The 72089-nt window shown below is 28.1% G+C and overlaps 15 protein-coding genes across 15 annotated transcripts; 7 read left to right on the forward strand and 8 right to left on the reverse strand.

Moving 5' to 3' along the window:
• Positions 1–5440: 5440 nt before the first annotated feature.
• On the reverse strand, positions 5441–13433 carry OCT59_017733 (uncharacterized protein; the record flags this gene model as incomplete). The annotated part of the gene is made up of 15 exons (XM_066137679.1): positions 12795–13433; positions 12590–12717; positions 10956–12514; positions 10842–10889; positions 10635–10771; positions 8323–10554; positions 7725–8241; positions 7014–7656; positions 6701–6932; positions 6613–6630; positions 6259–6547; positions 6139–6170; positions 5791–5877; positions 5524–5553; positions 5441–5443 (listed from the first exon to the last, which is right to left on the reverse strand). Exons 1-15 carry the CDS (start codon positions 13377–13379, stop codon positions 5441–5443), a joined length of 6540 nt encoding a protein of 2179 aa, XP_066004232.1. The 5' UTR covers positions 13380–13433.
• A 1375-nt stretch (positions 13434–14808) lies between these two features.
• Positions 14809–19090, reverse strand: OCT59_017734 (uncharacterized protein). The gene is made up of 5 exons (XM_025331073.2): positions 17936–19090; positions 17809–17856; positions 17594–17730; positions 15207–17510; positions 14809–15127 (listed from the first exon to the last, which is right to left on the reverse strand). The coding sequence occupies exons 1-5, from the start codon at positions 19041–19043 to the stop codon at positions 14861–14863; spliced, it is 3864 nt and encodes a 1287-aa protein (XP_025184855.1). The 5' UTR covers positions 19044–19090; the 3' UTR covers positions 14809–14860.
• Positions 19091–20731: 1641 nt separating this feature from the next.
• Positions 20732–26251, forward strand: OCT59_017735 (uncharacterized protein; the record flags this gene model as incomplete). The annotated part of the gene is made up of 7 exons (XM_025323415.2): positions 20732–21379; positions 21455–21582; positions 21661–23012; positions 23119–23166; positions 23236–23372; positions 23480–25654; positions 25737–26251. 7 exons carry the CDS (start codon positions 20732–20734, stop codon positions 26064–26066), a joined length of 4818 nt encoding a protein of 1605 aa, XP_025184856.1. The 3' UTR covers positions 26067–26251.
• Positions 26252–28624: 2373 nt separating this feature from the next.
• OCT59_017736 (uncharacterized protein) lies at positions 28625–28927 on the reverse strand (the record flags this gene model as incomplete). The annotated part of the gene is made up of 1 exon (XM_066137680.1): positions 28625–28927. The coding sequence occupies one exon, from the start codon at positions 28925–28927 to the stop codon at positions 28625–28627; it is 303 nt and encodes a 100-aa protein (XP_066004233.1).
• Positions 28928–30567: 1640 nt separating this feature from the next.
• OCT59_017737 (uncharacterized protein) lies at positions 30568–30942 on the forward strand (the record flags this gene model as incomplete). The annotated part of the gene is made up of 1 exon (XM_025324716.2): positions 30568–30942. One exon carries the CDS (start codon positions 30568–30570, stop codon positions 30940–30942), a length of 375 nt encoding a protein of 124 aa, XP_025184857.2.
• A 3224-nt stretch (positions 30943–34166) lies between these two features.
• OCT59_017738 (uncharacterized protein) lies at positions 34167–36593 on the reverse strand (the record flags this gene model as incomplete). Its single annotated transcript, XM_025310215.2, has 5 exons — positions 34167–34185; positions 34275–34295; positions 34375–34392; positions 34485–34501; positions 35334–36593. The coding sequence occupies 5 exons, from the start codon at positions 36591–36593 to the stop codon at positions 34167–34169; spliced, it is 1335 nt and encodes a 444-aa protein (XP_025184858.2).
• Positions 36594–39069: 2476 nt separating this feature from the next.
• On the forward strand, positions 39070–39501 carry OCT59_017739 (uncharacterized protein; the record flags this gene model as incomplete). Its single annotated transcript, XM_025314627.2, has 1 exon — positions 39070–39501. The coding sequence occupies one exon, from the start codon at positions 39070–39072 to the stop codon at positions 39499–39501; it is 432 nt and encodes a 143-aa protein (XP_025184860.1).
• A 452-nt stretch (positions 39502–39953) lies between these two features.
• OCT59_017740 (uncharacterized protein) lies at positions 39954–40710 on the forward strand (the record flags this gene model as incomplete). The annotated part of the gene is made up of 4 exons (XM_066137681.1): positions 39954–39961; positions 40039–40490; positions 40564–40620; positions 40703–40710. The coding sequence occupies 4 exons, from the start codon at positions 39954–39956 to the stop codon at positions 40708–40710; spliced, it is 525 nt and encodes a 174-aa protein (XP_066004234.1).
• A 1077-nt stretch (positions 40711–41787) lies between these two features.
• On the forward strand, positions 41788–43441 carry OCT59_017741 (uncharacterized protein; the record flags this gene model as incomplete). Its single annotated transcript, XM_025324717.2, has 4 exons — positions 41788–42252; positions 42336–43203; positions 43271–43327; positions 43410–43441. 4 exons carry the CDS (start codon positions 41788–41790, stop codon positions 43439–43441), a joined length of 1422 nt encoding a protein of 473 aa, XP_025184861.1.
• A 9833-nt stretch (positions 43442–53274) lies between these two features.
• On the forward strand, positions 53275–53484 carry OCT59_017742 (uncharacterized protein; the record flags this gene model as incomplete). The annotated part of the gene is made up of 1 exon (XM_066137682.1): positions 53275–53484. The coding sequence occupies one exon, from the start codon at positions 53275–53277 to the stop codon at positions 53482–53484; it is 210 nt and encodes a 69-aa protein (XP_066004235.1).
• A 3913-nt stretch (positions 53485–57397) lies between these two features.
• OCT59_017743 (uncharacterized protein) lies at positions 57398–58123 on the reverse strand (the record flags this gene model as incomplete). Its single annotated transcript, XM_025324718.2, has 1 exon — positions 57398–58123. One exon carries the CDS (start codon positions 58121–58123, stop codon positions 57398–57400), a length of 726 nt encoding a protein of 241 aa, XP_025184862.2.
• Positions 58124–60965: 2842 nt separating this feature from the next.
• OCT59_017744 (uncharacterized protein) lies at positions 60966–61235 on the reverse strand (the record flags this gene model as incomplete). Its single annotated transcript, XM_025324719.2, has 1 exon — positions 60966–61235. One exon carries the CDS (start codon positions 61233–61235, stop codon positions 60966–60968), a length of 270 nt encoding a protein of 89 aa, XP_025184863.2.
• A 6521-nt stretch (positions 61236–67756) lies between these two features.
• Positions 67757–68059, forward strand: OCT59_017745 (uncharacterized protein; the record flags this gene model as incomplete). Its single annotated transcript, XM_066137683.1, has 1 exon — positions 67757–68059. The coding sequence occupies one exon, from the start codon at positions 67757–67759 to the stop codon at positions 68057–68059; it is 303 nt and encodes a 100-aa protein (XP_066004236.1).
• Positions 68060–68561: 502 nt separating this feature from the next.
• Positions 68562–69001, reverse strand: OCT59_017746 (uncharacterized protein; the record flags this gene model as incomplete). Its single annotated transcript, XM_066137684.1, has 2 exons — positions 68562–68593; positions 68671–69001. The coding sequence occupies 2 exons, from the start codon at positions 68999–69001 to the stop codon at positions 68562–68564; spliced, it is 363 nt and encodes a 120-aa protein (XP_066004237.1).
• Positions 69002–70712: 1711 nt separating this feature from the next.
• OCT59_017747 (uncharacterized protein) lies at positions 70713–71566 on the reverse strand (the record flags this gene model as incomplete). Its single annotated transcript, XM_066137685.1, has 2 exons — positions 70713–70725; positions 70839–71566. 2 exons carry the CDS (start codon positions 71564–71566, stop codon positions 70713–70715), a joined length of 741 nt encoding a protein of 246 aa, XP_066004238.1.
• Positions 71567–72089: the final 523 nt, after the last annotated feature.

Below are 72089 nucleotides of genomic sequence, written 5' to 3' on the forward strand. Positions count from 1 at the left end.
TTTAAATATTGTGGGGCTTATACAACAATCGGTATTCATTTGGACAAAAAATTCCCAATAATATTTAATACATATCCTGATAAAACATAATATAAAAAATATTTTTTTTCCATCAGTTAAATATGACTACAATTTTACAGTTTAGTATATTTCGATTTTTATAAAAATATTTCTAGTCTATAGTTTTTCCCGCTCTCAGCTGATATATTGTAATCTTAGTAAATAAATTTTCTGGGTGATAAAAAATTTGACTCCATCGGTAGATTGGCAATCACATCACGTGATCGCACACGTCTTAAAAAATTCTTCGTAGGTTTTGTAGGTTAAATGACTCAAATAAATCAAAACGAAAACCCTTACATTTTTATTTGTTTTATGGAAATAGTTTTATTTTTTTGAATATTTGCTGCAGATTTTTATGAAATTATAATCTTTATAGAATCAAGTAAAACTATTCTATTTTTTATACAATACACTGCAATATAAAGACCAACTTTTTTTTTTATAGATCTAAGTGATATACAGCATGATACAAACTCGTGATGAAACTGAGATTTAAAAACAATTACAATACGATCGGATTGAATAACATGCCAAGAAATCTATTTTTTAATTTTACAAAATTTTTTTTTTTTTTTTGCAACACAAAAAAGCGAAGTATCCAAATCTTATAGGTTCTCTATGACAGTTTATTATAACTTTATTTTTTTTGGAATGTTAATTTCGGAAATCCAATGCATATTAGTGTTTTTGAATGATTTGATAACTATCAACCGCAGCATCAACTACACATGAAAACTGATTTTACTTTGACGTGATAGTAGTACGACTAATTAAATTTGTTCACGTAATCCATATTCGGAAAAAAAAAGTTTCTTGCATTTGCGGAGAATAAAGTATAATTAGACAAAATAGATAAAAACTAAAATAACTGCAAAAAAAACTATTACTTACGCGAAAATGAAAAACGCGAGGTATACAAATACACTTTTTCTTTTCGCTGTTGCATATTTTAATATTCCCTAAGTTTATCTATTTCTAAACAAACAAAAAACAAAAAACGTAAAGAATTTTTAAAGTAGCTCACGTATCTTTTGTGTTCCCTGGTAGTATACTTAGACAGCGTGAACATGTACATGAACTAGTCTTTTAAGTTCTTTTTAGCGACACCCAGAAAACTTATAGGTCAGTATCAAAGAGCACTTAAGGCGGTTGGTATTGTAGTATAGGTTGGGGGCTTTATAAGACGAACTTAGCTTTGTCTACCATATACAACAAGTGGTTCAGTTTTAACGAGACCGTCTATAAAACAGAGACATTGCACGTGAGTGTTTGATGGACCTAAAGCTCATTTCACCTTTATCTATTTTATAGATATTGCCAAATCTATTAAGAAGATGCAGAAGAGACATTAGATCACTCATATGGTAGAGGGAAGCTATAGAGTGGTGAGCTAAAGTTTTTATACTTCTGAAACTGTTCATTGGGTTTACAAACTAGTTATCCACACGCAGTTAATGAATTTACACCATACCATGGATATTTATTAGAATTTTTGGAATCATGATTTGAAAACTATGATATTCATATTTTACATAATACTCTGAGTTTTATACTATGATGAATATATAATATTGTAAGAAATATTTTACACTTTTCTTTATTGAAAAGTTAAAACAAGAATGGTTTCTTGTTTTATATCTTACACTTTATATTTTATGTAAAATATCATATTTATTGTACTCTTTTATTTTCCTTCTTGAAAAAATGAGGTATGGATTTTTTGTGGAATTATAATTTGAGAATATTTTTTTTGTTATGATCAAATTTATTTCATAATATTCTGAGTTTTATACTATGATGAATATACAATAAGTGTAAAAAATATTTACACTTGAGAAGTTCAGCAAGGAGGTTATAAACATTAAATTTGTATGAAATCATGCAAAATTTTCTGATGATCAAACCAAATAGAAAATTAATGATCATTACAAGGGCCCCCACCGTTCCTGCAGGCGGCTTTGGGAGGTTCATAGTCCTGTCAGGATGGTCACTGTGTGTAGAATTCTATCTGATACCCTGAGTGGGTGCTAGATAGTTTTCGTTACTGCATATACCAACTGGGTGAGTTCTTGTCCTGGTGGTCACTCTATGATACCATTGGGGTACCCTTGGGTGCTATAATGGTCCTCACAGATGGTAAAGTCATAGGTGCAATAGGGGAGCAGCATAGTCATTACCAAAGATCTTACTCCACTGAAACAGAAGTGACCAGCCAGACCTATCAGCAGAATATGAATTGTCTTGGACAGATTTGAGCTCGGAGACCGCAGTCTAACTCGGATACCGCAGTCGAAAGACAGAATACGAGTTGCTTATTATAGCGTAGACAGAAAACGAGTTGCCTTTGGCTAAAGATGTCCAAAATTCAGATACCGCAGTTGATAGGAAAGGAGGGAACAGAAGTGACAGGAGTTTTATTTGGTTTAACATTTTATGCTCCCTATTTTACACTATACTTTTTTTTTTTACTTGCTGTATTATCAATAGTTTACTATGGTTTATCATGCATTGCTTTGTAGCTGATTTCATATAAATAAACGAATATATATAACTAACTTGACTGGATATTTGTATTTTTTATTAAAAGGAAAAATAAGCAACAAACAATCACCAATCTCATCACAATCGAGAGAGAAATATTTGAACAATGCAGGAAGCAAACCGGTTCGAGATTGGAGAGATAGTAATCCGATTCTTCGTCAAGCTTCCAACCAAAGATTTTAGCCCGCACCTCAAGCTCAACTAGTGAAGGGTTGACCTTCAAAGGACCAAAGTTGTTTTTCGTCAAGTGAAAGGAAAATATCTTCAGGTATAAAAGCAACATCTGGTGCTCTACAATTCGAAACTGGATTGGATTGCATCGCCCGACTCTCACGCGAACTAACTCACCCTGCATCGAAATTTTCTAGCGAAGCTGCGGCCATGAAATATGTCGCTCAAAAAAGTACCGGCGGTAATACGATTGGAATAGTACTGCGCAGAATCCCACAAAAACCCCTTATATTTCATTGGAACGGCTGCCTGGACAGCATTTATATCGAGTTTGGGACGAGTTAACTATTGGACAAAAAATGTGGGTTTAAGTCGGTTGTTATATGAACAATCTTCAAGTGTGTAATAACATATTTACATTTATAAACCATCTTCCTTTCTTTTCATATTTGTTCTTCCAAGATCTCCTATTCAATGCAAAGTAGGAAAATAACATGAATCAAATGTACAGTCGCGTCCGAAAGTGACGCCCGATTTGAAAATGAAGACAAAAGCAAAAATATCTGTATTTTTTCACTAGTGTATACATTAGTAAAATATTCATACCTAGTTTGTTTCTCATACTAAATCAAATTTTCATAATGCCAGGGTGGCAACCTTCTCAAAAACAGAACTATTTAAATTTTTATTTTTTCTTTAATATAGCTTTAAATTCGCCTACAGCTCTTGGGAGAGGGACACACTTCTGGATAATATATTGGTTCATTTTTAAATGTTCTCTACTTGGTTTAAACCAAATAAATTTGTTGGAAAATTAGTAGTTGCAATTTTATTTAATTTTAGCTTATTTTTGGCCTAAAGATAAAGGATATAATCATCTGGAAACCTGTGATTATCTTGGCATCCAGTGATCAGAATTCGATGAACAAAGGCTCATTGGATTCGTCTCGTCAAGATGAGTTGAATGGTGAATGTCTCATATCTCTAGGGTTAATAGATACTAAGGTGTACCTTAAAACATTTTTTTGATGGTTTGGCCTTTATCCTGAGATATAATGATGCTACATGTATGAACTGGCCACCATTCGACGTGTATCAATGAGACAAATCCAATGAGTCTTTGTTTGTCAGAATAGAATCACTGGATAGTGAGATATTCCCAATTTCGTGAAATTTAGAGTTTCGAAAAATTTTCAGGTAAAGAATGTTTTAAGTTATATCTTGGCATCTATTGATCCTAGAGATATAGGCCAACCACCATTCACTTCGTCTTGACGAGATGAATCCAATGAGCCTTTGTTTGTCGAATTCTGATCACTGGATGCCGAGATGATCATAGTGACTTAATAATTATGGCCTTCATCTGTAAGTAATCGGGCAACACTTTCGGACGCGACTGTACATTAACACGAAAGTTAAAAGACAATAGCTTTATAACTTGTCTTGATATTCCCTTGACTTGGGCGCGTCTGTTAAAGTGAAACGAATAAGAAATAAAATAAGTTAGTTATCATTACAAAATTTCTTGTTCGAGAGGTAAACCATTAGGAGACACTTACCAGTGATGTTTTGACAGTATATCAAATTTTCATTTTTGACATCAGGAAATTAAATTGGCATAGATCAATGTATTGATAATTCAGCGCAATGATCATTAGGTAAAATTGCGCACTTTTATCCAAACATTATTTATTGCATTGTTTAATATTAAATTTTTTTTATAGAACGATTCGATGTAAATTATATTGAAAAAGCTTATTCATATGACTGATATGAGTAATAAAATCACACCGAGTAATTTTTAATTTTATAGATTTATATTCTAAGCTAGGTTATCATATTGTCATGTGATCATCATGTGCCACTCCGGAATTGATCGATGTTGCAAATGTTTAACATGATTAACATGTCGAACATAATTAATATGCCGAACATGACGAACCTAACTAACATGTTGAACATGATCAACATATTGAACATGTTAGTCATATTATACATAGTAAATATATTGAATATGTTAAATTTATTAGTATATGTGTAATTAATTATAAATATAGGTCAATTTTCTTGTTGTAATGTTAAGGGAATAAATAAAGTTTTCATTTTTAAGTTATAAAGTGACAGTTTTTATCAAGTGAAATCCTTTATTTGTGTTTGGAAGTATATGCCGACGTACAGCGCTATACAACACGTCTGATCGGATAAATTTTGATATATTGTTTGTCTATACACTACATAAACCTTCTGCTACCTAACCATATAAATTGCTTAATAATTTTAAGCGTAAAGAACTGATACAACAATATCTGGAAAAAACAATAAATATTATGATAGAATGGATAAATAAGTATGTGATAAATATAAAAAGAAAAATATTCAATAAAGACAAAATAAATCAAAAACCTAACGATTTATTTTCTTCTCAATTCCACCCCACCTCGGTACACGGATATCTGTCCAAAAACATGATAATTATAACGATTAATGAATGAACGTATATTACGTTAATTTTACGTAAAGATAATTTACAATTTGACCTCGGACAGCCTTTTAAATCGTATTTTTTAACGATCTTAGTACTTTATCTTTAAATGAACGTTTATTTGAGTTTGACATTTGAATGACAAAAGTTAAATTAATAAATTTGAGGACTTTGGAGAAATTTTCACTGTAAAGTTTATAATTAAATATTATCATTGTTAAAAATAATTTTATAAAAAATATTAATTATTAGAAATTTACAAATACCGTATATTGTATTAAGAATTTAAGACAAGACTAATTAATAACGATGTGATTAATCAACTGTTTCGAAGCTTCAAATCATTCACGTTATTAATTATTTTTTATCACAAGGTTTTATCATAATTTATAGGAATACAGCAATAACAAAATAAGTAAAATCATTTATTTAATTCGTTTGTATAAAATAAAAGAATATTATATAAATAAATAAATAACATTACATTGTACAAATCGGCCGTTACGTAAAACAAAATTCTGAATTTAATTAACTAACTGATGACCTTCTCCACCAATTTGCTCATTGCAATCAGGACATTTATTCATTTGCATAGCTCCATCACATTCTTCAATCGTATACTAAAAAAAATTGAAATGTCAATTATATAAACAAACTATACATGTTAAACATATGTAACAGGACCCCGAGTTATGTATATATAGGTCAGGGCGGCACACATTTACTATTATTTCTTCAGGGCCGGCACTATATAATGCTGGTCAGCATTAGCCACAAATGGAAACGATCTACATGATTATTATTATGGCGCAAATAACCAGGACCTGACCTTTCTATGTATAGCTCGGGGTCTGTAATAACGTATCATTAAAATTACTTACTGGGTGACCATTTGGACACTCATACCAATGTTCTAATAAATAGAAAATAATGAAGACGACGATATTAATTAATTTATTATTAACATTACTAACTTATTATAAAGTAAATTCGACACGTACCTGAACTTTTAAATTCAGTTTTTGTAGCTTGATGAATTTCTAATAATTCTTCAATATTTAAAGTGTCACTTGAATTCACGTCCCAATTTTCAATATCATTACAATTTTCTAATAAATTTACTAGTCTCGCGTGAATATCACTCTTAAATTCCTCTTCAGAATTTTTATATCTCTGACTTTCAATTATATTTACAATACGTTTTTTAATATCCTCGCATTTTTCTGTAATTCTTTCTTGAAGTGATTTAGTATCATCAATATCGGTACTTTCATTAGGTGAGAATCTTAACTGATATGTGAATAATATAAGATCAAATTCTAATATTTCAACATTAACCAAAAGTAAATGTCTACCATAATGAGTGGATTCTGCTATTTCTCCTATTGTATTTAAATGATTGTTAATAGAAAGTTGTAATCTTTCGATAAATTTCTTCCAAACTTCTTTAATACTTAAGGTATTTTCAATAACTGTAGCAGTGGGTGTTGATTCTTTTGATAATTCTTGAATTATGAATAAAATTTCACGATGTAAAATTTTTTGTACATTTACAATTTCAAAAAACGCATCTAAATAAATTCTTCGATCAACTTGAGGTATTGAAGTTCCTACTCGTGAAAGCATTTCCTGAAAAGTTTCGGAAGAAATGGAACTTAAAGTATTATCTCGATATCTAGAAATAATTTTGTAAATTTAAATTAAGATGAAAATGAAATCTTTTTTTAAAAAAAAAATTCACTTGCATTATACTTACAAACTTAAAACAGCATCAAAGGCTTTTTTATGTGGTGGAAAATTTGTAGCTTCAGCAATTAAAACTAATTTCTGATAATTTACTAATAATTTGTTAACATGAGCAACCCAAGCTTTTTTGCTTTGTCTATCAAATCCATGATACATTCCAATATTCTCAAAATATGTATGAGATATAATTTCAGGCAATTTTTTGTTTACAACTTTGTTACGTACTTCAAGTACAACTCTCATTGGTCTTGATTCGTGTTTTGGTAAAGCATTTTTTAATATATTTCTCTTAACGATCATTTCATCTCTAAGTGTAATAATTTGCATGATGATTTCTTTTAAGTGGGAATCATATTTTAATAAGAATTTTTTGTTTTGCATATCTAATGTGTATTTATTAATAATTCGTCCATATCTCTTGACATTTTTAATTGGTGTTCTACATGTTGGACACGTCTTCGCATTCATTAGTAAAGCTGGAAGTATTTTAACTGATTTCCATCCTTCTTTAATTGAACCTTCGTAATAATTCTTCATTTCCATAATCATATCCATAGTTTCCATAGTATATACATGCCTACAAGTAAGAACAACCATTCTTTTTTCATTCCAATCTATTTCACTAAACGTACTTTTGGAATTTATATCTGACACTTTTTTAAAAGAAAAATATTTTAATATAAAAAAATTGAAATTTTCCGAGATAACTTGATGTACTTACCTTGATTTTTAACTACTTCAGGGGCACAATCAACACAAAAGTCTTTTGAAGGACAAATCTCACCACAAACTCCGGCACAGTTATGTCCACATTCTAATATTTTATCACATCTTTCATTACAAGGTAATCTATAACAAGGAAATCCACAACTTAATTCACATTTTCCTTGATGTTCACATTCCCATGAACATTTTTCTGCACATACAGCACAAGGTTCTAAACAACGCTTATTACATGATGCATGCTCACATATTACTGTACAATCATCCTTACATGGTGGACATTCTTTTCCTTTATGACAATGGCTTTTACATTTATGTCCACAAAATAATAATTTATCGCATACAGTTTGACATTTTCCATGCTGTGTTCGTTCAATGGGGTCAGTTGTATCTGTTCCTTCTTGCTTAGATCGATTTTGACATTTACCACATTCACTTAAACATTCATGGCCACATTCCAATTGTTTTCTGCATTTTTCTATACATTTTTCATTAGTACTAATAGGGTCAGAACACTATATATAATATTATAGTTAATATATACAAAGTATATCAAAAATAACGACACTACATGTATAAATAAAAAAAATACTCACGTAAATATTTTGATAGTGTTCACAATGTAGTAATTTCTTAGGAACTAAGATTTTGCATTTAATTGAATCTTTAGCTCGATCTTGCCAACATTTAGCATTTTTTAATTCATGACCACAACCAGGTAATATGATATTTCCGACAAGAAATTCACAACCTCCACAATTTTCAAAACAACGCTTTTGACATTGATGATTACACTCTGGATTTATTTTTAAACAACGCTCATTACATTTGATCCCAATGTGTTCAGGATTATCTATATGACATTTAAACTTACATATGTGTCCACAAGGAAGTGGTGTGTTACAATTTTCGTTGCATCCACCATCTGGACTAACTTTTTCAAATTGATCAGGCTCAACGATAATATTCTTGTAATCTGGATGGTTGTTGCATACAATTGGCATACCAAAACCAACTTGATTGCGTTCATGTAAAATACTAATTACCGGAGCCCACATATCTTTAGATTTCATTGCCATTAAATCAGAATTACCAATGAGATACATTCCTTTACGAGCACGCGACAATAATACGTTGCTTCTATTAGTACTTTTGAGAAATCCAATAGAATCATATCCACTTGGTAAATTAGAGAAATTACGAACTAACGAAACAATAATAATATTTGCTTCTTCACCTTGAAAATTATCGACAGTTCTTAAAGTAACTTGTTGATTTAAGGATTTTTTTGATGTATCGCTTATACCATCATCATTTATATTATTATTTGTACCACCTTGTTCTTGTCGTTCTTCCATTTCAGTAATATTCTGTTCATCTCTTTCATCAATAACAACAACAAATGATTTAGCTAAAGCATCTCTAATTTTAATCATTTGTCCTAAATAAGGAGTAATTACGGCTATATCATCGGGTTTAGTATATCCATTCCTAACGAAATATTTTACCATCTCAACAACCATTTTAATCTCGTATCTGTTTACATGTGATTTTATTGCATACTCCCCACCTGTACTATCTTCTGGATTTCTATGATCGATAAAATAAACGTTGTGTTGAGCTCCACGTACATTCTCATATTTTGTAGTATTGTCACCATCAATTAAATTTGGATAAAGTGTATTTCTAATTAAATCAGAAACTTCTCTTCTCATACGTCTCTGAATTAAAAGTTGGGCTTTCTCGATTTTAACTGCTTTATCACCATAAACTAATCTTTCAAATAATGATTTATCCAATTGATAATTCTTTCCCGCTGTTGAATCCATACTAAGAGAATAGGTTGCAATATGAGGTCGAAGTTGATTATGATCGCCAATTAATATCAAATGTTGAGTCGATGGGGTTAATGAACAAAGAATGTGAGCCTCCAATACTTCTCCTGCCTCTTCACAAATGATAATTCTGGGACCAATTGATCTAATTATATTATGAAATTTAGCTGCACTATTTGTAGTCACACCGATAACATCACTACTTAATAATACTTGACGACGTCCTTCATCATAAATATTATTTACTTCTTTACGTTTTACTTCATTATGTTTTCGTAATTCTGACAATTTTTCAACATTTCCTTTATAAATATTTGTACGCCAATGGTCATGAAGTTTTTTTCTTTCTACTACCGACATTCTCCAAATTGAATGATCATTTGATATTTCTTCCAAAGGCCGATCTGTCATTGGTTCATTATAATTTTTAATCCAATTTATCGTATCATCTTCAATTTGTGATTCATTACTGCTTGTACCCGTTTCATTTTTGGTCTCTTCTTTATTTAATAATTCATATATATTTTGATTTGTTCCTATCTTGTCTTTTTTCTTACTACTCTTTGGTGGATTTAACACAAGTTTTTTTCTTTTATTAATTGTTGTAATGTCCGATCCTTTTAACCATTCATCAAATGGGTATTTTTTCTTAAAAATCTGAAATCCTTCTTCTCCATTAATATTTAAAACCCAACTTGGTAAATCTTGTTCAGATACATTATTGAACTTATTAAAAAATTCCGTTTGATGTTCCTTTAAATAATCACTTATTTCATTCCATCCCATCGATTTCCTAATTAAAAAACGACTTATTTTTTCAGCATCACCTTCTATCTTTTCAATCTCTTCATATAATTTTGCTAACAGATAAGCTTCTTTTCTGGTACGAACACGATCTCTACAAACTTCATCTAAACTATATTTTTTGATCCTTTCTGATTTTGATCGAGATCCTAATCTTACTATATTTGTTATATTTTCATCAAGTAAATACTGGAAAAAAGTTTGAAAGTGAATGCTAAAAAATATTTTTTTTTTGAATTTTATAAATATAACAAGTAATTAAAATTTACCTCCAGGAATTGATCAAGAGCATGATTGGTAAAACAAATGGTTAGAATTGGACCAATATTTGTTTTTCGATTTTCTTCAGCTAATAATACTTTCATTAATTGAACTCCAATTACAGTTTTACCCGTACCAGGTGGTCCTATAAAAATAAAGCCGTTGTTTTTTTTAGATCCCGTTCAAAATAATAAAATATACTACGTCATACGTACCCTCAACTAGTGCAATTTCACGCGTTAGAGAAGATATCAACGCCTTGGCTTTTAATTAAAATTAAAGACAAAAGTTAATTCTCAACTCTATAATACAGTACTTGTTATAATTACCTTGAGTTTCGTCTAATCCATAAGGAGATCCATCAGGTAATTTACCGATATTACTATATTTAACGATATCTTTTACCACTTCATCGTGAGTACTCTCATCAGCGACATTTAATTGCAAATTATGTTGATTTTTACATAAAATTGATAAATCGAATTGAAATCCTGGTGCTCTAGTGTACAAAGGATTTTCAACTTTCACATCATAAATATTACTCATTTCTTTCTTCATTTCTTCCCTCATTTCTTCTCTCATTTTTCCTTTTGTATCATCGCCATTATTAACATTTAAATCATTAAAATTAGGAGCCAAATATTTTTCAAAAGGTAACGAAGAAGGATTTGTAGTTTGAAGAGTTTTAAGAATATGATAATAAGATTCTAAATAAACACCAGTTGATTCTACCATAAATCTATTTTTTGATGATGTTTTTTTATTAGTTTTATCAAAATTTGAGATCTCACTTAACACGATAGAATAAATTGATGGATCAATAAAATTGATATCAATCTCCGCAAAATTTTCATCTTTTGATAAAGCTCTTTCATCTCTCGTTACTACTACACCAAAATTAAGTAAATATAAATCAGAATTACTTATAGAAGAATTACTACTTGAATTCTTTTCTTGAGGATTTGGATTAGGTAATATAACAGCAACTAAACTACCATTTAATAATCTTTTACTTCTTTCCCAAAATTCTCTTCTACCTCTTGCATTTTTTGCGCTAATTTTTGGAGGAGTAAATCTTATAGTACAAGCAAAACCTTTTCTTTTATCACAAGTAATATTAGAAAATCGTATATTCGTATATACTTGTAAATCGCTGTTTTCATTCGTACCATCATTATAAGAAAATCTACCACCCCAATCCCGTACTTTCTTTAATTCTTTTGATAATTTAATAACATTATCATTAGAAGAAGAATGTTCTTGTAATAATGCAGTTAATAAATTTGATAAACCACCACGAATTGGATTTAATAAATCTTCTCTTAATAGGCGAAATTGTGTATCAAGTAATCTAGCCGATCCATCAGGTAAAAAATGTAATGAATAACGATGTGAAGTAGGTAAAAAAGGTGAACGTTCACATAAAATTTCTTCATTCGTAGGAATAATTGAAATTTTTGAAATTTCTGAAAAATCATTATCGTGCCTTTTACCATATTTTGATAATTCACCAGGTGGATCATAAGTTCTTTCAGCGTCAACTCTTCTAGCTAATTCTTTATAGTATAAATGATCTAATTTTACATTTATTTTTTTCGCTTCAGGATTTTGATCAAACATTAAATTATTACGTCCATTATTTAACATTTTATCCATAGTTTTCATCTCTTTTTCTAATATCATGAAAAAAAATTTTCTAGTACCCAAATTATTAGTTAATGGATCTGTTGGAGCAAATTGTTGTTGTTCAATCGATTCTTGATACATAGTTTTTAATCGATATAAATCATATGCAATATAATGCATCGTCTCATTAATTGATGAATCATTGATACGACGTAATAATTCTGTAAGAAGTCGTACGATTACCAAAAAAAATATTCCTAAACTATTAAATATATTTTATTAATTATCATGAGAGACGTCTTGCATCATAACGAGTCAAAAAAAAAATAGTACTTACGAAGACGGGATAAATGTATAACGTTCACGCGACAATAATACATCTTCGCTAACACGAGAATCACAAACACTATTACGTTGTACCAACGTTTCCAACATTTTCATTACATTATTATAAAGAAATGAGTCCTAATTATTTAATAAATAACATTATTAACAGTAATTAAATGAGGAGAAGAATAACGTCATTAATAAATAATACTTACAAGATTTTCATAGACGACGGTAAAGATTGCAAGAACATATTTTTCCAAAATACATTCAGTGATAGCCGTTCTGGTGAATAAACCCAATAAAGGTAATATAACATGTTGAAAAGATAACACACCACTATCAAGACCCGCATCACATGACATTGAAGGAAAATTCATAATTTCTCTTAATTTCTTGACACCACTCTCAGGATCACCTAATTCAGTTATAATTTCTTCTACTTCATAACCTATCTTATTATCAGATGCTACTAATGCAGAACCAATAAACATTTTAATATCTTTTGGATCCAAAGGTTTGTTTTTTTTCAATATTCTTTTCCAAATAGTTTTAATCGGTTCTCCATTAGTAATAAAAACTAATTTATCACTACCATTATAAGTTAATTCAGAAGAACTAAAATTTGATATAGTAGTTTCTTGTTGTGATTGTCTTATCTCATGAGCACTAAGTCTTGGTGCTGGTGGTTCATTTGGGCGATTATGATCATGGTTTTGCCTTGTACGAAGTTCTACATTTCTATTTCTTCTACCACCGCCACTGCCACCGCCATTACTTTGAGTACCATTGTTATTCATGACTAGTTAATAAAAAAATTTCCGTTATTTTATTTATTTTATATATATTTTTTTAAAAAAAAACGAAAAAAAGGAACGACTGATAAAAAGTGATTTGCTTTTTTTTATATATAGATATGAGAACAATATGAATAATTCAATAAATATAATTGATATTGTATCAATGCAAAAAAGATTTTTCTTTTCTAATTGACACGGTTATCGCAGATCTTAAAAACCTGAGATGCATTTGTACAAATATATGTGGTACAACTAATCACCAATTTGAGATTTGATTCGATATTATAACACTCTAAATGTTTTGGCCAGCATTACTAAGCCAGCCGTCATCTGATGTATGCATGATAAGGATTTTATCATGCATTTTATAATTGAATAATTTTTCGGAAAATTACATATTTGGTTAATTTATTTACTATGAAATGTAGGAAATCACATGTTAAAAGTTTAAACAGAAAAATTTATCCTCAAATTGTTATTTCATTTATATGGTTACTTAAATTCAATTACAGTATACTATAGTATCTAAAAAATTTTGTTACTTTAATATTAATTATATTAATTTTAATATTAAAAATTTTAATATCGTAAATTGGAAATTAAATGTGATGATAAATGAAAATTTTCGTCTAGCGAAACATTAGCAGATCAAAATTAAAAACAAGGTTTTACCATATTGGGTAGGTGTCAAATATGAGGCGTAAAATGATCATCGAAATTTATCAAGTGAATTAGAAAAATGTGCGCGTGGGATTTTTTTTTAAAAAAGGCTAGTAGCTAAAACTGACTCGATTTGATGATTACATTTAGTTGAGAGTAATTCTTGTGACTTCTTTGTTCTTTTGAGATATTAATAAAATTATATAATTTTTGGGGTTGAATTTCTATTTAAGTCTCAAATGGCGATATTTAATTTTTGTTACTGTAAAATAATTATACTGTACAAAGATCGTCAAAAAAGCGCCCATTTTGTTTTGTTTTTTAATTTAACGAATGCCACAAATGACGATTATGGAAGATCAGACTCTTTAGTAAATTATTAAAGAGGTATGTATATAAATAGTTCGCCGGATGGATCCTACAAGCTGATTCATATGGGAGGCCCGTGGAAGTGACACATATTTCTATGTTATGCACTTACTTAGTTGTTGTTATTTAATACTATATGAGACAATTTACCAAAGATCCTACATAGGTGTCCTGGGTGCTTAGGCATAATTACAGGGTGGTAAACCTCAAATGGTATGAGGTGATAGTAACTAAAAATTTTGTAAATTTTGTAGGTCATACCGAGGTAGCAATATTTGTTTTTAATTTTTCTTTGTTTATTTCTAATTGTTTTGTGCATTTTAATATCGTAATATATTATTATACACAATAGGGTGTAAAGAGACAATAACACATATACGAAAATAGATGAATAATATATATATATAATTATATATTTATTATAATTTAAATCGAAATTTTATATATATAACTTATATTTGAGCACACATCACACACGATGGACATTTAAATCCTTTATGACAGAAATTTGTACATTTATGTTTGCAGCTTAACGATCTATTACAAAAATTTATACATTCTCCATGTTGTGTTCGTTCAATAAGAGCAGCTGCATCAAATTCTTCCTGTGAAGCAGAAAGTTTTTGGCATTCAAAACATTCCCTTAGACATTTATGACCACATTCTAATTGTTTGTCACATTTCTCTTTACATTTAATGTCACTAACAGGCTCAAAACACTAAATCACAAAAGAGTAAAATTAGCAAATATATTGCCAAAAAAAAAAATGAATTACATTTACAAAAAGTATTACTTACATGTATCTCTTGAAAGTGTTCGCAATATGGTGATTTTTTTATAACCAATTCCATACATTCGAGTGTCTCTATAGCTTGTTTTTGCCAACATTTAGCATTTTGAATTACGTGACCACAACCAGGTAGTGTAATATCTCCAATACGAAGTTTACATCTTCCACAATCTTGATAACAAAGCTTTAAACATTTATGATTGCATTCTGGATGAATTTTCGGACATGGTTCAGGACAATCAATTCCAATATGATCAGGATCATCAAAATGACAACTATAAATACATGCATGTCCACAAGGAAGTGGTGTATAACATGGTCTACGGCATCCACCATCTGGACTAACTTGCGCAAATTGTTCAGGTTTATCAATGATATTCTTATAATCAGGATGTTGATTACATACAATTGGCATACCAAATCCAACTTGTTCACGTTCCCGTAAAATATTAATTACAGGAGCCCACATATCTTTAGATCTCTTTGCCATTAATTCAGAATTGCCAATAAGATACATTCCTTCACGAGCACGTGACAATAGCACATTACTTCTATTTGAGCTTTTGAGAAATCCGATAGAATCATATCCATCAGATTTAGAGGAATTACGAACTAATGAAATAATGACTATGTTTGCTTCTTCACCTTGAAAATTATCTACAGTTCTTAAAGTAACCTGTTGTTTTAGTGATTTTGAAGTAGCACCTTGATCACCATCAATATTATCTTTTTCTTTCAAATTATCTTTATTTTTACTATCTCGTTTTTTCTCCATCTCAGCAATTTCTTGTGCATCTCTTTCGTCAATAACAACCACAAACGAATTGGATAAGGCATTCCTAATTTTAATCATTTGTCCTAAATAAGGAGTAAGTACGGCTATATCTTCAGGTTTAGTATATCCATTCCTAACGAAATATTTTACCATTTCAACTACCATTTTAACCTCATAACTATTCACATGAGATTTCATTGCTAAATCCCCACCAGTATTATCTTCCGGATTACTATGATCAATAAAATATACGTTGCGTTGAGCTCCACGTACATTTGGATATCTAGCGGTATTTTCACCATCAATTAACTTTGGATAAAGTGTATATCTAATTAAGTCAGAAATCTCTTTCTTTCTCATACGTCTTTGAGTTAAAAGTTGAGATTTTTCGATTTTAACTGCTTTATCACCATAAACTAATCTTTCAAATAATGATTTATCCAATTGATAAATCTTTCCCGATGAAGAATCCATACTAAGAGAATAAGTTGCGATATGAGGTCTAAGTTGATTATGGTCTCCAATCAATATTAAATGTTGGGTTGACGGAGTTAATGCACTAAGAATATGAGCTTCTAAAACTTCACCGGCTTCTTCACAGACAATAATTTTAGGGTTAATAGATCGAATTAGTTCTTGAAATTTAGCTGCACCATTTGTGGTCATACCAATAACATCCTTACTTAATAATATTTGTCGATTTCCTTCCTCATAAAGATTATTAATTACTTGACGTTCTTCTTCATACTTTTTTTCTAAATCTAATAATTTATCCACAAATTTTTTATTAATTTTTGTACGCCAATGATCATGAAGTCTTTGTCTTTCTACTTTTGACATTTCCCAAATTGAATAATCATTTATTAATGAATCTAAAAGACGATTAGTTTTTGGTTCATTATAATTTTTGATCCATTGTATTTCTTCATAATTAATTTGTGATTTATCATCATTTGAATTCTCTTCGTTACTTTTTGATTTTTTCTCTAATTCTTCAAATTCACTAAAACTTATCCATTTTTTGTTTTTCTTACGCTGATCCTTTTTCTTACTCTTCTTCTCATCCTCTTTTTGTTGTTTTAATAAGATTTCTTTTCTCTTATTAATTAATCTAATGTCCTCACCATTTAACCATTGTTCGAATATAGATGAATTTTTATATCGTTTATTTCGAACAATTTTAAATTTATTCGGAGATGATGATTCTTCAATTTCATCAGCATTATTAATAGCTTCCGAAACCCAATTAGGTAAATTACTATTATATATATCATTAAATTTATAATAAAATCTTCTTTCTTCAATCATCAAATATTCTCGTATATCATCCCATGATACCCATTTTTTAAGTAAAATATTTTTTATTTCATTGGCTTCTTCTTCTATTTGATTTAATCTCGTATGTGACATCCATATTGATTTTTTATTATAAGAATATTCTTTACTAACTTCTTCTAAACTAAATTGTTTGATTCTCTCAGATTTCGTTCGAGTACCTAATCTCACTATATCTGTTATACCTTCATCAAGTAGGTGCTAGTAGAAAGAAAGTGAAAAAAAGTAAGAATGTTATTTAAAAAATATTTAAATACAATTAAACAATTTTATATTAATTTTACCTCTAAGAATTGATCGAGAGCGTGATTAGTAAAACAGATGGTAAGAATAGGACCAATATTTGATCCTCGATTTCCTTTCGCCAATAATACTTTCATTATTTGAACACCAACTACAGTTTTACCAGTACCAGGTGGTCCTATAAAAAAAAAAGAGTGAATACGTGATTATTTTATTTTATATAAAATAATTCAACGAAACTGTATTTTTTACATACCTTCAATCAATGCGATTTCACGTGTTAAAGCATATATTAACGCCTTGGCTATAAAAATAAAAAAATTTTTTTTTCTTTAATAAATTTTTTCAAAATTTTCTCCCTACTTTTCTTTTTAATTAATTACCTTGAGTTTCGTCCAATCCATATGAAGTTCCATCTGGTAATTTACCAATGACACTATTTTCAGTAATTTTCTTTGCTACTTTATCATAAGTATATGTATCGGAAACACTTAATTTTATAATTTTTTCATATTTACATAAAACTGATAAATCAAATTGAAATCCTGAAGCTCTAGTATACATTGGAGTTTCAACTTTAATATCAATATTACATTCTCCATTAAGATTAGGAGCCAAATATTTATCAAAAGGTAAAGAATAAGGTTTCATTGTTTGAAGAGTTTTAAGAATATGATAATATGCTTCTGTATAAATACTTGTCGATTCTATTAAAAATCTTTTTTCCAAAGAATTTCTTATTATCCTATCATAATTCGAAATTTCATTTAATGCTATAGAATAAATTGATGAATCAATAAAACTAATATCAATTTCAGCATGATCATCATATTTAGCTAAAATTTTTTCATCTCTTGATGCAACTATACCAAAATAAATTGAATATAAACCTTCACTATTTGTAAAATTATTTAATTGAGCTCTTCTAGATGGTAATAAAAGTATAACTAAATTACCAGTTAATAATCTTTTACATTTTTCCCAATATTCTCTTCTTTCAAATTCATCTTTTGCATCACGAATTTTTGGAGGAGTAAATCTTAAAGTACAAGCAAAACCTTTTTTTCTATCACAAATAATATTAACGAATTGTATATAAGGATATACATATAAATCACTATTATCATTTCCTGTATATCTACCACCTTCATCTTGCATTTTTTTTAATTCTTTAGACCAATTTTGTGATAAGTCATTCAAGAAATTTGATAAACCACCACGTATTGGATTTAACATATCTTCTCTTAAAAGACGAAATTGTGTATCAAGTAATTTAGCGGCTCCATCAGGTAAAAAATGTGGAGTATCAGGAAGTGAAGAAGGTAAAAAGGGCGGACGATCACATAACATTTCTTTTATTGTAGGAATAATAGATATGTCAGAAATCTTTATAAAATCATTATCATGTCTTTTATCATTTTGTGATAATTCTCCTGGTGGATCATAAGATCTTATAAAATCAGACTTTCTATAATATTTCTGATTACTCATATTTGATAAAAGTTCAAAATACGATAAAAATTTACTCTATTAATAAATATATCAAATAAAAAATATTTATAAATGAGTTGATGAAAAAAGGATTTTTCTTAAAACAACAGTTATTAAATATCCTAATATGTGTCACAAGTACGTATTCAAATGATCTACTTACTAAATTTGTAGACAATAACGGCTATAACATAGAGTTTAAGAACTGACGTGATACAAAATTCAGTGATTACAATAATTTGTGGCGTGAATCAAAAAGAATGTAAGTTTTTTTCTTTATCTTTTTGACATGTGTAAAACTTGTGATTTTATTATTTTGTGGCTGTTAACTTATGCGATTTTGTTATTGTGTTATTATTTGTATTATTTGTCAAAATTTATATAGATTCTTTTTGTGATAATTGATTTTTTTCATGCATAGTTTAGTTGCACTGATTCTGCATGTAACATGTAAATATATTAAAATGAGCGAGCCATACATATGTTTTACATAATACATAAATATTAAACCACCTTAAACGACTAGAACAATATTTTTGGCTGACGACTTTTAAAATATTGTATATATATATTATATATTTAGATCCTTTGAAACATAATTTATAGTTACAATTATTTCAATATAAGTTAGCATATTATTATGAAGGATTTGGTTCTAATAATGATGAAATTGAGTGATTAAGCCGTGGGTGCGGGTGCAGCGCAGTAGTGGTGGTTGTATAAGCCACAGACACTAGTAAAAGTTACTGGCACTGAGAGCGATCCTCTTTAGTCATTTCTTTAATAGCTTTAATCACCCATACAGTATTTTAATATTTAGATAATCTGTTATATAAATTAATACGGGTAAAATTTAACGAGAATTAAGATTAAGTGTCCATTGTTATTAAATGTTTATCCGTGCCGAGTGTATCGTACTACTACTGCTGTGCTACAATCAATATTGCATCTGAAAACAAGGTAAAAAAACCAACAATATTTTTAACAAATGTATTTTTTTTTTTCAAAAAAAAAAAAAAAAAAAAGAATCTAAACTTTGATTGTCAAAGATAACAGATAAGGGACCATAAAATTTTTACCGGTTACGATCACAAAGTAATAATTAAGATTTGTTTGACATATTTGGGATTGACATATATAGTAACAAATCATTTTTTTTTACACCTGTTTACTTCTTTTATTATTCAATCCCGATACCCGAGATGCAGGAGTATTCATCAGCCATATCACACATATCACACAATCTAATTATTTAAAAGTTCATAAAGTTTCATTTTTAGTATGTTTGGTAAAATCAAATTATGTTGTGTTCCGAGCACAGCCCTTGTATACTTTCATCTCCGAAAAAATTTTGATATTTTTTTCATTTTTTCCTTTTTCTTTTTTTTTCCTTTTTTTTAAAAAAAATTCTTGTTTTGTTAAAATCTTTTATTACTGCCCGTTTCACATATTAGTGTTAAATACTAAATTTGTTTGTTATTATTCCCCAAAATGGTGATAAGAAGTTTCACTACTTTGATTTATTGGGGTTCTTTATTAAAAAAAAAATTCTTGGCTAAAAGTTATTTGCCACAAAAAAAAAAATGTCGGGATCAAAATTATCCTTTTAAAAAGGCGTCGTTTTTTTTTGGTCACCGCAAAAAAAATAATTTTTTTTCTTTTTCTTTTTCTTTTTTTTGTTTTTATTCATGCCTAAAAAGAAAGGACAAAAATCCGGTTCCAACAACAACAACAACAATAATAATGTAAACAATACCGTTAAAAAAAGTAAAAAAAGTAAAAAAGCAAAAGCGAATCCAAATAATGGAAAAAATGGTGGTGGTAATAATGGTGGTAATGGTGGTGGAAAACGTAATAATTTGAATCTTACACCATTACCTGAAATAATTGAAATAATGCGTCTACAACAAGAAATTAATATTAAAAATTTTGGTTCTTCTGAATTAACATATAATGGTAGTGATCGATTAGTTTTTATCGTTTATAAGGAACCTTTTAAAAATATTTGGAAAAAAATTGTAAGGAAAAATTATTTTTGGAATCAAAATGATGCTAGAAATTTTGTTAGTTCAGCATTAGTTACAGCTGATTCTCGTACGGGTCATGAAATAGAAGAATTGGTAGAAGAATTGGGTAATCCTGAAGGTGGTCTCAAAAGATTAAAAGAGGTTATGAATTTTCTTTCAATGTCATGTGATGCGGGATTAAACGACAGTGTATTATCTTTCCAATTTGTCATATTACCCTTATTGGGATTATTGACTAGAACTGCTATTACTGAATGTATTTTGGAAACATATGTTCACGCCATCTTTACGGCTGTCTACGCAAATCTCGTAAGTAAAATCGATGAAACTATTTGATTTTTGAAAAAAATAATTATTATTATTAATGTCCGCTTTTTTATTAAGGACTCATTTATTAATAGGAACGTGATGAAAATGTTGGAAACGTTGGTGCAACGTAATTCTGTGAAAGATAATCAAGTTAGCATGGAAGAATTATTATCACGTGATCGTTATTCATTTATTCCATATTCGTAAGTACCTTTTATGTCATTCTATGTACGCGCAAAACCTAATGTGAGCTAATTCTCTCTCTCCTTTTAAATTAATAGCTTAGGAACATTTTTCTTAGTAATTGTTCGGTTGCTTACGGAAATATTACGTCGAATCAGAGAAGCTTCTGTTAATAAGACGATGCATAAGATCGTTTGTGATCTACAAAGATTAAAGACTATATATCAACAATCAATTCAATCAATTGGGCCACAACAATTTTCTGATCCATTAATTAATAATTTGGAAACTAGAGAGTATTTTTTTATGATATTAGAAAAAGACATGGAAAGCATGAATAAAATGTTAGATACGTCAAATGAAAAGAATTCTAATTCAAATTCTTATTTACGTTCTAGAGAATTATCTAGTAAATTTGATATTATAAAATCTTTTGATTTACCTGGTGAATTATCAAAAGTTGGTGTAAGACATGATAACGATTATGTAAAAATTCGAAATATATCACTTCTTCCTACAAGAGGTGAGATATTATGTAATCGTCAACCATTTTTACCATCTCCAGTGTTCGGTACACCACATTTTTTACCTTACGGGGCTGCTAGATTACTTGATACACAGTTTCGTCTTTTAAGAGAAGACATGTTAAATCCGATACGTGGTGGAATATCAAATTTCATAAAAGCATTGTCAAAAGATCAGCCTTCAACGGAATTTAAGAATATACAACAAGAAGGAGGTAGATTTACTTACGATGGTGGAATAACCGATAATGGTGATTTACAAGTATATACTTATGTACAATTTATTAATATTACTTGTGATAGAAGAAAAGGTCTTGCTTATACTATGAGATTTACTTTTCCAAAAATTCGTGGAGCTAAAGATGAATTTGAAAGAAAAGAATATTGGGAAAAGAGTAAAAGATTATTAACTGGTAATTTAGTTGCTCTTTTGTTACCATCGAAAAGGTTTGAGAATAATTATTCAATTTACTTTGGAATTGTTACATCAAGAGATGAAAAAATTTTAGCTAAATATGATGATCGTGCAGATATTGATATTAGTTTTGTTGATCCATCAATTTATTCTATCGCATTAAATGAAATTTCAAATTATGATAGAATAACAGATCAATCATTAGAAAAAAGATTTTTGGTAGAATCGACAAGTATTTATTTAGAAGCTTATTATCATATTCTTAAAACTCTTCAAACAACGAATCCTTCTTCTTTACCTTTTGAAAAATATTTCGCTCCTAATCTTAAAGGAAACCGCGATATTAAAGTTGAAACGCCAATGTATACTAGAGCTCCAGGATTTCAATTTGATTTATCAGTTCTATGTAAAAATAAGGGACGAAGTTTAAAATTAGTTGTTGCAAATAGAAATAGTTATGATAAAGTAGCAAAAGATATTACCGCTTCTAGTATATTAGACGACACTCAAGGTAATCGAATCTTTTTTTATATGTATGTAAATTTTTTTAGCGTATTGTTAAAGAAAGGATTTATTTAACTTCTGTAATTTTTTTTATTTTTAATTTCCAATTGTAGCTGAAGCATTGATATCCGCTTTAACACGTGAAGTTGCATTAATCGAGGGTATGTAACGCAAAAAAAAAAAAAAATTTTTTAAACAAATTAATGATAAATTTCTCTGTAAATTAATAGGACCACCTGGTACTGGTAAAACTGTAGTCGGTATTGAAATTATGAAAGTGTTATTAGCAAAAGAAAATCAAAAATCAAAAATTGGACCTATTCTTACAATCTGTTTTACAAATCACGCTCTTGACCAATTCTTAGAGGTAAAAATTACATAAATTACATAGATAATTATTAATAATTATTATAACATTTTTGATACTTATAAAAATATTTATTAATATTAAATTTTCTTTTCTCTTTCCACTAGCATCTACTTGATGTAGGTATAACGAATATAATAAGATTGGGTTCTCAAACAGAATCTGAAAGGATTAAAGAATATAATTTAGAAGAAATATCTAAGAGGTATAAACGTAATAGTAAATTAAAGTCGAAGCCACGTGTACAATTAAATATTATAGAAAAAAATATCGATAGAATAAAAAACAGTTTAACTAAAAAATGGGTATCATGGGATGATATACAAGGATATTTGATGAATGAAGCAAAAGATTTTTATGATAGATTCGCTACGAAATCTGATACTTATTTACCTAGTTGGGTTATGGAAACTATTGGTAATGATCCCGAAGTAGATGAAACTGAAGAAGAGTCTTATGATAAATTTCAAACAGTTCGAAATAGACGAAGTAGGAAATTATCTATATTTGAACAATGGTTATATGGAGTAGATATTAGGATAATTAGCAAGAGAAAAGGTATTTTATTAATACAAAAACAACAGCAGCAGCAGAAAGCCGAGAATGATCAGAAAAAAAGAAACAAAAAATGGATAAGTCTTGATGAATTCGAAGCAATAAATGAAGCATCAAAAAGTATTAACGATAATTCACAAATTGATTATGAAACATTACAATGGATCGAAAATTATAATGAACCAAGAACAAATCGTTCTTTGAACATATTATTAAATGATTATTCGATTTGGCAAATGTCAAAAGTAGAAAGACAAAGACTTCATGATTATTGGCGTACAAAAATTAATGAAAAATTTGTTCAAGAATTATCAAGTTTAGAAAAAAGACATGAGAAAGAACGTCAAGTAATGAACGATATTTATGATGAAGCAAATCGTATAATATTATTAAATAGGGATGTTATTGGTATGACTACGAGTGGTGCGGCTAAATTTCAAAATTTAATTAAGTCAATTAACCCTAAAATTATTATCTGTGAAGAAGCCGGTGAAGTTTTAGAAGCTCATATTCTTAGCGCATTAACTCCTTCAACTCAACATTTAATATTAATCGGAGATCATAATCAACTTCGACCTCATATTGCAACGTATTCTCTTAGTATGGATTCTTCAACGGGAAAAAATTATCAATTGGATAAATCATTATTTGAAAGATTAGTTAATGGAGATAATGCAGTTAAAATTGAAAAAACTCAACTTTTAACTCAAAGACGAATGAGAAAGAAAGAGATTTCTGACCTAATTAGATATACACTTTATCCAGATTTAATCGATGGTGAAAATACAGCTACATATCCAAATGTATGTGGAGCTCAACACAACGTGTATTTTATTGATCATAGAAATCCGGAAGATAATATTGGAGGAGATTTTGCTATGAAATCTCATGTTAACAGATTTGAGGTTAAAATGGTAGTTGAAATGGTAAAATATTTTGTTAGAAATGGATACAATAAACCCGAAGATATAGCAGTACTTACTCCATATTTAGGACAAATGGTTAAAATTAGAGACGCTTTAGCTGAATTATTCGTTGTTGTTATTGATGGAAGAGACGCTCAAGACATTGCCGAATTGGAAGGACGGGATGGTAGAAACAACTATAATTATACTTCAAAAACCTCTTTAAGCCAACCAGTTACTTTAAGAACTGTAGATAATTTTCAAGGTGAAGAAGCAAACATAGTTATTGTTTCATTAGTTCGTAATTACTCGGGAACTGGAGAACGTGATTCTATCGGATTTCTCAAAAGCTCAAATAGAAGTAATGTGCTATTGTCACGTGCTCGTGAAGGAATGTATCTTATTGGCAATTCTGAATTAATGGCAAAGAGGTCTAAAGATATGTGGGCTCCTGTAATTAATATTTTACGGGAACGTGAACAAGTTGGATTTGGTATGCCAATTGTATGTAATCAACATCCTGATTATAAGAATATCATTGACAAACCTGAACTATTTGCGCATATTAGCCCGGATGGGGGATGTCGTCAAAAATGTAACATATCACTTCCTTGTGGACATCCATGTATTTATAAATGTCATTCAGATGATCCTGAACATACTAAGATTAATTGTAATGTTCCCGTTGGAGACGTTAAGTTACCTTGTCGTCATATAATTCGAAATGCTAAATGTTGGCAAAAGCAAGCTAAAAATACGTTTAAATGCATGGTATTAGTTGAAAAAAAATCACCCTATTGCGAGCACTATCAAGAGGTTTATGTAAGTATAGTTCTTTTTTTACGTACGTAATACATGGTTATACTTATCTTTTTTCTAACCGCTTATTTTTAATGCTTTTTAGTGCTTTGAGCCTGATTACAATATTAAATGTAGAGAGATATGTAATATAATGTTGAAATGTGGTCATGAATGTTTAAATGAATGTTCTAAATGTCAAGAATATTCTAGACCACATGCAATTACCGTTCCTAATATCCCTAATAGACCTATTAGGCCTATTAAACGAACAAAGCATGAAGAGTGTAGATATGTGTGTGATAAACCATTACGTTGTGGTCATATATATCATAGATGTAAAAACTATTGCCATGACATAAAGTACTATAATAGATGTCCTCCGTGTAATGAATGTATTAATAATGCACGGAACGTGAAGGATAATTACTACTAAAGTGTTGTTTATAGTTATTACGATAGAACCATTTTGAATAGTAAAATTTTTAATTTTTAATTGAATTATCACAACATGTAGTGCATATACAGTATTTAGTTTGAAATTTTACCTGTATTAAATTTTTTGTAATAAATCGTAATTATTAATTAAAGTTGACCGAAGACTTAAAAGTAAATATCGTAGAACTTTTATTAAAAGTAATAAAAGATTATTGAATGTAAAATGATTGTACTAAGCGTTGCCAGTACAATTTAAGAGGGTTATTATATGCAGCACTTAATACGATAATTATAAAAATCACCTAACCGAACTAATACGTTGTATTGTAAAATGTAAATATTATCGTTATCATAAATATCAAAAAAATAAATAAATAAATAAATAATAATATCTAGTATAGCCAATTCACAACAATTAGCGCGTATTTGAATTAAATCCGACCACTGTATTTGTAAATCTGCATACTATCAGATTATTTTAAAAATCATTCATCATTTTATTTATTTGACAAAATTTAAGAAACATTCAAAATTTAAATATCATAAAATTCGCTATTTTACTGTTTAATTTTCGATGATAAAACCCTTGCGTAAAATGATGGTCAAAATCAAGTAGTGCTTCTTTTTTTCGTGAGACTTAACGTTAAGTGGCAATCTTGACGCAAACTGCCAAATTACGATACAATTTGACTAGTAATGCAAATCTCAAATAGGACCTACCCTTCGATAAATACGTACTAACTAACAGTAACCGTGTTGCTGCAGTATTGCATTATCACATACTGGGGAAGAAAAAAACATCAAGGAAAAAAACGTCTAATCTAAGAAACCCAGGCCATATTGGTTTTTCACGTATTCGTGTTACGCGTAAATACTGTCAGGCGTAAAATAATTTATTGTTATAAAACCGTGCGTATTATTCGTTGCCGAAAAATTATTGAATACTCGAGCGCGAGCCTGATTCGGGAGTAGGGATAATCCATTTAGGAGTAGACGCGTCACGTGGCGGAGATTTCGTTTCAGAAATGCAGATGAACCTTTATTCACGTACTATAAAAACGTAGGTTTATTAATAAGAAATAAGTCCAGGAAGAAAGACATGTAAGGTAATATAATGTAACCAACTTAGCGATTTGAGTTTGAATAACGCAATCCAAAGATTGACATACTGTATAATGCTCACAAAAGGGCAAATTGAATATAGTTCAAATTATGTTTCAATGAATTTCAACCTGGAGTAATGGACGTTTAAAGATAAGAGATACTCTAGTTGTGTATAACAGATAACTCGAGTTCCTTTTAGCAACTTCGCTTTTCTGTGATTTCTGTAAAACAATACCCAAATATCCCTCTCCTATTCTATACAACTCAATTACCGAAACATCGAAACCTGTAAGAGATCATTTATTTCGATAGAAGCATAGAAAAAATTCGAATTTTTTGCATGTGGAATTTAGGAAAGATATATAAAGTAGAATAAAAAAGGTGATAAGAACGCTGATTCGTTATGAGTATAGACCTCATCGTAATTTACAATTATTAAAAATTTCTTAATCATCGTATAAATGAAATGAAGTAAAAAGTATAAAAATCTGCTGGAAATAACGTTCTGATATATGTATATGTATATGTGTCAACTCTACGATGCCCCGAACGATATCTTCTCGCTTAACAAGATTCATTAAAACTTAAAATATAACATGTAATTAAAAATAGCTCTCCGAACTCCGTCGTAATGTGGTGCGAATTTCCTTTTAGATGATCACGTGTAGCAACCTTTGTCGTACACTTAATAATCTACAAGAAAAAATCCGCCGTACACTCAATTTGTAGCAAAAAATTTGTTGTATACTTAGTTCATAGTAATCAAGAAAGATTCTTCTTTCAATCATATTATATAATAACCGGATTAAAAAATCCTAGAATCTGATTATGTTTAATTAAAAATGTTCAGTAATTTTTTCAACAAAAAAAAAAATCTGGACCCACTTTATTAAAAAATAGCGCCTGAATTTTTTCATTTATAAAAAATAAACTGGTTCTGTTTTATTATGCATTGAGAAAAATTTTAAATATCTACATATCACAATCTCACAATTTTTTCCACTATTGCTTGATTGCAGACCTTATCTTTCAATTTAATTGAGAATAGCACTATAAATGCTGATACAAATAATAATTATTATTAAAGAATAGCCGTACATTTACAATTTTGTACAATAGTTTTGATGTATATATAATTCGGTATTAAATAAAGTAGTACAGTACGTTAGTCTAAATTAGTACGTACGTGCTTAAAATCAATCAGTACATACGGGTACAAATGCTAAAAAATTTCGTACTAGTACGTACAAAAATATTCTGAAACTTTTCATATATTATTTTTTTTATACATTATTTTAATATCATTTTTCATGGGTTATTTTTCATATTTACTTTACAATTATAAATTACAATGAATATAAAAATTATAAAACTGCTAAAAATTATAAGGTTAAAGCTGCTGTTTCATTTCTAGGCTTTACTACATTCTAATAATGCCTAAGAATATAATAATTATAAAGTTAAACCTATGCTTATTTTTAGCTGCCGATTTTGTAATTCAATAGCTTCTGCTTCCGCCACTTCTTTTCTAAGCTTTGCTTGACGTTCTAATAATGTCAATTTTCTTTCTTCAAGTTCAATATTTAACATAACTTCATTTTCTTTATTAATTGAGCTTGTAGATGACCTTCCCAAATTTTCAACCCTAATTTCATTATTCACATCTTCTAAATTAGTAGTATTAGATACTGTTTCTGCTAAATGTTGTTTGTTATGATATTTGGGAATTTGTATCATACCGTAATCTTTTTTCATTAGAATTTATAGATGAAGTTTTTCTTTTACATGAATTTTTGTTCTCATTTTTTTTGTTATATATTGCAGCTAAATTAATAAATGTATCAATATATTTAAACATACATATTAATTCTGTGCAATTTGCTGCCTTTTGACTTCACTTTTATATGGTACGCCTGAATTGTCGGGTACTTTTAATTTTTAATAACTTTTCATCATGCCTTTTACCACTAAAAAAAAAATTAATTTAACAATTATAAAAATAATATAATAAAATAATTAATAACAATACATAGAAGTACAGCGTGTTGCAAAAAAAAACCGGAATTAAAAAATTGACCATAAGATCTCACCAAATTATATGTGAAATAGCTTATCTGAAAGGTGGAAACCCATGGATTTTATCAATAATAAATTAATATGGAATTTATTTCAATAATTTTTCTATAATTAAGCTTACAATTATATTTTTTTTATTTAAAAATTTTTTATAACTATTTTAGAGCAAATTTATATTTTTTTGCATAAAAATGCTTTATATTGTTAAAGAATTTTTTTTATTTGCATTTTTCCCATTTATCTTAGTAAAATTCAAGAAATTTCTAGTCGCGGGTTTTGATGATCCAAAATATGAGTTTCCAAATTAGAAAGTTCTTTTATTTGAGTTGCTTTCTTGGCAATTGTTAGAGTCAGTATATATAGTACATCGACTATGATACGGGGGAGAGTGATAATGGATTCATAGCTTCACTTTTTGTGGATGAAGGGAAAAATAATGTTGATCCTGGATTTTTTATTGGTACGGCGCTTCATAACGTCCCATCACTAATTAATTGATGATCACATGATACAAACGTCTACAATGGCACAAACTATACCAGATACTATATGTAAATTAAGTAAAAAATGATGCACGTATCAGTCGTATCATCATATGATGCCCGTTTTTTATATTATCTTTTTTTCCGTAAAAGGCTTATATTCCCGGAATTAATAACCTTATATTACGGAATTTATCGAATTATTTACAATAGATCCGTGAAAGGCTCATTTTTACGGAGTTTTTACAGAAATAACGGATAAAATTTTTTAAAATGATTAAAAAATTACATGAAAGAGGTTGTATTACGAATTCCAGAAAAAGTCAAAATCCTGATAATTTTTAATTTTATCCCATAGTTTTTTTAATTGGAAATTACATGAGACAAAAACACTTATTTTCACGGTTAGTCTAATAGTCAACTTGCAGCAGATAGTAAACGATTTCTGAAATTAGGTGCACCAAAACTCTTTGTGAATCTGAGACAAAATGTAAACAGTATGATTTATTTCCGATCTCAAAATCACAGAAAGAATTTCAAATTTCAAAATGACATTTAAAATAGTTTTTAACTTCAATGATCATCACCGTTGGCCAGAATTATCAATTTTTACTGGCACTATATTTTTTTAATGCTGGTCGATCGTCATAATTTCAGTCACTGGTGATCATCATCCCCGGTGATAGAAAAATTCTTTTAAAATAAAGCTTAACAAAGAATAAGATTTGCACAAATAACTAGCCTATATCATATTGAAATACATAATAAGAGTGTATAAATAGTGTGTTCCTACATTTACATCCTTCTACAAAAACCAACTTAAAGCACAAGTAGAGTATGTTTGCTAAATTATGTACTATATACGCTTTCTTTTTAATTGCGATCACAACTATAACCATAGGAGCATCTCTAGAGGTATCACCAAAATTGACTAGTCACCATGCTCAATTGGAAAAGTATGGACCACCAAATCAGCAGTCTCTGAGTCGTCGTGGACATTTGAATAAGCGACTTCAATTTCCCGAGTGTAAAGATGAGAACGATGTAGTCCTTTATTCATATTGTGATAAATTGAGAAAAATAAGTGTTCATTGTCAAAATCCTGATGGTAATCTCAACACTTTTGATAAATCATGTGAAAAGGATGAAGTATGTATTGATTATAATGATGCTAGTGGAAATCATCAGGCACTTTGTATATACTATGTATAAGATATGTATAAAAGAAGTTGACTTTTATATAATTATTTTATACTAAGTAATTTATTATTTAGATATTAAAGTACGTGAAGATAGAAAAGTATTTTGAATTTTTAAAGATTTCACAAATATATAATCAAAGTTATATTTGTTATTATATATATTCAACAAAGATATTGTTTTGTTTTCTTTCAAAGTTATTTAAACACTAAGAATAGAGTAGTAAAATATATTACAAATTTCTTAGTTTGAAATTTAAACAATTTTTTCATCAATATGTATTCTCTTTTTTTATTTTACTTAGAAATTATTTAAACACTAAGTGTAGAGTAGTAAATATTTTACAAGTTTCTTATTTTATAATTTAAATAATTCTTTATATATACATATATATTATTAAATTATCAAATTTGATTTTATTCACAATTAGGGATGGCAACGGTCACGGTCATTAACCGGTTATGACCGGTCATAACCGTAACCGATATCGGTCGGTCAAAGACCTCTGACCGACCGTTTGACTGACCGTTTGACTTACCGTTTGACCGACCAAATTTTTTTATGAAAAATTTAATAAAAAACGTCGCGAAAACGTTTTTTATTAATAATTTAATTTAAAAAAAACGTTTTTCGCAAACGGTTTTGATTATTTTAACAAAAAACGTTGCGAAAACGTTTTTTATTAATAATTTAATAAAAAAAAAAGTTTTCGCACGTTTTTTCAATTGTCCTAATAAAAACGCTGCGAAAATATAAAAAAATGATCGGTCAAACGGTCGGTCAAACGGTCGGTCGGTCGGTCAAAGGTTCTTGACCGGTCATGACCGACCGATGACCGACCATGACCGACCGTTGCCATCCCTACTACGTTATAATAAAAATTAACAAGCTAACCGGAAATCATTTTCCGAATCACGTGTAACCCGGAAAACCTATCCGGCTACCATTTTTTCTAGGCGACGCTAGGGTGGTTTTTATTTGCACAAAATTTCACGTGCGCGTGACTTCTCCACGTGATCTTATACATCTTCGCTAGTACTACAATTATATTATTATAATTATTAACACGTAAATGAAATAATTTTTTTTTATCTATCGATTATAATTTTGCTGTGAAACGACCGATTTAAATCGATAATAGGTATATATTTTTATCAAATGATTAAAAATAGTAGGATGGTGAAGTAACTGAAGTATAAAATGATTCTCGAAATATGAAGATATAATATCCGTATATTATGAATATCTATTAACTACTTCAATAATAAAGACTTTTGTAGACTGTGATAAATGATAATTATGAAAAGATTTGTAAAGAATTTGACGTTCTTATTCATTGTTCATTTTTTTTCTATGCTAACAAATATTCAATCTAATAGGAGTATAAATATAAACATAATAGCATACTCGAATTAAATCACAACGATTAGCTGTTTCGAATTAATTCTAATCGACTGTTAATTTCTTTCTCATGATCCCGTTTTTGAATTTGTATGAGATAATTTTTCATAATCAGGTATTTAAAAGATAATTCTTTATCATTCATTGGATCCGTCATTGTATTAGATATAATAGTATTTATCACATCAATAAAATTTAATTAAAGAAATTCTTTGAAATAGCCACATGAGATCACTATTTTTCACTTCGATGATAAAACCTTACATATAATACCGTTCAAAGTCAGTACTTTTTTTTCGTAGGAGATAACGTTAAATGACAAAATTGCCTAAAAATCTTTGTTAATCGGTTATCAGTATAAAATACATACTATTCCTTTTATCTTCTATATAATAATAACACATTTTTTGTAATTCTTTTGTATAATAATATAATCTTTCATCTATTTCTAATATTCCTTTTTGTTCACTATCATTAAACATTTTAAAATCCTTTCATCCTTTATGATCTATATAATACTACAACTTATGTCAGAAGATGGAGACAATCTATTTAATAATAAGAAAAAAATCACAAAAGCAAAAACAAATGATAATAAAAAAACCTTAAAAAATAAAAATAAAATATAAAATTTATTAAGTATTATTCAAATCAGAATTTCAGTCTATAAGAACCTGTAAAAAAAGGTGTTTAAAAAAAAAAAATATTTTTGGTTTGAAAAGACTGAAAAAAAAATAACATAAAAAAAAACAGTCCAAACACAAGGGATGAAAAAAATATCATTTAAAAATTAATTTGGTCTATGACCGAAAAAACCGAAAAAATATTGTTTGGATAGCTGCAACCGATCACGAAAACTGAAAATGGAGCTTTTTATTAGCAATGAAAAATCTTACCATCGCATGTGTTTTTTTTTAATTGTAACGCATTTCTTTATTAATTTATATGCCTTAAAGGACTAAATTTTACAAGAAATACATAGAACCGTATGTACCTACGTACAATATGATGCTATAACTAACATTCTATCTAAGAACAAAGAAAACGTTACTAAACTAAACTATCTACAAACTTACATATAATAATGATACCTACCTCTAATCACCAAATTTTTTTATTCAAAAATCTCTCTGTTAGCCATTAGTCTTGATAAATCAGCATCACATGTTCTGCAATGTTGATACCTGTATTTGTAGTTAGCTATCACGTCAATTCGACATAATAAAGAGGTTAATTTAATGTATTCTCAATTTATTTTTTCTTTCTCTAATGATATTATACATTTATTAAAAGTAATCACTGTGTTTTTCAATAAGGTTTTTATTTTTCCAATAAATAAAAGGAGTATGAAGCAATAAATAAATTAATCTATTGTATAAATTCTAAATAATGTTTAAATATACTATATTCATGCATTACATGTTTTTATAAATCATTTATTTATTTTTGTACTTAGTGAAATAATATTATTTATTAAATAATAATGTTTCTTGCCCTTGAAATAAACTATCAAAACCTATAATAATGTACTGTACTGTACTGTACGAACTTCTACAAATTAAGTCCGTACAGTACAACTCTTTTCTCAAATATAATTGGCTCAAAAAATCAAAATTTAACTTTATGAAAAATATGAAAAATATGAAAAACAAAACTTAAAACTTTAAATTAAATGAAGTTAGAGCTTGTATGCAATAATAATATTGTCTGTATAATTTTTTTTACATTAAAAAAATAAAGGATTAATATCATTAAAAAAGTACTATAATTTCATAAGTATTCGGGCTAGCTTGATAAAAATTAACATGTAAGTAGTTTCACGCCCAATTAACAACTTACTTAATCTTCCAAATCCTGTTTTATTTATTTACCAAAATGACAAAATTACGTTATAAAGTGAAAAAACATGCGCGGCATATTAATTTTATGCAAAAAAATCATACCTCCACAAATATTTAAGATAACTTGATGGAATTTAATGTCTGAATAGTTCTACACTCGATAAACAACTTTATATTTTCTCCAAGGTCTATTAAATTTAACTAAAGTAATAAAATTACGCTATAAAATGAAGAAAACAAACACGTCACATAACACAGTAATGCGACTTTATATTTTATTAAAGAGGGTGTACAAGTTTTTTTATTATTTACCAAATATTTTTACATCCCTGTAAAGAAAGTCGATCCGATTTTATATTCCTTCTTTTTCTGTAAAAGGTTCATATTCCCGGAATTAATAACTTTACATCACGGAATTTATCGAATTATTTACATTTTCCGTGAATGGATCCGTGAAAGGCTCGAGTTTTTACAGAAATAACGGATAAAATTTTTTATAGGGCATGAAAAAGAAAAGGAAAAGAGAAAAAGTGGGTAGGTTAGGTAAGTAAAGTAAGGAGCGAGCAAATAAACAACAATCAGTATCACCTGAAAATCTTGTACTGTACGATTGCATCAAATATTATGATTATGTAAGGAGGGTTTGATTACTACGGTGATCGTTGTCAACCAATTACATAAATTATTTCATGAGGAAAAAATCCTTTGTTTTAATAATGACATAATTATGAACAATCCGTTATCTTTATGACAGGTGAAATACTAAATGAAATTTTATCATGTGTTGAAAGTAACGATTTATTTTAAAACGCAATAAAGAAAAAAAAAATTAAATCAAAATTATTCAAAGATTAAAAGTAAAATGAATGAAATTATGAATTAAAAAGTAAATTGAATTAAAAAAATTAAAAGTTGATTGAATTGAATTAAAAGTTAATTGAATAGTTAATTTACTGCTGAATTAAAAGTAAAATTAAAGACATTATTTTTTTTTTTGATTGTGATTAATCCAAAATTACAATTATTTAAACCGCTTGTTTTTTTTTAGTCAAGAATTAAATAATAAAAATAATAATAATAATAATAAAGTAATTAAATACAATTTTACTATATGTCTATCTAAAGTATTCTATGTATATTTTATGCGCTTGGAATACGTACAAAGCTGTCTGGAGAACCATCCTTAAGACCTTCAACGACTCCCTTCGTTGATAAAGTATAAAGTACCTTTGCCATTTCAGCCGGTGATTTGTTACCATTCTTGGCAATTATAAGAACTATAGTACCAGCAGCATGTGGGGTAGCTTGAGAGGTGCCGGAAATTATTAAAGTACTATTATCGTCTTCAAAATTAGCACCTTGAATGTCCCGACCTGGAGCGAAAATGTCGAGACATTTTCCAAAGTTTGAGAAATCTGTGATTGCGTCACTATTTTTTTCGGTAGCACCGACCGTGATAGCGCTAAGCTCAGATGCAGGTGATATATCACAAGCATCTTGACTATCGTTACCTGCGCAAACAACTACGTGAACACCAGCATCGGTAAGTTGCTTGATAGCATAATTTACAGCTTTTGATTTATCACCTACAATAGACATGTTGACAACTGATTTCTTATTTTTACTCTTATTATGTGTTTCTCCCACAAAGTTCAATCCAGCGATAATTGAACTAAATGTTCCAACACCTTCATCGTCCAAAACTTTAACAGAAATTGGTGTGGCTTTTCTTGCTACTCCTAAAGTTTCTCCACATGCAATGCTAGCAACATGAGTACCATGACCATATTCATCTTCTTCACTGCATCCATTACAGAAAGATCCTCCGAATTTGGCACGACCACCGAATTCTTTATGTGTAATTCGAATACCAGAATCGACAACAAAAACGTTTACACCTTCTCCAGCAGAATCGGGGAAAGTATATTTTCCATCTAGAGGTCGTTTAGCTTGATCAATACGATCAATATTATAAGTTGGTTTATTGTCTACTGCACGTCTAGTAAGTTGAGATGGTACTACATATTGAGCCTTAACTTCACCATCTTCTTCAATATAATCAACATCATTCATTTTTTCAAGTTCCTTTGCAAATTGTGGTGTCATTTCTCCAATAAGACCAAAAAGATTAACAATTCCGAAACTAACGAAAGCGGGTTTGCCTTTATCGTTAAGAGATTTAATTTTATCGAAACTATCAATTTCTGCATGAAAGCAATTTTTAAACAACTCATGTTGTCTTTGAGCAGCTTGCTTGTCTTTAAAGACAACGATAAATTTTTTCCCTTTACCATCAGACTTGGCATTGATTGATAATGTTTTAGGGCAATCAGTTTCATTTTTTGCTGATTCAACCGAGGAGAGAAAGAAAGTAACTATTACAGCGATAGAGAATATTTTAGCGAAGCGTAGAGCAACCATTTTTTTTTTTTTTAGATAATTATTTATTTAGGCAAGAATTTTATAAAATAAGGAGATAAATATAATATAAGAGGAAGGTGATGATTTAATAATTATTCTATCCACACGGTGGATAAAGAATGCTATAGTATTATAAAATGAGGGAAGAGGAGAAATTAGACTCTGGTTAGGATTTTTTTATTATTTTGATTTTTAATTTTTTCGGATGAAGAAAAATTGAAAAAGCAAAATTGGTTGTATTTGTATACAAAAATTTCTCAAATCTTGGAAAATAAATTTTTACGTACGCTAGTAAAGATTTTCAAGTAATATTAAACTCGGTTTTAATGTAAGTATGTAATTTTCCATATCATTTTAAAAAAAAACTTCTCATTTCTAATAAAAAAAAAATTAAAAAACATTAACTTCATATATAAAATTATCTGAGAGTTTTTTTCTTTTTATGAAAATTGAAAAATTCAAAAAAAATTTCAAAATTTATTTTACATTTTTACCATTTTTATTTTAATTAAAATAATAATATTAAAGGAAATTGCTTAATAGACATGGCCGATCATTTAAATGGATTGTTAATCACATGTTGGCCGAACATTGCTGTTTTCAAGTTAGTGGACTCCCCTGTACGACTGTACGTCATCCCCTAAGGAAATCGGTTTTCAGAATTTTTCCTGAATAATTTCTTTTATTTAAGTAGTTTCTCTTGAATATAATAGTGTTAGTTTTAAATTTTATTTATAATGAAACTAATATATATACTGTATATATATATCCCAGAAATCACAAAAATTTCTTTCAGAAATCGCTGATAATCGGCCATTTTCTATATAATGGTACAATAAAATTGCCGGTATTAAATCGCAAATTTTTGGAAATCGATTATTTTTAGGGGTGCTATGGCTAATTTGAAAAGGCGGTAAATTAGAGAACCAATAAATTTATTATAGTCAAATGACATGTGATTACAAATCCGCCGATATGAGGAGAATTTTTGTACCAAATTGATGATGATCATATTCTGCGTACCTTGAATTATATTGTTAGTATGGGTGGTTTTAATTTTTTTTTATTTAGAAATGGAAATCTTTCCATTTTTGAACTAAATTTTTTCAAAAAAAAAAAATTTCAAAATGAAAATGGAAAGTATGGAATTAATGGATAATACAGAAATAATAATTATCAAAAAAATTAAAATCCACGTGATGCTGAAGTCAAAAAGTTACCATTCTTATTAGCTACCAAAAAAAATTAGCCATCTAACAAAATCTAATGCGATATGTATATTACATAAAATAACTAATAGAATATATTATTCGTGTAAAATTATTTTCTATGTGTATATGTTTTTGTATTCACAATGAAAAACCACGATATTGCAAAAAAAAAGAGAATTTACTAATAAATTAAAAGGTTAAAAAGTAAATTCTTTCTTATTCGAAATTGGAATTTACGTATATATGCTGTATTCACAATATCATTTTTACATCACTTCAACACTTTTTATATCAACACGTTCGTCGGAGCTTTTATTATTCTTTAAGGACAATAAATTTTATTAGGTTAACAAGGGAAAAAAAAAATGAATGAAAACTGTCCTTAATTGATTAAGACTAAAAATGTCATCATATGTGTAATTATCTCAAATAAGAAACTTATACATGTTCTATACCTTATAAAAAATTTTTTCCAGAAAAATGATCACCATCGGGAAATTTTTTTGGAGGATAAATATCGATAATTATCACTTTATCGATAATTATCACATTTTATCGTACTAAATAAATCGATAATTAATGTATTATGATGATATAACTAAAAAAATACATGAAAAAATCGTAACGTTTAGACTAGCATGTATAAATAGTTTTTAATTGTGTAATATATTTTCTGCTTGCGCCTAATCTATTCCATGTTAGTGTAAGTTTTTTTTTGCTCTTTATTTTCTAGATTATTTAGGTTAATATCAGTAATATTGTTACTTGTTGATTATTAATTTTAATTATATAATTAATAGAGAATTATATTCTTTTTGGTTAGATCATCGATCCTAAGAAGGTCAGATCGGTTATATTTTTTTTATAGACTAAACCCATTTTTTTACGTAATTTTAATATTTTTTCCCGTTAATTTTTTTTTGTAATTTGATTTTTTTTTACGTAATTTTTTTTTGTTATTTGATTTTTTTTTATTTATTTTTTATACCACTTTTTTTTGTTATTTGATTTTTTTATTTAATTTTTTTTATCACTTTTTAATTTTCAGCTTTCATAGAATTATTTTGTAACGAATTATTTTATTAGAAATGTTAATGGCGCAGCAAGTAACCTTATCAATCTTTGATCAACCTTTGATCAACCTAATATTGTTCATGTATTACTGTGATACGAATTCCTTTTTTATCCTCATTAAAAATACAGTTTAAAGTAACGCAAGTAACGCAAATAACGCCTTTTTTAATTCTACCAAAACATATAATAAAATGGATAAAGGAAATGAAACTCAAGTTATTATAGAAACAGAATTTACTAATTTAAATATCTCGGATAAAGATTCTAGTACAATAAATATTAGCCATAAAAATTGTTCTTATTGCAATAAACCATTTACTGAAGAATTATGGTGTAAAAAATGTGATCCATTTAGAATGATTGAAGGTTGGACCAGCGGAAATAATGACCTTGATAAATTTATCAAAGATACAATTTATGATGCGAAAAATACAAAGTACAATAAGTTCCTTGAATGGGTACCATTTGATAAATTTAAAGTTGTAAAACAAATTGGTATAGGTGGATTTGCAAAAGTGTTTTCTGCAACATGGATTAGTAGTAAAGCAGAATATGATAAACAAGATGATGGAAGTTGGAAAAAAAGGGAATCATACCCTATCAATGTTGCTTTGAAAGGTTGAATGGATCGCAGAATATGTCAGCTGAATATTTAAATGAGGTATGTTTTTTTTGTTTTAACATTACATATTCTACTTAATATTTAATGAATTATAATTTTATCCTTAATTTAAATGCAAGCAATAGCTTAAAATACAATGGGATTTTTATAAATCAGAAGATATTTTATTAAAATTTTATGGAATGACTAAAGATCCAGAAACTGAAGAATTTATGATGATTTTGGAATTCGCAAATAAAGGAAATTTGAGAAGTGTTCTTTCACATAATTTCAATAATATTTTATGGAATAATAAAATTCTTTATTTATTATGGTTAGCATTTGGTCTTAAAAGTTTACATGAATTAGGATATTTTCACAAAGATTTCCATAGTGGTAATATATTACAAGTAGATCATAAATCTTATATTTCAGATTTTGGATTATCTGGACCATCAACCAAACAAAAATCAGATGATAAAGTATGTGGAGTATTACCATATATTGCCCCAGAAGTTTTAAATGGAGAACCATATTCATTATCTTCTGATATTTATAGTTTTGGTGTGATTATGGCTGAATTGTCATCTGGAAAACCACCTTTTTATAAAAGAAAACATGATACTACTTTAGCATTAGAAATATGTAATGGGCTCAGACCAGAATTTGGAAAAGGAACTCCTGAAATTTATAAGAAATTAGCTTATAAATGTATGAATGCTAATTCAAATCAAAGACCAACAGCCAGTGAATTGTGTGATATAATATATTTTTGTGCTAATTCTATTGAGGAATATTATCAAGAAAAAGAAATTTTTGGGTATAAAGGTGAAGAGATTAAGGTTTTGTTTGAGGAAGCTAATAAAGAAATACCAAATATTTCAACTTCATATGAGAAAAATCCTGATGCTATATATACTAGTAGATTATTTACATTTAATAATTTAACAAAACCTATTAATTCATCTCTCATTACATCATACCTTGATGATGATGAGGAAAATAATAAAGGTATTATGTATGGTATTATGTTTAATTTGACAATTATTTTATTCCATAATGGCTGAATTTATTTCTTTTATAGATTGTCAAGATTCTCAATTATTTGACTTGGAGGTTTCTAGCTCATTACAATTAAAAGGTAGGTAATAATATAATTTTTATAATGTACTATATAATTTAATTATTTAATATTAATTTTATTTATTATTCAAAACAAACAGATGAATAGATCGGCGCAGGCATGTCACGGGTTTCATCTTATGACACGAATTTTCATGCTACACAATTCAATTACTGTATTCAGCTAAACGCCAAACAATTCAAATCGAAATCATTATTTTTGATAAATCATTTATTAATTTTATTTTCTTTATTTAAATAACAGATGATATTAGTAATGAAAATAGTGTTTGATGCGATCTCAAATAAAAAGTTACTATTATATTAGGATTGTATCGATAATAATATATTGACGTTATATCAAGTTTTTAATAGTACAATGATATATTAACCGAGGTCAGATTATACAAATTTAAATTATTCCTAATTTCTTAACAATATTCGAATCAAATCAATTATCAAATCAAAAAATCAAACTCACAAAGTTTAGTTTTTTTTTTAAATTTTTTTTTTATTATGACGTGATTGATATTTAAAATTATAGTTAAATTATGTTAAAATTATATTAATGGCAAAAGCATTAGCTAATTTAAATATGATAAATAATCCTTGTATTATTGTGCGTCTCTTGTATAATTATTCCTTGATTTAATATTTCTTTTTTTTAAAATGTCAGAATATAATATTAATACAAATTACAATTTCATTACATATGAAGAAGTTCCCTTTATATGAATCCTACTTTTTTTTTTACATATAAAACGAAACCTTTTGATACTTATAAAATTTGCTCATTTCATTAGTTTCTAATAAAACGTAAAATAAAATTTATTATACAGAAAAGTGTTTGTGTTTTCTTACTTTTTTGTCAATTTGTGATGGGAATAGAAATTCCGTATATTCATAAAATTGATTGCTAGTAAGTTGCTTGTCGATAGTGTTAATTTTAGTCACAAAATTCTATATATTTTAGTTTTCAATTATTTTGTAACGAATTATTTATTGTTAGAAAAATTAATGGCGCAGCAAGTAACCTTATCAATCTTTGATCAACCTTTGATCAACCTAATATTGTTCATGTATTACTGTGATACGAATTCCTTTTCTATCCTCATTAAAATACAGTTAAAGTAACGCAAGTAACGCAAGTAACGCCTTTTTTAATTCTACCAAAACATATAATAAAATGGATAAAGGAAATGAAACGCAAGTTATTATAGAAACAGAATTTACTAATTTAAATATCTCGGATAAAGATTCTAGTACAATAAATATTAGCCATAAAAATTGTTCTTATTGCAATAAACCATTTACTGAAGAATTATGGTGTAAAAAATGTGATCCATTTAGAATGATTGAAGGTTGGACCAGCGGAAATAATGACCTTGATAAATTTATCAAAGATACAATTTATGATGCGAGAAATAAAACGTATGAGTATGATAGGTTTCTTGAATGGGTACCATTTGATAAATTTAAAAATGTAAAACAAATTGGTATAGGTGGATTTGCAAAAGTGTTTTCTGCAACATGGATTGATGGAAAAGCAGAATATGATTATGGCTGGAAAAGAAAAGAACCTCGACCTATCAATGTTGCTTTGAAAAGGTTGAATGGATCGCAGAATATGTCAGCTGAATATTTAAATGAGGTATGTTTTTTTTATTAACATTACATATTCTACTTAATATTTAATGAATTATAATTTTATCCTTAATTAAATGCAAACAATAGCTTAAAATACAATGGGATTTTTATAAATCAACTGATATTGATTTATTAAAATTTTATGGAATGACTAAAGATCCAGAAACTGAAGAATTTATGATGATTTTACAATTCGCAAATAAAGGAAATTTGAGAAGTGTTCTTTCGCATAATTTCAATAATATTTTATGGAATAATAAAATTCTTTATTTAGACTGGTTAGCATATGGTCTTAAAAGTTTACATGAATTAGGATATTTTCACAAAGATTTCCATAGTGGTAATATATTACAAGTAGGTAGTGTATCTTATATTTCAGATTTTGGATTATCTGGACCATCAAACAAACAAAAATCAGATGATAAAATATGTGGAGTATTACCATATATTGCCCCAGAAGTTTTAAATGGAGAACCATATTCATTATCTTCTGATATTTATAGTTTTGGTGTAATTATGACAGAATTATCATCTGGAATACCACCTTTTCATAAAAGAGAACATGATACTACCTTAGCATTAGAAATATGTAATGGACTCAGACCGTATTTTGGAAAAGGAACTCCTGATATTTATAAGAAACTAGCTTATAAATGTATGAATGCTAATTCAAATCAAAGACCAACAGCCAGTGAGTTGTATGATATAATACTTTTTTGGACTAATTCTATTCACATTGTAAAATATCAAGAAAAAGAAAAATTTGGATATAAAGGAAAAGAAATTGAGGCTTTGTTTGAAGAAGCTGATAAAGAAATTCCAAATATTTCAACTTCATACGAGAAAAATCCTGATGCTATATATACTAGTAGATTATTTACATTAACTAATTTAACAAAACCTGTTAATTCATCTCTTATTACATCATACCTTGATGATGAAGAGAATAGTAAAGGTATTATTTTTGGAATTTTTAAAAGTAAATATTTTATTTTATAATTTTTAATTTATTTCTTTCATAGATTGTCAAGATTCTCAATTATTTGACTTGGAGGTTTCTAGCTCATTACAATTAAAAGGTAGGTGATAATATAATTTTTATAATGCACAATATAATTTAATTATTTAATATTAATTTTATTTATTATTCAAAACAAACAGATGATAGTAATGAAGATGATATCAAGAATTGAGTGATTATATTTTTTTTTTTATTGCAAAATTTATCTTTATTTGTTTGTATTATTTTTTTTGAAATTTTTTGTTTAGACATAATTCAATTATGTAATGCTGAGCAATATCACGTATAATTGTGGTCAGAATTATACTTCTATGGTGGGAATTATATGCGACAATGAAAAATCGTTTAGTTAAAAATCATTTTATTAATAAATTTTATAAATTTTATACATTTATTTATTAGTACTACAATTAGTATATTATCATTATTATTAACACGAATAAAATCAGTTTACAATAATTAGTGCTCCTACCGGGTCGGATTCGGTCGGGTTTGGAGAATATATCCGACTCGACCTGGCAAAAATAGAAATGATCCGATTTTAACCCGACCCGAGTATATTTAATTCGAATAACCCGGGTTAAACCCGAAATTTTAGTAATTTTCATTGCTGTATGCTTAGTAATATATCAAAAATATTTTTTCAAACATAATTTCTTCAATAACGCAAGGTAATTGATCTAAAAGATGATCATATAGGTCACACAACTTTTTATTATTAAAATTAAAGCTAAGCACGAATTTAAAGATATCTTCAATTCCTGTTTATTTATTGCTTTATATTTGAACTATGAAATCGAAATTGTATCACTTGCTTTAACAGAAATTTGACTATATTTTATGACTGCCAGGACTCTAAACACATGCATGCTCTAATTGTATCTGCTTTAAGACTACATCTTTTTGCAGCTATCAAATCGGTTCCACTGGCAAATACTCTTTCTACTGGAACGCTGGTTGCTTTATTAATTATCAAAATAAACTTATTAGCTAATGTAATATTAATAATTAATAATAATTCATACACATATCTGTAATTGCAAGTGTCTTTAGCAATTTTCGCTATACTACCTCATTCATCTAACAAAATTATATAAAATTAATTAATATTAACGCGTAATCAATATGTGATCAGTGATTTTAATGATTATCTGAGTCTAATTCGGGTCAAAACCTGAGTCAAGGAAATGAATAACCCGACCCGACGGGTCGGGTCATGCGGGTCACGGGTTATTAAAATTGTTAGTACCGACCCGATTTAAAATTCACTCGGGTTGAATTATCCGGGTTAGACCCGAATTTTGCGGAGCACTAACAATAATACAATTAAATGAAATAATTTTTTTTTTAGTTCGGAGCGTAGTGGAGGACTATATAACTGATAATTCTACGCAAAGTCATATGCAATGTCCGGATGTCCACCCGCTTTTCCTGTGAGGATGTATGTCGTGTATCACGTTCTCATTGTTCAATTTCTCAATAAAGCAAAACATATAGCGTGACCATTATATATACTCTATAAAAAAGGAATGTTTAGAATATATACGTAAAATATACAATATACATAAAATGTCTATAGAATGTCCATAAAATATATAAAAAATATACAAAATGGGCTCACTGTATATAGAATGTACAAAAAAGTATGAGTCCCCTTTACATATATCCTATGTATTCTATGGACATTCTATAGACATTTTATGTATAATGTACATTTTATGTTTATTTTATGTATGTTTTCTGAACATTCCTTTTTTATAGGATATAGATTGATTAAAAAACCCGTTTTCGCTTACAGAAATGTATTTTTTAGGCCACACAAATTCAATTTTTCGGTTCACGTAACATTGAAATTTAAAATCGACCCGGGGACCCAGGGTTTATAAAAAAAGTTTATATATAAAATCGTGACATTTGATTGGTTGACTTTTAAAAGGGAGGAATTTATTTTCGCTCTAGAAGTTCTCAGCCGCGTGATAAACATACCCGCCAATAAAATTACGTCCTGATCACGTGATAAATTTTTATATATAAACTTTTTTTTATTGAAATTTGAAAAAGTGACCCGGCCGGGTGAAGTGAACCGAAAATTCGAATTTGTGTGGCCTTATCCTAGACACAGTCCTAAGGTAAATTGATTTTAGGAAAGTTTTCTTTAATTAAGAAATGTTTTTTAACAAAACATTTCTTTTCCTCTCTGACTTGGACATGGGGTAATAGGAGTTTTTTTTTAACTAAGAAATGTTTCAAATGAAACATTTCTTTTTCCTTTTTGTAGGAATACCGTTAGACTTCGTTAGACTTGAATGTCAGATAGTGAAAAGTTTTGTTTTATTTAAGAAATGTTTCTTTTTCTTCATTTGTAGGAACAACGTCTTTCTTAAATGCAAACACAAGGTAAATGGAGAAGGGAGGTATCTTTCTTTTTTAATTAGGATATTTTTAACAAACTATTTTCTTTTTCTTTTTGTTGAAACACTAGCTTCAGATAGAACGTAAGAAATAAGAGTAGTAAAGTATGGAGAGCTATGTACGCCGTATGTATGATGATTATGGCTATGTATGGCAACTATAACGATTTATGTGCAAGTTAGTAAATAAAGTATGCTAAATAATTTTCTAAAAAAGAAACAAAAAAAATTTTAATCGTCAAAAGTTTTATACAGGTTGCAAATTTAACAAAATGCGTTTATATGTTATTTCTTACTAAAAAGTAACTCTCTATTTCGCTCAGCCATTAACTTTTTTTTATTCTTTTAGGTTACAGTCAAGCTCTTAACACTAGCAGATAAGTATGTTGGCTTATTTTTTTCATTTTTTCATTTTATCTATTCGTCTAGCCAATTTAATTACTGTATCTTTTTATTTCTAGGCATTAGCTGAACTTTTTAAGGCGACAAGTATTTTGGTATTGTTATTTTGTTAATGTCATTCCTAAAGAATTTAAATTGGTGAGAAAGTTCACATTTTTTTTTTTAGAGATTACTATGGTTGCGTATAAGTGGTTTATTTTCTTTCTCATATCGTTTCTATTCATCATTTTTTTATTAATTTAGCTCTTTTGGCTGGACCATTCTGACAATAGGTAAATTTTCCGTTTTTCATTTTTGCTCAATTCCATTATAATTCTTTTGACTTTCGTAATTATGTTTGTAGGTATGAGATAAATAGATTGAAATAGATTTTAGTTAATTTCTTTGGGCTTAGGAAATAGCGTGTTTTGTAAGTTTGGAATATTTAAAATTGAGATTCTTGATGTTTTGTTAAATTTATTTTTTTATTTTATAGGTTGGATATTGCAAAATAGAGTTTGTATGTTTTTATGGGAGATAGGATAGTTTGTTAACTTTTTTTTCCTCTAACTTTTTTTATTTATCAGGCTTTGAGTATTTAGGTATCGTGATTCGTGAATGAGAACTTACATATTTCTATATATAAGAATAGGTAGTCGTTAATTCTCTTTCCTAACTTTTTGTTACTTGAATATATATTTTTTTTATTTTCCTTTTGTAATTTAGTTTTTTAATAATTATAATTTAATCTAAATTATTTTACAATATAAATATATTACGACGACAAAATTTATTGAAAAAATAAAACGTGATTTTAAAAGCAAAATTTTCCTATTGGTCTGTGAATAAAGTGTGGTCACGGACTCACGGTATTAAAAAAAAAATTTTCGCTTCGAATTTCACAACGGTTACCATTTCCCTAGTATCTATCGATTACTATAATTTCTCCGTGAAATGACCGAATTAAACCGATAATACTGTATATATTTTATTATCGGGTGATTAAAAAAAAATAGGATTGCGTAGTAACTGAAGTACTATATAAAATGATTCTTGAATAATATGCAGATATAATTAGATTGCAATATTTATATTTTATGAATATCTACGAACTACTTCAATAAAAGACTTTTGTAGACTGATAATCGTGAAAAGATTTATGAAGAAATTTGAAGTTTTTATTCATTGTTCATTTTTTTTCTATATTAACAAATATGCAATATAATATGAAATAAATCAAACATGTCAAAAATATTGTATAAATAACAATAGCACTTTCGAACTAAATCAACAACGATTACTTAGCTGCTCGAATTAATTCTAAACACTTGTGAGTTTGTGCCTCGTGTGTTTATTTCTTTCTCATGATCCCGTTTTTAATTTTACACGAGACAATTTCTCATAATCAGATATTTAAAAGATTTATTAGATATAGTGGATTTAATTTTTATCACATCAATAAAATTCAATTAAAGAAATTCTTATAAATACTGTAGCCACATGAATTTCGCTATTTTTCACTTCGATCGATGATAAAACCTTACAAACAATACCGGTCAAAACCAAGTAAGAATTTTTTTTTATGGGAGATAACGTGAAATGACAAAAATATCTTTGCTAATATTTATAAGAATATACGGCACAACGATGAAGGGTAGGTATGGTCAATCATCAGCTATACGGTATAGAATTTTAATATGAAAATTGGGTACCATACTAACCATACAGTACTTTACCATACACACGAACGGAGATAATATTATCTATATTCCCTTTAATAAAATAGGAAATAATATTAATATTCTTTGACATATCAAGAAATATTGAAAATTACAAAATTAAGAGTTTTACGAACCTATTTAATTGTAACAAATCATTTATTATATTCATTATATTGGTATTTTAACTTTGATCAGTATTGGTGTTTCATATTAGTTGATAAAACTACCGTCAAGTTTGTCCCGTAATTTCAATGGCTTTATTATATGCTTCAATTAATCATCAGCCATTGTTATATTCACTGTATGTGAAATCTAAACAAATACTTTAAAATATTTATTATGTAATAATCAAATATCAGATTACCTTTTGAATTATCCCTTAAAGACCTTTTTTAAATCTAAAAAAACATGTTATTAACATTTTCAGAAATCAAAAAAAAAAAGAACTTGAATTATACAATTAAAATGACCCTTAAATTTATGGAACTGAGTCAGTTTTAAGTTTAACTTCACATTTTTTACTAATTCACTTATTTTACGTCTCACACTGAACTACTGCACAATATAGTTAAAACCTTTTTTTTTAATTTTGATTTGCGAATGTTAGTTCATGCGATAAAATTTATTTCTAATTTACAATATTAAGATTTTTATATTAAAATTAATCTATTATAAGGTCGAAATATAACATTTCAATTATTTTAAAAAATTTAGATATTATAATGAATTTGTAAGCGTATGAAGATTAATATAATTGTTTTAAAAAAAAGAGATAAAGAATTATATTTTTTTTGTCAATAACAATAGGCAGCAACAGGTTTTTTTTAATAATATTAAAATTATATTTTTTTTAATCAATAACAATAGGGAGAAATCATCATTTCAAGATATTCAGCCACAACCATTTGGTATTGAAGTTGCATCAAATCTTTTTAATAAACTATTAGGCACTTAAGTCATTAATTAATTGTTATAGTATTTAACAAATAATAAAGAATAAGAATATTTCTGTTTATAAAGCAAAAATCATATATTATAAAGATTATATTTTAAATAAAAAGAATCATTTTTTATCATAATTGGAAAAGTGCAATAAGGAAATTCATCTGGATGGTTCACAAAAATCTTTATTAATAAATTTTAATATAAGCTGATAGTTATTCTTGCGGCTGATCTATTCCATAATTATTAGTGGGTCATGTGGATGGCCAATTTGATCACTAATACAGTTCCGGTTAATGAAATTTTAATCAAATAGTACATTTTTGGCCAGCAGATCGATTACCGTAGCTATCCGAATGTGGATTTTTTTCAGTTAGACTGGATCTTCTTTTATTTAATAATATTTTTTTTTCGGCCTCTTTAGAATATATCTTTTTTTTTTAATATTTTTTTTTAATTTTAAAACCGAGTTTTTAATAATTTTTCTTTACAATTTTTTTAAAACTGAATTTTCAATATTTCTCATCTTGGTTTTTTTCTCTTTATAATAACTTATACAAATATGTTCTTATGTAATTTTTTATTTATTTTTAACATTTTTTTTTATGTACAGATATTATCGTTATTATTTATTTCGTCTTTTAGGCTTAGATCTAGATCAGTGATTGGACCTTTAACGTACAATTATTTTTTATTTTCTAGAATCCATAGAAACAATAAATTTCACTAAACTCAACCTAGGTACTCATTTACATTAACTTGCTTACTACATGGTTAATTTTAATAATAATATTAACAATTACTTTAATAATTCGTTTTTATAGATAAAAACAACTAAAGAAAAGGAAGAAAATTCACAGGTTAGACTGACGCACTAACACTGCAATCCTACAGTAAGTATGATTTTTATTTTAATTATTTTTTTTCTTTTTTTTCCGTTCTTACACCTCTTAGGTTTTGATCGGCGATACAATCAAAATAAAATATTTTTTTTATTGAATAAATATACTTTGTTTGATTTTTTTAGTTAGAATAAATATATTTTTTTCTTACTTAAGATAAAAAAAACATCTTAATATTATAAGGTCATAATTTATCTAAATATAATAAAACAAAAATAGTATATTGATTTAAACTCATTTAATCTTGTTGCAACGCAACAGGTTGCGGCTAGTTTATACTAAATAAATCATGTTTTTTATGCTATAATTCTTCTGCAGATGTTATCCGAGATATTTAAATCATTAAATCCTGATTCTATAAGAACCTGAGTTACATTTTCTTTATCCATCTTTAATTTTTTAAAATACTTTATTTTTTTGTAAGAAATAAATTTGAGAAAGAATTGGTGTTATTGGCGTTATTTGCATTACTTTATGTCAAAATTCATAATTTGAATGCACGGTATTTCAAATTAATATTTTATATGAAAAACTATATAAACTGAGTGAAAAGTACATGGAATTTTTCGTTAAAAGGGTTAAAGTCATTTTTTGATCAAATTTACTCATTATTACAATGAATTGGTTGGCACATCGGCTTTTTATCATTTCAGAAAATACAAAAGTCAAAAGCATTTCTTAAAGCTTCTTCCAGGTAATTCAACAAAGCTTATATTTAATTTAGGACTAACTGTTAATTGATTTTGTGGTAAAAATTTTTTCTGATATTAAAAATTTTTTACCTAATACCGTAAAAGCTTTGATATAATGTCAGCTAAACACATAATGCAGGCCAAAAATTGTCATAATTCTGGTAAGGTTTTGGATGCTTATGACATTTGATGATCGGGAATGTCGATCATCAAGTGATTCAAATCCGCCTATACAGTATGTTCAAACAAATTTTGAGCAAACCACAAAAATAAATTTATTTTTATTTTTCATATCTTTTGTTTGCATTAATTTATTTTTTTAAAAAAAGTGTTTATTTTCCTTTATAAGTTACTTTCTCTATCAATGCTAAAAGAAATTCAAAATAATATAGATTTTAAAAGAAAAAATTAAAGTAAGAAACAAAAAAACAAGAATAAATGTCGAAATTATTGATATAATAAAAAATTGTTATCATGATATTGGTTCAATCAATTGTAATCAAAATTACTAAGTGTAGGAATATTAAAGGATTCAGCCACAAGTATAAATAAAGGCATATAGCACTGCCACCCATTACAGCCTGATACATTGGCGCAAGTATACACAAATATTTAGATGCTTAGCTTAATGCATGTAGCACTGCCACCCATTACAGCCTTATATATTGGCGCAAGTATACACAAATATTTAGATGCTTAGCTTAATGCATGTAGCACTGCCACCCATTACAGCCTTATATATTGGCGCAAGTATACACAAATATTTAGATGCTTAGCTTAATGTTATTACGTAATACACAGGCTAAAGTTTTCATCAGCTATCTCTATATATTTGCCACATTCCCACATAACTTTACCTTAAATTACCAAAAAAAATATAATATTTATTTATTTATATTTTACAACTATACTTCTCATAAACCTCACAATCTCATAATCTCATAAACCTTACTTCATAAAATTCACAATGAACTTTTTACAAAATTTTTATATATGTAGTGTAAAAACTAATTTTTATCTGTCACAAAATGCAGGACTCATAAAAATTTATATATAAATTATGATACAATAAACTAAATATTGACTTAATTAGCATATTGAAGGTCACTTACTTACTATTACCTACACTAGTACTAGTAATTAAGCTTTGGCACCTATTAGAACATCCTTGAAACATTTTATTGTATTAGAAATATATAACATCATATCATTAATTCTTATTGACCAGTATAAAAGAGAAAAGACCATAAAAGTTAGAAGGAAGTCATCTAGTTCACATTAATAACCCAAATTATTGTATTCCTTGAACTCCAACAATATTATAAGATATGTCATTAAAACTTTATGAACAAGGTACCATATTTAAAGAAAGCACATAATATAGATTACCTTATATTCTTGATCAGCCTCCACCTTATCAAACAATAATACAGAAGATCTGCCAGAAATCAAACTTTGCAATAGAATCAATTAGCAAGTAATAATTATTAACACTAAAGAATAGAAAGTTAAAATAATAAATTTATATGGATTTTCTAATATACCTTCAGTCTTTGAAAATGATTAATTTTCTAATATTATAAAAAATTCTTTGATATTTATTATCAATTAAATTATATTCTATATCAGTATTTACAATCAATATCTAAAGAACAAAATTGATCAAATATATGAAACTATTAAATCCTATATATAAACAATAAAACAGGAACAAATTTAAATTGAACATTAATCTTGAATACTTTAAAGATGATTGATCGTAAAGATTTCTCATTATTACAACATATATAGTAACTAATTAGAATGGATGTTTGGTTACAGCATATAAAATCTATTCTAAATTTGCCAATTTTATAAGTACTGGAATATATTTAATGAATACACTTTTTTTTTAAAGCAAATTCGGAATTTTCAACTTATTCCGGATTTTTTCCAGTATTTTCTTAGAAGATTTTTTACATGCTGTTTGGCTAGTATATATGTGAAAGTCTTATCCTAAATATGGTATAGCAATTGAAATAACTATTAATTCTATCTGTATTGATATACATAAAAGGTGGAAAGTAGTATATGAATTAATATTATTATATTAAATGACTAATTATATTGTTTAAAGCTTATAATAATAATATTAGAATACTTGCTTGAAAAGCTAAAGTTCATTTCGACAAATTATCCTTTTTACATGCCTTTAATGACTATTTAATAGAGAGATTAATACAAGTATCTATTTTAACTAACCAGACTTTGATCAACCAAAACACATACAAAACTGGACTAAGAGCAGTGCTCACAAATCAGAAAAGATGGAAAGGAAGGAAAAGGCCAGAAATTACGATATATTTCTGAAGAAGGAGGCTCCTTTTATTTAGGAAATGCAAGATTAAGCTGGATGAAGTTACTAAAAATGAAATATCATTCTGCTAACCCACACTATTTAGATAATTAAATCCATCAAAATGCAAGATTATTAGCAAAGTTACTAAAATTTATTAAAAATAATTTTTAAAGATATTTAATCTTAACAAGTTTTTCATGCACCTGAATGGCTTAAATTCTTTCCCTACAACTTCACAATGATAATATAATTATTTTCAGAATCCTAATAAGTAATTTAAGTTTACATATAATAAACTTAATTAATGAAAAGTATTATTTGATTTTTCAGTTCACATAATATTGAAATTTAAAATTGACCTGAGGAATAATAAAAAAAATTATATATATGAAAAATGGAAATAAACTCAGAAAAAATAGTAGTATAAAAATCATGTCACCCAATTGGCCAACTTTTAAGAGTAATATTGATAGTAATATTAATTATATAATGATTATATTTATTAAGATAACCAAGAATTTTTTTCATCAGAATGCCTATTATACATGTAAGAATAAATTACAATTCTAAAATTTTGAAAGATTAGAAAGGTTTACCTGTTTAATTTTTTTTGAAGATATGTTAACTTTATATTCATTATCTAATAATTGGTGGGATGCAGATTTTGAGGGAATATTATCTCCAAAAGAAATAAGGAACTGCAATAGTTGGAAGGTGTTAAAAAGATTAGACCTAGAAAAATTCATTAATAATCCAGATTATATGATTATCTATGATTATATAGAGAAATATGGAGGACACTTTGCAAAAATTGTTAGAGTAAACTAAACAAAATATTATGAAGCCAGATTTTCTGAAGGATTCCTGATAATTTTTAGATTCCAGAAATTTTTTATGAATATGACATATTAGATTTCTGGGAAATTTTATAAGTACCAGAATCAGAATTTTCAATTTATTCTGGATTGTTCTGGTATTTTCTTAGAGATTATTGATTCCTGGTAAAACCGCACCAGGACCCTGGACATCTCTTATATAGGTCATAACTGACTTTTTGCCAAAAAAGGTCCAATTTGCTCTTTTTTCATTTTCATTTCTTGAAACGGGTAAACCAGATTCTACCAAAATAAATGCCAAAAAGACCATAAAAAATTAATAAGATTTTGTAAAGATTCCATTGACATGACAGCTAATTCATCAAAAGCCAAAAGAAGAAAAATTTTTAGATTCCAGAAATTTTTTATGAAATATGACATATTAGATTTCTGGAAAATTTTATAAGTACCAGAATCAGAATTTTCAATTTATTCTGGATTGTTCTGGTATTTTCTTAGAGATTTTTAATTCCTGGTAAAACCAGAGAGATTTTTAGATTCCAGAAATTTTTTATGAAATATAACATATTAGATTTCTGGGAAATTTTATAAGTACCAGAATATATTCATTCAGAATTTTCAATTTATTCTGGATTGTTCTGGTATTTTCTTAAAGATTTTTAAAGATTTTTATACACTGGACTTGGGTCAAAAATCCATAAATGTGAAATTTTTAATGAGGTTGTGAAATCAATTCATAAAAAGGGGGGTTTTCAAAGAGATCAAAAATCAATTTATTAGATATTTGAAGGAATGAATCATGTGTATAATTTTTTTAGCAAAAATATTTGGTACTATTAAATGTATCACTTATATCGGAAAATAATCTCTTGAGTAATCAACAGATGGAACATATTTAAAAGTGAACAATGCATTAAGATATTGCCATAAAAATGACTTAAAACTATGCCTAAATGCCTAATCTTAAGAAAGTAGATATACATTAAGGCTGCAAAATCCACATAACCTTGCCAAAATGTTACTTCAAAATAAATCACTTTGAAAATTAAGATCTTCTCATAACTTTCACATGTAATCCTAATTGCCAGAAATTACTGGGAATTATTATACCTACCAATCATTTTCTATTATTTTTTATATTATAAATTTTCTATTATTCTAACTATATAAATTGATCGCTCTTGATTAATATAAATTATATAAAATTGATTGATTTTCTAATTATATAGACTTATCAATGATCACCAATTCCAAAACCCTCAGGAAATTACATTAATATTCCCAAAACTTTGAAACTTTCAAAAATCATGCTTAATGATTACTAAGTAAAATTGTGTTTACAAATAATTAATCAATCATCATATTAATAATATTTATGCAAATTTAGAATCATATACATGATTTGGTCAAGCTTCATGTCGAACTCAAAAAGAATACAAGAATCAAAATCTGAAAACAATCGACCTAGTTGTTTCAAAAGTAAATTTGTAAAAATTTAATTTTTTTTTTAAAAAAAATTAACAAATTTAATCTAAATTTTTATTTTAATTTAAAAAATGTAACATGGCTTTTCCAGATACCATTAATAACTGGACATAAAAATGATAATCAAGCAGTTCATTAATAATATATTTACATTATTGATAAACTTACGTGCTTAGCTTGACGCTAGTCAAATTTAAATTTGATTTATATAAATATATTATTTATTATTAGTCAGAAGTCTCCGTTTTGTTAAATGTTAAAATAATAAAAAAAGGAGAATATTAAAGATTAGTCCAATGATTTTATTTGAATCATATCATTCATATCATTAATTACTGACTACTAGAATATGTTTTGTGGGTTATCAAATATTTAATAAAAAAACTATGTATATTAATAAATACGTGATTTAATAAACTTCTTTATAACAAACAAAGTTGCTGATAAAAACGTTAATGTGAAAAATAATTCATGCACACCACATGATTATCCTTCCAAAAGTTTACCAATATTTTTATTTTTATTATAAAGATAAATAAATGCTAGAATATAAAAAACTAGCCTGAAAAACTCAAACATGTGATCAATTTTCTAAAAAAGTTTGTTATAGACTATTATATTTTACTCTTACTACCTAACTCGCAAGTATTATTATTGAATAAAGATAAATAGATTTGGCCAAACTTGTATTAACGAGAAGAAGTAATCATGTTAATCAACAACTATATAGTAAACCCATATAGCATAGCATAAAAACTGAGGTTCTAATGGCCAATCCACAAAAATTTTATGTAATCCAATCCAGTTGTGATATATAATTTTGTAATGCTAACAGAAAAGTTATCATGGGATGATGCGCTGCAATAAAAAGAATTTTTTTGGTTTTTTTTAACCAAAATTTTATTTTTTTTTCTTTCCTTTTTTATAGTTTTGAAAACCGTATTTTATTTTTATAAAATCAGATTTTTTTTAAAAAAAATTTTTTTTGTTCTTTTCAGTTTGTTTTAACCTCTTCCTTCCGGTTTTTTTAAGACTGGAATATTTTATTAATAATATTTTAGTTTGACACTGCAATGCTATAGTGAGTGCCTTTTTTTCCATTTTATTCTCTTTTTTTTCTTTTACCAAAATTTCTTTTTTTTGCTTTACCTTTAAATTTGAATTAGTGAATCGAAATAAATACATTTTGGAATAAATAATAGAACTAAAAATTAAATTAATTATTTTTTTTTTATTTTTTTTCAAAAACGAATTAGTTTTTTTTGATTATTTTTATTATTATTATACATTTGTTGAATAGAAATAATAATAAAAAAGATTTTTTTTTTGCTTCTATTTTTTTTTTACATTTTCATCTTACTTTTAAATGTTTATTTTATATAATTAAAATTTTACTACAGCTTATACAGCTTATATTAAAGGATGGAAATAACAAAAAAATTATGATAAAAAAAATGAACAATAACAGAAAAAGGAAAAAGCTCATTATATAGAGCAGTATATTAATATAAATTAATCTGTTGCAACACGACAGGCTACAGCTAGTAGACTATCTAAATTTATAAGAGTAAAATCTAAAGTAAAATAAATGTTATTAAATTGTTCTATAGTTAATTTGATAACAAATTACATGAGATACATCCAAGTAATTTGACGTTGCAAATATAGCCAGCTTATAAGAGCACATGTTAAGGATCATGTATAGCCATCACACTAATGCTAAGCTTTGCTACAAATGCTTTTGGTGTGGATATGCTTTAACCTATTCTTACCAATAGTTAAATCGTAAACTATGATAAGCTATAAAAATAAAACAATTAAACATATTTGGTTAGAAATAATTTAATATTGTCAGAGTGTTAGAAGATTAGGTGAACTGAGCTCATCATCATCATCACAAGAAGCGTCTTCAACTTCTTCTTCAAAAGTCGCCATAAATTCCAAGAAATTGCTGAGACCGGCAACGCCATCAATTATCAAATCTCCTATTATCTCTAGACCAATAACACCTACCCTCCCTTTTTTTCGCAAAGTGCTAATGTCATTAATATGACTATCAATAATAATTACAATGGAGGATCAGATGAGTAAGAGGATTAAGATGTTTTTTTTTCATTAATATATTTTGTATCTGTGAAATGCTAAAATATATCTCACGTATTATTCGTTAATATCACTTGTAAATACACATGGTTAAAAAATTCAAAATAAAATTCTTTATTATAACTTTGTAAAGTAATACGCTGGTTGAAAATGAATAAAAAAATGATTGGAGTAGATCTCGATTAAAGGGAGGATTAAAGAAAACTGGTAAAGATAAAATAATAATAAAATGATTAAAAAAAATAAAAATAAAACATGCAACCCTATCTTTCATAAATACACAAACAAATATTCTATCAATAAAAATATCCAAAACTTTATCCTGATGATGCAATCAGTAGTACAGGTGTTCCTTTATCATTTCCCGCTTTAGGATCAAAATTTATAGCTACAGCATAAGCTGTTATTTTAAGATTGCTTCCTGGAGTGAAACAGTATTTTATCCTTTCAGTATTGCGATAATCATGGAATTCTTTAGTGATATTGTGTTTATAAAAGTTATTTTCAACCATTTGTTCTGACAAAAATGTCTGTAGTTGATACACTTCCGCTGGGTACTCATCATCATCATAGTATGTATTCACTCCGGTATGCAAATCTCCCCCTTGAATGTATGCTGTATCAGATGAACAGGAAAGTTTATTATAATCAATACTAGTCCATGTTCTGACATATAGATTTTCTATACAAAGTGCCTGATGATTTCCATTAGCATCATTATAATCAATACATACTTCTTCCTTTTTACATGATTTATTAAAAGTGATGAGTTTACCATCAGGATGTTGACAATGAACAATTATTTTTCTCAATTTGTTACAATATGAATCAAGGAGTACATCGTTCCCATCTTTACACTCGACAAATTGAAGTCGCTTATTCAAATGTCCACGGCGACTCAGAGACTGCTGATTTGGTGGTCCATACTTTTCCAATTGAGCATGGTGACTAGTCAATTTTGATGATACCTCTAGAAATGCTCCTATGGTTATAGTTGTGATCGCAATTAAAAAGAAAGCGTATATACACAATTTAGCAAACATGCTCTACTTGTGCTTTGAGTTGTTTTTGTAGAAGGCTGTAAATGTAGGATCACACTATTGACTATTTATACACTCTTATTACACATGTGTATATATATATCAATATGATATAGGCTAGTTATTTGTGCAAATCTTATTCTTTGTTAAGCTTTATTTTAAAATAATTTTTCCCATTATCGGGAATGATGATCACCGGTGACTGAAATTATGATGATCGACCAGCATTAAAAAAATATAGTGCCAGTAAAAATTGATAATTCCGGCCAATGGTGATGATCATCCCCGGGGATTTGAAGTAAAAAACTATTCTAAATGTCATTTTGAAATTTGAAATTCTTTCTGTGATTTTGAGATCAGAAATAAATCTTATTATTTACATTTTGTCTTAGATTCATAAAGAGTTTTGGTGCACCTAATTTCAGAAATCGTTTACTATCTGCTGCAGGTTGACTATTTATGGTCGTCAGACTAACCGTGAAAATAAGTGTTTTTGCCTTATGTAATTTCCAATTAAGAAAACTATGGAATAAAATTAAAAATTATCGGGATTTTGACTTTTCTGGAATTCGTAATACACCCTCATTCATGTAATTTTTAATGATTTTAAAAAATTTTATCCGTTATTTCTGTAAAAATGAGTCTTTCACAGATCCATTCTCGGAAAATGTAAATAGTTCGATAAATTCCGTAATATAAAGTTATTAATTCTGGAAATATAGGCCTTTTACGGAAGAAAGATAATATAAAAAACAGATCGACGGTATCATATGACTGATATGTGCACCATTTTTACTTAATTTACGTATAGTATAGTTTGTGCCATGTAAACGTTTGTATCATGTGATCATCAATTAATAGTGATGGCGTTATGAAGCTCCGTACCAATAAAAAATCCAGGATCAACATTATTTTTCCATCCACAAAAAGTGAAGCTATGGATCTATTATCACTCTCCCATATCATAGTCGATGTACTATATATACATTTCTACTTTTAAAATCGCAACTCACCACACCTACATTAAGTCCAAGAAAGCAACTAACTTTCTAATTTGGAAACTCATATTTTGGATCATCAAAACCTGCGACATTCGCCTAACTTTAATTAAAGTCAAAGCACATACCAACGACACGTTTAATGACAAAGCAATCACCTGGCCAAATCAGGTGATAATATCAACTTCTCTGATTCTTTGTTAGGCCTAATTAAATGGAATGACTTAAACGTCATCGATCAAAACACTAGAAGTTAGAGTAATACTGTTATACAGGCAAAATTTTTTAACTCGTTGCTCAATAATTCATCCCTCAAACCTGTTGAACAACATATACTGAATGGACATATTGATTGGACCTTCATACAACAATGGATGCGTTACAACCCTACTAACTCACCTACCAGTGAATCACTATACAAAAAACAAGGTTCTCGGATCAAGAAATCAAATTTTATTCACCCTACCCTGGATATCTTACAAAGAAATTATCCGAAGTTATATTCCACAAACATGTTACTATGCAAAGAATGTGAGACACACACGGCTACAAATTCACACTTAGGCATATGCCCGAAACATATCAATTTTAATGAACTAACACAAATCTCGGCTATTTTACATTTAGGACTGGTTTCACTTTCGACCTTAGATCGCGAATAGACGCGTCTCCATTATTCAAAATGGACCGTTCTACCTACTTATTCACCACTTGATCCCAACAGAATTATTATTTTATTTTATTTTATTTCTAAAAGAGTGGTTATCGGAGTCTAATACAAAAATTATCGTATGTAATACAGAAAAAACAAATGCAATCTATGTAGTTAAAAATCGATGTTCATCCCAGCAGTGCCAGGACCTCACCCTTCGATGGTAACTATTTTAACAGTAAAACTGCGCTACTGAAAAAATTAAAATAACAACAACCCAGGAGACCGAAGACTACCAGATCCGTATTTTTCTTTCACCTGGAGACGTTACCTGTAAATACTGTAAGAGGTTAATGATTCACACTATTTTAAATTGTTTGGTAAAGGGGATAAATTTAACCGTTTAAATTCTAGTGGGTATAATTTGACTCGAAATATGATAAATCAAATTTTGTTTGAAGGTCCAGCAATCGTCGAGTAAGCTTCCGAGAAATCAATAGCTGGGCATAATCTTTTTGATGAATGTGTAAAGAAATGTGAGTCAAAGTTATAGTTATTGTTGGCGGTAGTGTTTGGATCCGAATCCGGTTTGACCCGGGTCAATCCGGATAAAGTGCGATTATCCGGGTAAAAACCGCGGTTTTATCCAGATTTCGTCGGATTTTATCCGGATTGCAGATTTCGGATAAACTGTTGTATTTCATGAACTAATGATCAGAACTTTATGATTTATGGCTTGTTTGAAAGCTCTTAGTGTTACAAATACGATCATAGTACTCAAATTTGTTGATAATTGGATTTAATTCCACCTTTTACAAAATTAAAGTTTTTATCCAGATTGAGTAATTATTTTATCCGGATAACGGTTTTTATCCGGATCCAAACACTAGTTGGCGGTTCGTTTATTAGGACCATGTTCTAATGCTCACGTTTCGTCTGATGTTTCAGATCTATTGTCCCAATAGGGGTCTTGATTGTTACTGTCTTCGTTGAATATAGTACAATACTAATTTATCGTGAGTTAATAAAGTCTTGTTCAAGACGTGCTCGTGTTTTAGCATTGGTTGATATCTGTAAACAGTATCTGAAACTATCCATTTGTTTGTGATAATATTTATTCATTTTGATTAGTTTTTTCTACTGATGCATTCGATGATTGTAGTGTTTGAAAGAAGTGACGAAATCTCAGGCTTTTTTAGCGTTGAGCTTTGAGCTTTTCATTCTTATCTGACATATTTTGAGTAAGAAGCTCCCTAGCCATTCTAAGTTCTTCCGGCGGGATATCAGGAACAATCTCTGAAATAGGGTAAATTGGCTGTGAAAAAGAAAGGGTGTTACCGGTCGTACTAGTAGTATTGGGGTTGGTAGTCTTTAAAATACTAGTATGGTCCTGTAATGTAACTTCTTTATACGTAGCTGTAGCGCATCTTAAAAGAATATTCCTTGGGTTTTTGATCCATAACATTTGTCGATGCAGAAAGCTTCAAATGTTGTATCAGCTATGCTATATATTGAGATTCTAAAAATAAGAAGCGATATTTACAAGCTTGAAAAATTCTATCAACCAAGGGCGTGCTTGTCTGATCCTTGACAGGATTGAAAATTCGTCTACAATGGCGCTCAAAGTGCTCGTCTTGACATTTTTTAGTACACGGATGTGATAAACGCCTCAACAACTTCGGTATATCCATAGCTCGGTAGGAGACAGTATAACTAATGTTGAGTCTGTTTGAGTAAACATTATTTTTCCATTTGAACTGCCATTTTTTATAGGCGTGCCGAACTTTGTTGTTAGGTCGAGTTGGTGTAGAAGGATTAAGTTTACTTTTAAGGTTATGGTATAAACACGCACGTTGGTCATGTGACATGATGAAAGGACTAGGAATATTACAAGTCTGATACATCGAAGCAATGAAATTCCTGCTTCGCATAAAATAAATAAATAAATAAATCAAAGCAATGAAATTGTGACTATTTTTTGGTGATATATTATCTTGAGTATTTGTAGAATGGTTGCACGGGATATAGATACCAAAATAAAATCTATATTTTTTGTATGCAAAGTTAAAAAGTACGTGTCGAAGTATTTCATTTTTTTGTGTCAGAGTGACGTGAATTAATAATATCTATTCGTTATGTTAATTTAGTATGAATAAGATTAAAGTATTTGCATCGTATATACAGCGTGGTAATACTTTTTGTAAAGAAAAGAAATGTGTGAGCATAGTACTCGTGGATTTACAGTATAGGACTGGGTGTTCATTAGATAATCATTTGTGTATCTTCAAATGAATATCATTGGCATATGCGAGCGATCGGCTAGCTCAAAAAAGAAACTTTTTGAACACCTGAATTTGTAGACCTTTTTTTTGAAACCATCTGTAATTAAAAAAAAACTCATGTAGATACAACATTTTTTGTGCGTGAAATTGCGTGAAATTATAAAAATATAATAAAAAAAAGAAAATTTACAAAAAAAATTGAAGACATCACTTCTAAATAAACTTAAAAAATTACGTTTCGGTCAGGTGATGAAAATTTTTTTTTACTATGAGCTGTACGCATTTTTTCAGGGCCGGAATTATGATAATGTCAGTCGGTTACTATAATAGGAAATAAAATTCTGACTGGCATTATCAAAAATTTTTTAAAAAAGGAAAGATTTTCATGATTTTTTTACGCAACTCAAACCTGACCCTTTTATATATATTTCTGGGTCCTATAAATATATTCAATTGTAAAAATTCAAAAAAAAAAAAATTAAATTTATTTTATAAGAAATTCTCATAATATGGGTGCTAATGATTGGCTTCAAGTTTTCTATTTATAAATAAAAAAAAAGTCAAAGTTCGGTCTATAGTAATCCAAAAGAACGAAACGTTAAAAATCGTCTCTCATATAAAAGTATAAAAATATAATCATCCGTTCCAAAAGATGCTGAGACTAGTGTTTCGATCCGGGCAGAAACCGTCATCCGGATAAATTAAAAAAAATATCCGGTTTCTATCCGGATTATCCGACTCGGATAAAAATCCGGATATATCCGGGTAGAAACCGAAATCCGGATAAAATTATTTAAATTTTTTTTACTGTAGATCATTTTTAATAAATAAAATTCGTGGCATTCATTTAATTTAATGTGGCATTTAATTAATTAAATATATGGCATTTAATTAACTACTAAATTCGTGGCATTTATTAAATTTATGACAATTAAATTTCGTGGGATTGATATAAAAATTTATTTATAGCATTTATTTTTTTATTTATAAATTTAAGTACAGTTAGTTAATGTAGTCCTAAGCCCTAACCAAAATAAATAAATACTGTAATCATTTTCTTGGATTTTTTTGTAATTTCACTTGAAACATATTTTTGAATAGTGGAAAATAATTCATAAAATTATGGAAAACAGTAACGTTCAAGATTATATTACTCTAAGTGAAAATGAAGAGTCCAGTGATGAAGTTACAGAAATTACTCTAATACTAAAAAGAGGATGACCTAAAAAATTATCTAGGACACTTGGAAAATAAAGGAGGATAAGTGCTAGTAAAATAAGTTAACTATACTTGAATTAACAAGTCAAATATCAAATAATCCAAATCCCTTTAAACTAACTACTACAATGACTAAACCACAAACAAAAGTGAGTTGGGTATGGGAATATTTTGTTAGAAAACAAAGTGAAAATGGAGAAATACGTGCATATTGTCAGTTTATATCAGATAATGGAGAAAATGTACAAAAAGTTATAAATATGATGGATCTGTTGTTAAGCATGGAATAACACCACCCGCAGAACACATTATATCTGAAAACAAATCAATAATAAATGCCGCGAATTTAATATATTAAATTCAAATTATGTGACAAATCTTGTGACATAACTTAAAATTTTTCCTTGTGGTTAACGAATAATTAAAACAATAAAAAAAAATATTTAAAGTAATCATATATAATATTTTAACTCATCTGAAAATATATGAAATGTTATGATTTAAATTTTTTTAAAATTTTTTTTTATTTTTTATCCGGATTCTGGGTCAATCCGACCATTTTTTATCCGGATATTTATCCGGGTAAAAACCGTAATTATCCGGATACCTAAAAAAAAAAATCATCCGGGTTTATCCGGTTGAACCCGGCAACGGATCGAAACACTAGCTGAGACGTAGAAGTAAATACAAAGAAATATTAATGAAATGTTTTTTAAGGAAAAAAGTCATTATACGGCTGGTACCAGGTGGAAGAAAAATCAACCACCACCATACATGTAAAAAAAAAGTCTCCACAATAAAGTTTTTTTTTTTTGTTTTTTTTTTGTTGAATTTTTTTTTCTTTTTTTTTATATTATTTTTTCTTTTTTTAAACCCCCTACTGTAATGGTCCTTTGGGATACCACTGACAATATGACACCATGCATACAAGTCAGGTACATAGGCTAACCCTCCTTCAGGAAAGCCAGTTTCTCATATACAGTATACTCTCTTTCAACTTTTTTTATCTGTAAGCCTGTATCATTAAAACTATAAAACTATGCAAGCAGGGAGCGCATGCTTACCTTATATTGTAAATAGATAATAGTCTACACTATTCTTCTTTAATCACAAGTACAATAAATGGAATCTATAATAACAAGAAAAAAAAAGTCATTAGTAGAGTTAACTTTATTTACAATTTTCTGGTGAAACACTGAAACACATTTGAAACTCCATTATTGTTGCGAATTTTTCTCTTTTTTACCCTCACCATTTTTTCCCACTTGTTATAATTAATATTTCTGGGGAATTTAGTTTTTCGAAATTTTTTTTCATATTAATTAGTGAGATAATTTTTTTTCCATAACAATAGATTGCTATAATGAATTTCTTTGAGATATAATAACAATATATATGTATTTTTTTCAGCAGAAGATGTAATTTTTTTTCGGCAAGTAGTAAGTAAGTAACGGAAATTGGCTAAGTAAGTAACGTAAAATTACTGTTTTAGGTCAATTTACGTTACTCCCCTTATATAAGGCACGGAACGTAAAGTCAATTATATTTACTTTACGTTACTCCCTTTATATAAGTTACAGAATGTAAGGTAAATTTAAAAATCGGTTAAACTTAAAATTTTATTGCGAAAATATTTTTAAAATTTTTTTTGCAAACACATTTATTCAAAATAATCGATTTATTTAATGAAATTTTATTTGCAAATATTAAATTTAAGTCACACATCTTCGATTTTAACGAAAAAAATCACTGTATTTACTTTAATGTAGTGATACAAGTAAAAAAAACTAACAATAAATAAAAAAGATAAATAAATTACATTGATCAAGGAGAAAAATGCTAATAAAAAAATGAAATAACAATGGAGTAATGGAAAGTAATAGAAGAAGAAAGGGAGTAAAAAAGAGTAATGAGAAGTGATAGGAAACAAAAAGGAGAAATAGGGCATGGTGGGAGATGAAAAAGAGTGATGGGAGATGGGAGACGAAGAGGAGTGATGTGAGACGAAAAAGAGTGATGAGAGACGAAAAGAAGTGATGAGGGACAAAAAGAAAATGATGGGAGACGAAAGGAAGTGATGAGAGACAAAAAGAAATGACGGGAAGTAATCAAGTAAACAGGAGAGAAAAAGAAATAATGGGAAGTAAACAGGAGAGAAAAAGAAATAACGGGAAATGAAAAGATGTAATAGGAATAATGGGAGACGAATAATGAGAAGTAATATGAGGTGAAAAATGATGAGGGACAAAAAATAAAAAAATGATCATGATAAGGGGTTGGGTAATGATAGGAAACCAAGTAAAAATAAACCATAAAGTAAAAAAAAATGAAGTTAGTAATTAAGATAAAAACGAAATAAAAAAAATAAATAAAAAATAAAAAACATACCTTTATTATTTATAGAACTGAAAGAACTAAAATAACTAAATAAAAAATGAAATAAAATTAGTGAAAAACGGAAATATGAAACAGAAGCAAAATAAATAAAATATAAAAAAATGAGTAAGAAATGAAACTATACTGAAAACGAGATTCGATAAACAAATAAACATGACGCGATCATGTGGCAAATATAAGGAGTAACGTAAAGTATTTACCAAAAAAATTTACGTTCCGTATCTTACTAAGTAACGTAATAGATCATGTGACTTTACGTTACTTACTTTGTCAATTTCCGTTACTTACTTTCTATATATTCATTTTTTTTTAATGCTACAATGAAATTTTTTTTAAGAAAAAACAAAGGTTTTTTGTAACAATGTAATAAACTACTTATACAAAATTATCACTTTTCCTTATAACTTACAGATGAACTGCTAATATATTTTGATTATTATTATTAGATTTTTGATTCATACCTTTGTAAATGTATAAACAAATCATAAATTTCACAGTACTGCAACAATTATTTCGTGTTAAATAAAATTTGCATTTAATAATAATATTTCATATACTATATAACACTTGCACACAATTCATTGTTATTTGTATAATGTGTAATTTATTATATTTATTTCCTACTAATACCATCATAATAACAGTAAAAAACTAGACCTATCCATACTTCATGGCAAATAAAATATAAGTGTGTTATTATTATTACTCTCTTACTTGATGGGCAAGTATCATTCCCGGCGCAGCGCGACGGGTTACGCCTAGTTTTAGTATAAAAAAAACCCCCCGATATCCCAATTTATCATTGAATGAGTTATTAAAAAGGAAGGTTTTAACCAAAAATAGAAGGAATGATCACGATTATTTATTTTTTTCGGGCCGTATTGTTTCCGATACAATGATCTGCGTTATATTTTATTTGTAATGGAGAATTTTTATCGCCGGTTTTCTCCGAGGATAAGCATGTTTTTTGTTTTTTGGGCTGCATTATGGTTGTTTACGTAAGAAATGCCTATAATCTTAGTATTTACTAGTAGAAGAATTTTTTGAATTTTTATTTTTCAAATTTAATTAATATGCGAAAATTAAAATTACGTAATAGCACATGGGCCAATCTAAATTTAGGATTCATTTATTGTAACTTTTGACATCTATTTTTATCAAAAATAGATTTAATTTATATATTTAACTTTTATTATTTTTTAAGCATATGATAGTTATGATACCAGAAAAAAAATTTTTTTTTTTATTACTATTTGTGTATTTGTAAGTATATTATTTTTAAGTATGACAGGATTCTTAATTTATAATAATTATTTATTATACTATGTATCATCAAATTTCTGAGAACAAAAAAAATTACGTATGACGATTTTTGTACACCTATAGAATAAGTTTTATAATCTTAAAATTTTTTAAAAATTAAGCTTGTTTATTTTTAAATTAGGCCGTTCCAACTTGATTATTTGTTTAACGTCCACCACCCCCCTCTATTTTTTTAAAAATTTGAGATCTAATAAACACATATTATTAAATACCCCCTCTATTTTTGAAAAAATTTAAAAGCTAATAAACATATAATGATAAATAATCCCTTCTGAAATTTTCAAATTTTCCTATGTTTATTTATTTAGTTTGTTTAACTTAAGCCCCCCTCCCCCCTTAATTTTTTCAAAAGGCCTGGACGTTAAACAAACAATTAAGTTGCAACAGCCTTAACACTTTTTTTGTTTAGATTCTACTTAAATAAAGCTTTTAATTAAGTTTATTTAAATAATAGGGTGTTAAAAACTTATAATAAATAAATTGTTTAAAATTTTGCATATGCCTACTATACTATAACACAGTGAAATCCGACACATTGGGCCAATCTGTTTCAATAGAAACCTTTTTCAAAAATTTGGTATATTATGAAAAACGTGACTGCTTAATAGATCAGTGCATCGGAAAAAATATGACCCGAAAAAAATTCATTTTTTCCACTTTTGGTTAAATATTCCTTTTTAGTAACTCATTCATGGCATATTGAATAAAAAAAAAAAAAAAATATAATTTTTTTTTTCAAAAAAATTTTTCAATAAAAAATAACCAAATGGGAACTAATCTTAGTAATTTAAATATCTCGGATAAAGATACTGATACAATAAATACCAAAAATTGTTGTAAACCATTTACTGAAGAATTATGGCGTAAAGAATGTATTAATTCTTTAGAAAGATCAGCAGAAAATGGTGATAAAGTAGCAATGTTTAACACTGGTCAAATGATGAAGAATCGGTGTATTAAGAGCCAGTTAAGAATCGGGACCAATCAGGTTTCGGTTCTTAACCGGCTCTTATTTTTTTTATCATTAAATAATCAGTATCCCGATAGGCCTATTGATTCTATTATATAAGAAGCCGATAGATTCTAAACGTATATCAAATTTGATCAGCTGATAATAAGTAACAAATTGATTACCTTCCGGATTTCCCGATGACTAATAAATAAACACCCGATCTGTCATGATCTGTCATTAATTTATAAATAAGCATCGGTAAAACATCACATGTCCGATAATAATACTGATAGAACATTGATATTAGACGGTGAGAAATTTAAAGGTTTAATAATAATTATTATATATTTATTTATTTGTATATTTATAATATTCATAATATAAAACATGATTGATATTACAGTATTATTATAAATTTTAAATATGAAACTTTCTATTGATCGGTATTACTGACACATATTTCCGGGTTTCTTTTCGTCCTATTGAAAAAGAACCTTCAACAAACTGACCCAGTATACTATGTACAGGGATAATACAATCCCTGCTAAGATCATAAAATTCTTTTTTCCATAGTTCTATATTGCACAAATTTTCATCGCCATTAATTGTGCAATGAAATCTAGTCTTGTGATTTTCTGCCGGAAGGTACCACTTTACAAATGCTAGGGAATGATTTACAGAACCTTCCGGAAAATGTATAATATGTTCAAAATAAAATTGAACAATACCGGGATAAGTATCTTTAGTATTATCATGGAGAAATTGGGATAATATTTTGGCCGATGTGACGTGCCTTTTAGAATACATTGACCCAAAAACTTCGGATCCAATTTTTAGTCGTCCATAAGTGTTCACTTTTGGTAATACCGGTATAGCAGAAGGAGCAGCATGGATATCTGATAGTGCTGCGAAATCTTTTCCATAGGCATTGCGGTAATATTCAACCAACAAATCTAATACTTCTTTTGAAAGGTTGGTGTCTATCCTTTTAGGATTAAGAAAAGTACCTGGAAAAGGTTCCGAACCTGTTCCGGCCATTTCTTCCACGTTTCTAGACATTGATAAAAATTCCCGGTAATCTATTCCATTAATTTCATCATGAATTACAAGACTGCCGGTAGTTTCTTTCGGTGTAATTAGTGTGATACAAGTCGATAAATGTTGATGGTCTTGGGCGCATGAAGAAAACTGATCAAGAAGAGAGTTGAATTGAATGGTTTTTAATAATTCTGGTTCGATTCTTCTATTACTGCTATGATACGATCCTATAAATATAGACTATTTAATAAATTGATTTAATTATATTGATAAGTTCGGAAATCTGGAATTACCTAATAGACCGTTCATGCGTTCGTAACTGAAACACCAGAACGCGTATAATGGTCCATAGTCTAACGCACAATGGCAAATATGTAAGCATAAATGTAAATTCGGCGTAATTTTTTCTGCGCCGTAATTTTCTTCAATGAGCTTTGCCACTTCTAGAAGATTTTTATGAGCTTCTTCTAACCCATTCGTTGTTATAGATCTGCATACAAGAATATTGCATGCACGGACAAAATTGGCAAGTATCAATTTATCCGATTCTTGAAGCAGATCCCATGTTATGGAAGTGGCATAAATTAAGATAAAAGTCTTCCATTGATCAGCGGTGAACCTTGAAAAGCCTTCACCTGTAGCAATTTTGTAGGGAATTCTACCGATATCTGCTGGAACTTTTATTGCATTTGCCCTTTTTTGCATTGTTTCTAAATCTTTTTGTGTCAATCGGCCCTCCTCGATCCACAGTCTGGTCACGATCCACTTAGCAATACCCAAGAACAAACAATGCATTGGATCCACTGTGAGAAATCGCACTGAATCAAAGTACGGAAGTCGATACATTTCTGACCACCGTACTAAAGTATTATGGACGTGACTATTTCTAGCATCTTTAGTATTGCAATTCAACCATTCTCGCGCATCCCTTCGAACCTGGTTGATATCTCTTTCGACAAACCATTCATCAATATCATCAAATCCGCCAAAATTCGGTTGATTTCGATCATCATATTGAGCCTTTTTTAAGCATCTATGACAAGCCACTCGCGCAGAGATATGACCGCAGAGTTTTCTCGCGGCTGGAATATCACATGAGCAGCATATTACTGCGGCTCGAATAGATTTTCCGGTAGAGCTTTCGTATGTTTTCGATAGTTCAATCCCATTCCATAACTCGATTAATTGATCGATGATGGGAGCTATATAATGGTTTAGTTGATGTAAACTAGGCTCATTTGGCCCCGGAATTAAAGCCATTGTCAAAATATTTGATGGCTTGAATCTTTCATTTCGAGGCAGGTTACATATTACACCATATAGAGCTCCTATACTATAAGTTGAATTATCGAATGGTTGGAACCAGTCGATATTTAACATGATGCCTAAGTGGCGGTCTGAGACATCTTTCCGGAAAAATGGTATATTTTGACGATGATCCTGAAAGGTTTTCCAGATCTTTCCGTCATAAATATCATTCAAAAATTGAGAATCGTTACGGTCCGCCCATTTTCTACATAATTTCTCAAATCCTTTTCGATTATACATTAATTGTAATTGGTGTTTTAAACTAACAGTAGGGAACGTTAAAGAAGGTCGATAGATTGTTCCGTTAGTAACCGGAACTTTCTTAGCAAGTGTAGCATTGCACTTTTTTCTTTGATTTGCCATCGGATGATCCGGAAAATCTACATAGGTACAATGAATTGTGGCTGGAACTTGGTAAGGGTCGTTAGTTGATACTTCTGTTACATTATACAATTTGCAACACTTTTCACACGATGCGAATTTGACAATATGAGCACAGACGCCAAGTTTTTTACGTGCCATATACAAAGATGTAGGAAAAGAATTGTACGTGTTTGCATCCAAAAGAACCAAAAGATATCTAAAAAATTTGACTAAAGAATCGGTAGTGACATCGGATAACTTATATCTCTCTTGATATAATAAGATCCATAAAACAATCCAATGAAAGTCTTCAGTAAAATCAATGAAGGAGGCTTCTGGATCATCACCGTATGTATTTTCCGGTGCGTCAAACCAGCCGGATGAAGATTCATTTGGTATTTCTTCGATAGGATCAAAGTCATTATCAACTTGATCGTTTTCTTCATCATCAGCATCACTAGTATCATCATCTGAAATACTTTGTTCAATAACAACAATAGGGTATGATACATTCTTGGAATTTCCACTACCGATATGTTTTCGTTTATCTTTCGATTTGGCTTTTGATGATTTCGATTTTTTGGGAAGAAACGAATAATTTTCCTCATCAACAATAGGTTCATGATGACCATCATCTGAATTATGTGATTCTATTTCCATTGGATCATTCAAGAGGTCTACCGATGTATCTTGGTTTAGGTCATCAGATGAAACTTGATTTAAATCTATAATTTCTTCAATAACTCCTCTTGGTCTAATATCCCTTTTTAAACTATGACTATTTTTTGTACGTGGATCAACCATGTTACCTTTACATTTATTGCAATGACACGGAACTTTATTTGATGTTTTCTGTTTAAAATTATAGGATTTCTTTACAAAGACAGCTTTTGTTCTTCGGTATTTTCTCGTCATTGTAAATAATAATATAAAAAAATTTTATTAAAAATGAATTTCCGGTTCTTCGATGAACGGATATATTAGTATGATTGATAATTGACATTGTTGACCATATTAGGTTACTATCAATTTATTGTATTTATTGTATTTAAATCAATATAAGTTCCTTTATTTGAATCAAAAAAAAGCTTATACTTCAATAGACTATTTCGTTATTTTCAATAGACTTATCGGCATGAAAAAAAAGGAAAAAAAAATTCAATCAAAAAAAGCTTATTTAATAGACTATTTCGTTACTTTCGACAGACCTATCGGTCCTCATATGACAAAAAAAAAATATATATAAAGACCCCTTTCTTCCCACGAACTGATTTTTTTTTCTCTGCCATATCATTATACTTTGATCTAAATCATTAAAAAAAAAATCGTAATCATTACATTTAATCTAATTATAGGAAAAAAAAAATATTATTAATAATCATAATATTTTAATTGTGGAAATAAATAAAGGTATAAAAGAACGTCTTTTACCTTATTG

Source organism: Rhizophagus irregularis, chromosome 26 (genome assembly GCF_026210795.1).
Source record: "Rhizophagus irregularis chromosome 26, complete sequence".
NCBI classification, from domain to species: Eukaryota; Fungi; Glomeromycota; class Glomeromycetes; order Glomerales; family Glomeraceae; genus Rhizophagus; species Rhizophagus irregularis.

Bases quoted from the DNA above. Each gene is read 5' to 3' on its own strand.
- OCT59_017734 (XM_025331073.2), bottom strand. From the start codon at position 19,043: ATGAGTAATCAGAAATATTATAGAAAGTCTGATTTTATAAGATCTTAT. The intron at 17,511-17,593 runs GTAAAATTAATA...TCTTTCTACTAG, and splicing joins CTCTCGATCAATTCTTAGAG to CACCTACTTGATGAAGGTAT. The intron at 15,128-15,206 runs GTAAGTAATACT...TTTGTGATTTAG, and splicing joins AACACTTTCAAGAGATACAT to TGTTTTGAGCCTGTTAGTGA.